At 43.0% G+C, this 70,357-nt stretch overlaps 6 protein-coding genes across 8 annotated transcripts in view; 3 read left to right on the top strand and 3 right to left on the bottom strand.

The window, feature by feature from the left end:
- Positions 1-244, top strand: part of exd2 (exonuclease 3'-5' domain containing 2) — a 5,923-nt gene extending 5,679 nt beyond the window's left edge. For both annotated transcript variants that reach the window (XM_079286421.1, XM_079286420.1), the window contains exon 10: positions 1-244. This exon is cut by the window's left edge and continues 651 nt beyond it. The gene's annotated coding sequence lies outside the window, so the exon portion shown is untranslated.
- A 3,891-nt stretch (positions 245-4,135) lies between these two features.
- Positions 4,136-13,607, bottom strand: LOC306790877 (BRD4-interacting chromatin-remodeling complex-associated protein; the record flags this gene model as incomplete). The annotated part of the gene is made up of 12 exons (XM_079287410.1): positions 4,136-4,857; positions 6,006-6,108; positions 6,242-6,336; positions 6,659-6,807; positions 8,347-8,408; positions 8,887-8,996; positions 9,122-9,725; positions 10,390-10,623; positions 11,318-12,835; positions 13,032-13,097; positions 13,310-13,352; positions 13,567-13,607. 12 exons carry the CDS (start codon positions 13,605-13,607, stop codon positions 4,136-4,138), a joined length of 3,747 nt encoding a protein of 1,248 aa, XP_079143536.1.
- Positions 13,608-17,126: 3,519 nt separating this feature from the next.
- On the bottom strand, positions 17,127-19,822 carry LOC306789955 (enhancer of rudimentary homolog). Its single transcript, XM_079286060.1, has 4 exons — positions 19,747-19,822; positions 18,918-19,005; positions 18,119-18,239; positions 17,127-17,505 (listed from the first exon to the last, which is right to left on the bottom strand). The coding sequence occupies exons 1-4, from the start codon at positions 19,747-19,749 to the stop codon at positions 17,403-17,405; spliced, it is 315 nt and encodes a 104-aa protein (XP_079142186.1). The 5' UTR covers positions 19,750-19,822; the 3' UTR covers positions 17,127-17,402.
- A 225-nt stretch (positions 19,823-20,047) lies between these two features.
- Positions 20,048-29,269, top strand: psen1 (presenilin 1). 2 transcript variants are annotated; one of them, XM_079286248.1, is made up of 11 exons: positions 20,048-20,148; positions 20,678-20,763; positions 22,843-23,177; positions 23,601-23,742; positions 24,425-24,492; positions 24,606-24,826; positions 25,488-25,586; positions 26,296-26,394; positions 26,472-26,645; positions 27,252-27,370; positions 27,580-29,269. In XM_079286248.1, the coding sequence occupies exons 2-11, from the start codon at positions 20,728-20,730 to the stop codon at positions 27,733-27,735; spliced, it is 1,449 nt and encodes a 482-aa protein (XP_079142374.1). In that variant the 5' UTR covers positions 20,048-20,148; positions 20,678-20,727; the 3' UTR covers positions 27,736-29,269. The 2 variants fall into 2 exon arrangements, with proteins under 2 accessions (XP_079142374.1, XP_079142375.1); XM_079286249.1 differs by having other exon boundaries at positions 20,062-20,144.
- A 3,757-nt stretch (positions 29,270-33,026) lies between these two features.
- Positions 33,027-54,670, top strand: paplna (papilin a, proteoglycan-like sulfated glycoprotein). The gene is made up of 28 exons (XM_079286206.1): positions 33,027-33,121; positions 35,793-35,855; positions 36,109-36,212; positions 38,708-38,768; positions 38,899-39,001; positions 39,166-39,296; positions 41,217-41,340; positions 41,504-41,584; positions 41,706-41,878; positions 42,223-42,346; positions 42,480-42,606; positions 42,782-42,847; positions 44,329-44,536; positions 44,913-45,089; positions 45,226-45,376; positions 45,748-45,828; positions 46,616-46,811; positions 47,035-47,119; positions 47,236-47,362; positions 47,997-48,501; positions 50,228-50,386; positions 50,465-50,592; positions 51,486-51,540; positions 51,718-51,864; positions 52,127-52,254; positions 52,447-52,555; positions 53,091-53,266; positions 53,976-54,670. Exons 2-28 carry the CDS (start codon positions 35,799-35,801, stop codon positions 54,134-54,136), a joined length of 3,744 nt encoding a protein of 1,247 aa, XP_079142332.1. The 5' UTR covers positions 33,027-33,121; positions 35,793-35,798; the 3' UTR covers positions 54,137-54,670.
- A 4,121-nt stretch (positions 54,671-58,791) lies between these two features.
- Positions 58,792-61,388, bottom strand: LOC306790013 (T-cell receptor beta-1 chain C region; the record flags this gene model as incomplete). The annotated part of the gene is made up of 7 exons (XM_079286118.1): positions 58,792-59,061; positions 59,162-59,268; positions 59,374-59,397; positions 59,501-59,875; positions 60,548-60,613; positions 61,204-61,240; positions 61,380-61,388. 7 exons carry the CDS (start codon positions 61,386-61,388, stop codon positions 59,035-59,037), a joined length of 645 nt encoding a protein of 214 aa, XP_079142244.1. The 3' UTR covers positions 58,792-59,034.
- Between the last annotated feature and the right edge of the window lie 8,969 nt (positions 61,389-70,357).

Genomic DNA, 70,357 nt, shown 5'->3' with positions numbered 1-70,357 from the left:
TTTTTTTTTAGAAGACGCTGCAGCCTGCTCTTAATTCCCCCTAAATTGAACTACACCCCCCCCCCCCCCTCCCCTCGTGCAGGTTCGCAGCTGTCGGTCTGAGAATAAATGCTTTGCTTTGCAGAGGGTCGTCTTAAAGTGACCTATGTGATTTCAGCGCTCCGCCCTGCGTATGTTTTCAGTCTATTGTCTGTTTTAAGTCAATAGATGAAAGTTCCCCAGAAGCTTCTGGGGTGAAAATGTGTTCCGTCTCATTTGTCTGTTTTTGCAGAGCGGAGCCGAACGCTAGTCTCGGTAAAGTTGGCTGCTCTGGTTTATCATGTCACACTCGCGATGTTAACGTCCTGCTGCTGGTGCTCCTGATGGTTGAGGACGACCTCCTGGCTCATGTTTTAATGAGCCTCTCAATCCCCAAACCTGACCGGAGACTCGTCGCAGCATCTCGTTCTCTCTTTACAGCCGTGTCACCCATGACGTCGTTTTTACAGAATCCAAAATGCACAGTGAAGAAAAGATGCCAACTTTATCGATTTAGAAAATCACCTTAAACCCTTTCGCGAAGCAGATTTATCTTTTTGAGCGTGATGAATTTATTCACAATGCAGCTGCTTTGTCTTCGTATTGTTCTGGATGTAAGCCCTGAAGCTGTTCACTATTCCTAAATTGTGAATGATGCAAAAAAAATAAAGTCATGTTTGTATTAATCTTCCGTGACTTGTTCATTTTCACATCGCGTTAAAAACACACGACCACGTTCACCGTTTGTTTTTTTATTTCTTACAAAATCACAGTTTAATAAATAGTCTGTAAAAATGAGTACAAAAGCGGTTTTCTTAACATTTCATATATGAATCACTCATGACTTTCAGGTCAAAGGAGTCTTCAGTTGGACTTTTTTTTGGTCAGGAATGACTTTTTTCTTTTTCTTTTTTTTTACAATCTAGTTTTGCTGAATTAAGGCCTCTTGATTTTGGCATCAGAACAATCTGTCATTCAAATGTTTTTTTTATCTGAAGTTGAATTACTGTAGAGTTATGAGCTCCCCTGGTTTCACAGTTCAGTCAGGAAAATAAATAAATAAACACATTTACAAATAAATACCGACATGGCTCAACATGCAGATGTAATCCCTTTGTCCTAAAATGCTGACAAAACGAAGCACATTTCCAACGGTCAGTGTTTGACACTGCAGATAAAATGCATCAATAACAATGGCACATGAGGCTGCTTCATCCAAGGGGATTCCATCAACTTGGGGATTCCATCAACTTGAGAATTAATGTTTTCTCCTTGAGTGTCTTTTTTTAAAAGAGTTGAGGAGAAATATGTTGGGGAAATACTTTCTAAAAGAAACCTCTTGGTGGAATTCCCCTTGTAAGAAGTTTAGCGGTGACGAGGAGTGCAATCCTGTGTTGTGAAAGACACTGACATCTTTACTGCATTACAGTGAAACCTCTGAGTGGAAACGGGCATGAAGATTTAATGTTCTCAAACTATATTTATTTTAGGACAAATTCTGTTCAAGGAATAGACAATTTTGGAAATATTCAAATTTTCTTTCCTGCCAATACTTGCGTCAAAGATTCAAACTGCTCTCGCGTCTGTCCGTTCAATGTGAAGCTAATGTTACCGCCTGTTGCTAGCTGGTTAGCTTAGCATAAAGACTGGAAACAGCTAGCCTCCCTTTATCGAAAGGTAACGGGGAAAATAATGTTAAATCCCTTTTGAACAATAAATACAATCACAACTATTGATACATTGATTGTAGCCGTTTTAAAGGTGCAGTGTGTAGCATTTAAGGGGATCTATTGGCAGAAATGGAATCTAATAAGTATGTTTCCATTAGTGTATCATGACTTAAAAAATAAGAATTGTTTTCTTTAGCTTAGAAATAGCTGTTTATATCTACATACGCCACATTTCTACAGTAGCCCAGAAAGGTCAAACTAAACGCTGACTCAATCTGCAACGTCACCACTAGATGGCGCCAGATGCTAACCACTGCACCTTTAAAGAAAGGACTGGGACTGAGCCAGGCTAGCTAGCAGTTTCCACCTGTTTCCAGTCTTTATGCTAAGCTAACTAGCTGCTAGCTTTTGTATCTAGCATGCCGACATGAGTTGTATCAGAGTTTACTTCCCAAAATATCAAACTAATACTTTATAAATCTTCGAGTGTGTTTCCAACCGAACTACTGTAGAGGATTTCAACACTAAATTACTGCATATTATAACTCCTTTTGTTCATTCCAACAAAAGACAATCTTACATGTAAAAAAAAATGACAATGCAATCCAAAGAAATGAGAAGGCCTGTTTGATTTAGCCCCAAATCTCTCAAAGTTATTTTTTCTTCTTCTTTCTGTTTGGAGGAACGGGTTACTTTCACATTTCAGAACACCAGATGTTACAGCATTTAAAACATCACATTATGAATCTTTTCTTTGCAGATTCCATTTCCTTAAAGGTACACTGAATTAACAATAAGGCATATTCTAAACATTTCCAATTCGCAGGTCAAACCTTGACCACTAACGGTATCTTCAAAAGCTAACATCTTTGAAGCACATTTTCAATTTATGTCACAAAAATGAAAGACATTTTGCAGCTTTTAACGTTTTGACCTTCAAGGTAAAAATCCATCTACAAAGAACGTTTCGTGAGGGAGAGTCGTACAGCCGATACGCATGACCTCATCTCTCTCGCGTATCTTCATAAGAACGGAATTCACATCTCCACACAGACCGATAAGATTGTCACATTAACGTAAGATGTTGCAAAAATCATATTGCTCCACAATGGCTGCGTGAACATAAACCTTCAAACCGATGCATTAATAAATAAAGGGAATGTGAAACGTGAAGCGGATGATTCCTCTAGTTTTTTGTTGGTTTTTTTTTGGTCAAAGGCTGTTTGATGATGCAGAGAGGCTGTACAGTGAACACAACTGCAGTTTTTTCTTTCTCAAACTGGACATTTGCGCGATGATTTATGTCGTTAATCGACCCTCAGACATGTTTGAAACACAATTTCTAAACTACGCCGGCTTCAATGAGAAAACAAGCAGCTCTCTTTGCTGAAAAACAATCTTCCCGTCGATAAGCAAGACAGGCAAAGATCTCCCTCCTCTTCCTCCTCCTCCTCCTCCTCCTCCTCACTGCACCACGGCTCCTAACAACCCCAACTCATTATTGCTTGCGTGTTAATACATAAAGTATGAGAAAAACATTCTCCGAAAACTAGAATAATTTCACAGTCAGACTCCAGCATGAATGACAACAAGGGTCCAAAACAACAAAAACAGCACGACTCTGCCTAACCCCCCCCCCCCCCCCACCCCCCCCCCCCCGGGTTTCTTTCTGCTTTAACGAGGACAGACTCCAGTTTGTGGGAAGAGACACGACATGGACGTTTGCTGGTGTATTCAGGATGTAGCAAGTCACAAATTCTTTGGAGTTTCATCCGATAAGCCGAGATGATGGAGCCTGCGGGACCTTTATGTACGGTCCCGTCGCAGGATGCAATGTTTTCACACACACACTCGCTTCAGATCCAAATAAAGACAGACTCACACACACACACACACACACACACACTCGTCGCACACACTCGCTGCCTTTCTCGATGGAAAACACGATTGGCACAGATTATCAAAATAAATACCCTGGAAACTTGGCACTATGCAAAAGAAACTTCACATTTTTTGAAAGAAATCTTATAAAAAACTATTGAATAATCTCAGTCTACTCCACGTTGTCGTTATCCTCACTATTACTTATATACTATATGCTGATGAAGGTTACACCAGTGTCGTAAACCTCTGAATGACTCAACTACCACTGAAACAATATAGCTCCTATTCAAATAGATTTTTTTTTCCACAAACGTACATCGAAATGAAGTATCTAACATCTATGGGACTACAGATAGTGCTGTGGTCTGGTATGCATCTCTTTATAGTGCCTCTTCGTTTTCTCCCCCCCTCCTCCTCCCTCATCAGTCCCTTAAAAGTAATCTCTGGTACCCAGAAACAAAATCGCTTTTTGTTCTGGGAACAGATACAAAGTTTGTTATTTTCATCCCACCTCAGACAGATGTTTCTGCATCTGTGTGGACGTCTTGTCAGGACAGATTACCTCACAGGTGTCCCTCCAGGATGCTGGCGACAGCCTGGTCCAGTGAAGGGCCTGACGTGGCCCTGGTCGGGGCTGCAGAGGGGCCCTGCAGGCGCTGGAGCTCCAGGATGCTGTCGATGGCACTCTGTAGATGTTCACTGAGCATGTTGTCCTCTTGGAGGGGGGGAGGCGGCGGGCTGAACCGCTGCTCTGGCCGAGGCGACTCGTCCAACCTGTAGCATTTCAGTTTGGGGGCGCTGACATCTCTGGGAGGCAACTCGAAGCAACCGACCTGTGGCTCTGGCATAGAAAGAGGGTTTGGGGCTTTTATTTTGGAATGGGGTGCTGTCTGTGGGACGTCCTCTGCAGCGTTACAGAGCAGAGCTCCGTTGGAGCCCTCCTCGGCGCGCTGAGGATGCCGCGGTGCTCCGTTGGGTGCCTGAGAGTGGCGTTCGCTCACAGCTCCGCCGCCGTTGGTCAGCTGCCCCGTATGGTCCCTCTTGAGTCCCGGGTCGCAGGCCGAGTTGTGAACCACCTTGCGGGAGCCGGACTCCTGCTTGATGGTGAGCCTGAGAGCCCCGCGGGAGCTGGAGCGGTACGTCTTCAGTCCTGGGGGCCGGTCGGACAGTCTGGTCCAGGCTGGTGGAGAAGAGGGGCTGCCGGAGGAGCAGCGCTGGGAGGAGCCGGAGGAGGGGGCACCGTGGGGGGAGGACGCTGATGTAGCCAGGGCCGTCATAAAAGACTCTGGAGGGAAGAAAAAAACAGAGTAGATTAAACAACGTCATTACAAACACACGCTGTGCAAGCAGGTTTTAAAACTCCCTAATCTAGCCATGCAGACAGCTCAGTCACAATCTCAGATATGTCGGGCTGTATTACAGCGAAATGTGTTAAAAAAAGACAGAATATGTGTGATTTCATCATACATGTTGTCATGTGTAGAAAAATGTTTTTTGTAATGCCGAAGCGACTTCAGGGCAAATTTACGAAGACTCAAATCTAATATCTATCATATATTTTAAACTATAAACATTTTCAAACCCTCTTCTCGAGCTCGTCGATAATTCAATATAAGTTGTCGCCTTTCAAGTGAATCATATTGTGACGAAATCAAATATTGAGATATTAAGATACACAATAACGTTTCTCAGACAATCTTAAATTCTTAGTAAAATAAGAAAATACTCGGTACTTTTCATCATGTAGAGTATTTTGTATTAAATTACCAGAAAACATGCTCGTGATAGAAAATGACCTCAAGATTTTGGCCTCTACTTCCTGCTGTGGATGAGGATGAACTTGCCGCTATACGTTGAGTCCTGTTCTTTTAGCATTTTGCGCTCAAATCCTCTTATTTTTTCCATGCTCTGTATTAGAATGACTATGAAACAAAAGTTTTGCACATTTGCACCAATGTTTATTGATGTGCACCGCAAATGAAACAAATGCTTTTGTTTCAGCTCGCGTTAACTGTCATTTTCCATTTGTATAATTATTGTTCCTTCAGACGTCCAGCAGCTGCTCAGCTTGACATTTAACAGTTTTCAAGAGCTCTCCTCCCCTTTCCAACTTGTTTTAATCAACATAACAACCCTGCTTTAATTTGATCTTAACCTCACACGTGTAATTTTCTCGTCACTCAGCACGACCCCCGCTCCACATTTGCACAGCTTAATTACACATTCACACCTGGGAGCTATTCTGGAGCAAATATGGAGGTTAAGTGCCGCGCGCCGAGGCACAAATAAATTAATTCGTAAGAAAGGAATTTAAGGGAGTGTCGCTAATTCACATCATTCATTTTCTCTCTCAGTCCTGGGATTTGAAAAGGCATAAAAACACACACACACACACCCGTGGTAAAGCAGGCGTTGATGGTGGTCTACACTGACCTGGGTCTCTGCGGACTCTCCGTCTGTCCTCTGCTAAAGCGCATCGCTCAGCTTGGAGGAAGAGACGCTCCAGCATCACCATCTCTGCTGACGGACTCTCCTGCTGTGGAAACCAGTTCATTTCCCATCACACACACACACACTAACACAAATCAATGCTGCCTCACGAACAAAAGACGACTGGTCTCAGAAGCAGTTCACTGGACGGAGAAGGAAAGCTGCATGTCGTTCCTCACCTGGGCTTCTCTCACCAGTAGCTGCCTGTATTTGTTGACCATGTCCTTGGTGCGTTTCAGCAGGAAACCGGACACGGTGTCAAACTCCTGGTCCACTGCGAGCAGAGAAACATCATCATCATCATCATCATCGTCAGCTGTTACTTTTCAAGCAAAAATACTAAATATCTTCTCAAATGTGAGGATTTGAAGCTTTCTCTCCGTCATATGTGACAGTGAACTGGATATCATTTGTTTTTTGACGATCAGTAGTTTCAGCTCCAGTAGTTTGATTCACATGTTCTGCATTAGGGTTAGGGTTCACTCTTGACCACCAAAATTGAGGCTGTTTAGCCTGTTTAACAACAGATATTTCATTTTTTTAATGAATTTATTTATTTTTAAATCATTGTCAGTCATCAACCAAAGCTGACGGACCTAAATTGAAGTCCTCCTGAGTGGGCAGGTGACCGGCGCAGGTGTGGTATGGCAGCATGCGTCTAACGGCGTCCTTCAGCGTGGAAAAGGCCGGGCCGGTGAAGGGGGTCTGAACCGCTGCGTGGTCCAAACAAATCTGCTGCTGGAACCTGAAGGAACACAACGAAAGGATTCGGTGGAACCCAGAGCTGCTGCAGACGGGTAAAGTGATAAAAACACGGCGTTGTGGTTTTTGTGTTGACGCTCTATTACTGACTGCAACGAGGTTATTCAGGGCAGAAATGTACCGCGGGTCCTTTGTTGGCCTCCAGGTTCTCATAAAATACAGAGAACCAATCACAAGGTAGACGGCAGCTTCTGTATTTGTCACACAATAAAGGTGTTAGAAATAGACTTAATCCACGTCCCAGCTGATTTTGTACTTTTAGTTTTGCAAAACTTTTGATAAAAAGGTTTAAGTTATTTGATTAGTAACCCTTAAAGGTTCAAGGGATCAAGCTCATTTCATTTTGGTTTCTGCTAGAATTAGTTTACATGCTTTAAAAAAAACATATATTTTAACTGCACCGTTTGCGAACACAGGCGGTGTGTATTTTTACTATCACAGTATTTCTAAAGCACTTAGACCTGCGTTATAATGAAAAGACATGAACAAAACTCGTTTATTTACAATATGTGGCCTTTAAGATTTGAGTACTGGTTGATTTAGTATTATCATTTGAGTGACAACTATTTAAATGTGCTTAAGCTTCAGGTTTTATTAAAATTATGTGCATTCTTTGTGTATATCATGGAGAAAAACTGTAATACCATTTTTTTCCCCCCAATGTTGCCACAGACGCCCGGTTTGTAATACTGCAAATCTATAAATATTGTAATACTTTCAACGATACTTTCAACGACGGTTACTTGCAATAGATAGGGACATCTATTCAAATTTAAAATCTATCGAGATTTCCACATAAAACTTTCAGAAATGAAATGACACACAGTGAACCCGTGTCTTTCCCCAGCTGTTCCCCTGCTTTGGCAGTAGTGTGAGTAGTATCAGAAGCTGTACAAGTCCTGCTATGAATGTACAGGTGGTAGTAGTACCCACAGTAGCAGTAGTGGTTGTAGATGCAGCAGTAAATAGCAGCAGGTGTAGAAATCCTCAAGGACTCAGATTTTAAAAAACATTATTGAAGGATCAGATTTAATTCATGTCTGTGAAACCAGCCAGCTGTTGATAAACTAATAAACTAGTATTACCGAGGACAGAAAGCTTCTTTGTAGTATGTGTTATATCCAGAAGTACAACACTGAATAATCCCTCCAGTTGTTGAAGAGTCATTGTGTTTTAAATTAATATGAAGGTCGGCTTTGGGCTCCATCTCTTACTGCTAAATGGGAAGCACGAGTAAAAATCCTTCACGTTAAATCCGACTTGCCAACGACAGCAAGACAAATCTATTCATTACATTTCCTTTGATTTACAAATCCTCCTAAATGTAGCGGTTAAAGGTATTCTGTGAGGGTCCTACGTGCTGTGGTACGCATGTTATCACACGCTTTCTTTCCAATACATGTTTAATTGTTTGGTTCTATTTCAGCTCCTTTTCTACTCCTCAAAGGGAGATTGTGTGAGTCTGAACTTGTGCCGGTGTTTTCTCGTCCACGGTTTCCTTCAGCATGACAGGAAGTCTCACCTGTGCCTGCGCATTGCTGGTGTGAGCCTCTCCTCTCTCTGCTGCTCCAGAGGATCTGCCAGCTGGCAGCCAGAAAACATTTGTGGATGAGATCAAAGGACGGGAGACAGGGGTGCGATTTCAAGTCATTAATGATGCGTTTGCTGCATTTAACAAATAATCATTTCAAAGCTCTGTTTCAATACCGGAGCCAATTCAGTTTCACCCGGAGGGGAAATTATTTTGACTCATTACGAACATTTTAAAACCCGTTTATTCTCAGTGTAAGACAAAACACACGAGTGAGGTCTACAGGTTTTCTTTGCTGTCTATGATTGTAAATTTAATATATTTGGGTTTTAAACTTCTGGTCGGACAAAACAAGACACTTAAATATGCCGACTTGGGAAAATAAGATATCTTTATATACAACATGTATCATATTCTGTTGTTTTTGGATTACATCGATATAAAGGACTTCTTTTACAACAGTTAAATGACATGTTTAAAATATATAATTTTATTTTTGACATCATGAGACATACATATTGTATTTGTCACCTTGGTGCCGGTGCTCTGGCTCGTCTGGATGCGGCCGGGGGCTGCAGGAGAGGGTGGATGAACATCGAGAGTAAACGCTTTACTCTCCACGACCAAGGCAGCTGTTGGCTCTGAAAGAGGGGGACAAGGGACGATGACGATGATTGCATTGCAGATCATAATAATGTGATGGTGAAGAGTAAAGCGGTTATTGTTTGAATGAACCTCTCTGCGTCACACTTGAGTTGACACTCACTGTTTTGTGTGTGCTGTTGGACAGCGGAGTCGTCTCCTCCTTTGGAGAGACGAGCAGAAGCAGCTGTGGGATCAGACTGCTGCTGAGGCACCGAGACACGCAGAGTGGGGGGGCTGCTGTGGACTGGAGCGTTGACCGAGGACTGAGGATGGGAGACGGGCGACTGGACCTGGAGCTGGGGCGGAGGCTGGGAGACAGACTGCTCTATCTGCACCTGGTTCTGGGCAAATAAGGCCTGCGAGACCTGGAGCTGATGAGGGACCTGGTACTGGACTTGGGGCTCGATGAGAGTCTGGGGAGTTGTGACTGAACCCTCAGGTCCAGGCGGAGGGATCTGAGGGGAGAAACTGGTCGGAGCTGGTCTCTCCGTGTCCGGGATGGGAGAGGGGGAGCAGATCAGCGGCGTGTCCACTGGGTCCGAGTGAAGCGGAGAAGCCTGGACACACTGGTCAGACATCGCGGTGCGGGCGTCCTGACCCGAGACTGCCCGGGTCTGTGGTTGAGTCTCTCTCTCGTTGGACACCGGGGAGGCGAGCGACTCCATCGGCACCACTGGCAGCGATCCGACCAACAGTTCAGAGGTGATAGGAGAACTAAGTGCTTGCTGTGGCAGAAAACATGAATGAACAACAATTAGATAAATCTCATAGTTCCTTCAGGAGGCGGTCAGCTGATCAATGGTGCTGCACAGACGTGGAACCAACTTTCAAATAAGATCCAAACTCATTTTTAGTGTTGAACTTTATCCCAATCAAACCGTTTTTCTTTAACCTCTTCATTGTATTTCAAAGTGTTGTTTTAATGCTTTCTGTTCATACATATTTCTGTCTGATACAAATGAACTCGCCTTGCCCTGAGTCGCAGTCATGCTAAACGCTCCTGGTGACCCTCCAGTGTGATCTTGACATTTGCTGAGGACCTTCTACCTTCACTGAGGTGTGTGAGGATGTTCTACTATCTATAACTTTTGTTTATATCTCGACCTTCTTAGTTTTGAATCACTAACATTCAAGTTGTGAGGGGTTTTTAACCCAATCGGCCTTCTTCACAGCTGTTTCCAGTAAAAACTTCAAAAGCTTTATTGGAGGTGTGTTTAGCTTGCTGCACAGCTGTGAAACTGCACACATAGTGAGGACGGAATAAGGATCATATCTTCCCGATATGATATCTTACTGATACTATTAGAAACACTAAGGAAGAGCACTGTTACCAACAGTGTAAACAAGCACTTCATCACTGAATCAGCAGGAATGTGTCGACGCTCTGACCTGTTGCAGATGTTGCATAAAGGCCTCGTTCTGACTCATCGAGTGGGTCACTTCCTCCACTACTTGGGTCATGTCGGCTGGGGGCATCAAGAGTTTAGGGATCTCCACAGCTGGATCGGGGGCCAGAGGTGGTTCAGGGGGCGGCTGCAGGATTGTGACCACAGGAGGAGGGGAGGACTGCAGCCCTGCAGAGATGGGCTGCACCGAGACATGCTGGAGGACATGTCCATAGGGCTGCAGCAAGCCAACAAATAGACGACAGAGTAGAGTCGTTAAAGCTGAGTTTACATGCAAAACACCTGTTTTAACATCACAGACTGAGGTGTGGCCAGGAGTGCAACATGCCTCTAAAGGACACGAGAGACGCTTCCTTCTCTTAAGGATGCTTCAACATATGGACTGCCAACATTGAGGTTAAAGGACAGTTATATCCACTGAGCCACCACCAGTATATTTAGTGAGATTTAGCTGTTTAACTACAAATCCAGTACATTCTGTTTTTTTCTGTCCACTTGTAAATGCACGGTGAACAGTTTAGAGTTTTTGGACATTTTTTTTCCACCATTCGATACTTCCTCTGAGAATGAAAATCACTTAATTGACACTTGAAACTTGTGTAATCCATCACAGTGGCCATCAAGTCTGCATGATTATCTTTTGTCAACATTGCATTATCACAGCGTAGTCATGCAGTTTAGGTGCAGACTTCACTGACGTTCACTGCGTTGGATGGCATCATCCAAGCAAGTTTCATGAGTTTCACAGATTTTCATGCTGCACAGAAATAAAAGGGAACCGATGTACGCCTGCAGCATTGAGCAACAGATTGAAACCACTGAAATAGCAGCATGGTTTGCAATCACCGTGTAAAATAACAGATGTAGAAGATCTGATTGGGCAACTTCCCGGGACAGAAGTGGCAGCTCACCTGCGATAGCTGGTGGAACGTCTCCCCTCGCTCCTCTTGAATGGCTCTCTCTGGCAGCAGCACCACGGAGGCCTGCTGGAGGCTCAGCTGTCCTGTCACTCCTGTCTGAGGAGCCGGAGCCTGGGCGGCAAAAGGCAGACCCTGAACTACTGAGGGGCCGTTGACGATCGAGATGGAAGTGAGATCCGGGGTCAGCACCCCTGAACTGTTGATCAAGGTAATGTGGTTTCCAAGAGCGGGACTGTGGACCAGGGTGGTACGCTGCCCTTGCCCTCCTGGAGTGTAGGTTCCAGTCAGGTGTGCTGGCATCTGGAAGACAGTAGGGGGCGCTGACTGCAGCTGCAAAGGTCCTGACAGCACAGTGGCCTGGCGGAGCGCTAGCTGCCCTGAAGGGGTGGTGAAGACGGGGCTGAAGTTCAGCTGTCTCTGGGGCACAGTTAGGATCTGAGAGCCTTCTACCAGATGCCCAGTGGAGGCGTTCACACTGTGGAGCGACGGGCCGTGGTGACTGGGGGTCAGCAGCGGTCGACCTGCACAGGCAGACTGGGAGATCGTAACAGGGGACTGGCCTGGAAGAAGGAACTGGTTTTGGCCTTGGAAGAGTCCCTGAGGCTGGAGCACAAAGGAGCCACCCTGGTTGACCAGCTGCAGGCTGACCTGTTTGTGGAGGTGCTGGGAGGGCTGCGGTGGTGGAGCCGCAGGCTTTTGGCCTGGAGGTTGGGAGAGTAAAATATTTGGTGAGGCAGTCCCAGGGAGAAACGTGAGACCTGGTGTGTGCTTTTGCCCAGAAGGCTTGGGGCTAATCTGAACCAGTCTGGGCTGAATGCTGATGGGCAGCTTGGGTTGAATGGGAAGAGGGGCACGCTGCAGGATGAGGCCCGGTGCTGCTCTCAGGGTAGGGGTGATAAGGTGGCGACTGGTCATACTGGGAACGGCCTTGTGGATGATCATACTGGACGCCTGGGCAGGAGTCAGAGAGAAGGAGGTCTCTGGTGAGGCAGCGGGGAACACATTCCCTGGTAGGAGCCCCATCAGCTGAGGAGGGGCAGCAGGTTTCAGAGAAGGGCAGCCCGGCCCGACAGCCAGGAGGGAGGGCTGGGGAGGCTCCACCGCTGCCTGGGTGTCTCTGGGCAACGCCTGAGTGACGGGCAAGGTCACGGATTTGGGTATGAATGGCACGGTGGGCGGGGAGAGGAGAGGGGCAGGTGAGTACAGGGACAGGCTGTCCCCAGGTTGGGCCAGCTCTGCCTCCAGAGCCATGGTCTGCTCTGTGATCTCGGCCTCCTGCAGGCTCTGCTGCAGGATATCACATGTCACCTCTGCCTCCTCCGCTTCCTCCACTTCCCCCTTCTTTGCCTCGAACGCTGCCTCCACGGGCGTCCCACCCTGCACCACCTGTCGGTCTTCTCCTCCCTCCGGCGACGACAGGAGGGCCTCCTCCAGGAAGGACAGGTCCACACACTCAGGTGGAGGTGTGTCTGGGGAATCCCTGCCGTCTCCCAGCAGAGAGACGGGGCTCTGGAGGAGGAAACAGTGGGAGATAGAGAGAGAGAGAGAGAGAGAGAGTGAAAACCAGGAGAGAATTGTGTGATTATCAGGAGTTAACAGGAAGCTGTTTCAGGCACAGAAGGAGAGAAAAGAAAAAAGAAATCATTCTCCTGGGTGGGAGATGCTGGTTGTTGTGACGCTGCTGGCTGTGGATCCAGACACTCACCGGGGCATCTGTGAAGAGGGAGGGCTCCCCAGAGGAGGAGCTAATGATCAGGTCTTCAGTCTGCAGCTGGTGGGATGAAATCAGTCGGTTTTTAGGTTGGGCTCACAAAGTCGCGGCGACAAATGAACGCAGTGTTACATTACGACTCTCGGTCCTCCTCCACTCATCTCACACGACTGTGTGCCAAGAAACATTCCCACCTCGAAATGATCATTTGCACCATTGATTTAAAAAAAAATAGGATTTGAGTCCCTCTCTATTTAAGACTCTTCTGTTACCTCATTGGTCCCATGAAGGAAGTCGTTCAGGGCTTGGGGGTCACTGCGAAGACAAAGAGAATCACAATTAAAATCAGTTGAATCCTTTTTGAATATTCCAAACCCAGTATTTTGCACGTTAGATACCAGAATAAGAGGACGTTATAGAGCACATTGAATCTTAGACCCTGTCCAGTTTATTTAATAATAATTATTACTTTTGATCATCTGGACAAAGTTTATTCTGTTGGATCCAAGTAAGAGTCAAACTGACTCACCACAAAACATCAAGTAGACAAGTCCCATCTTCATCCTCCATGTCAACTAAGAGGAAGAGGAGGACAGATGTAATCACGTTTCAATTATTAGGATGAAGGATGAATCAGTGAATCATAAAAGGTTTTTATGGCTGCAACTACTTCCATCATCGATTAAATGATCTTTGTGTTGGTTATTGGTTATCGTTGCTCTCTGGACTGCACTGACACAAAGTTAATTTAAAAACAACTTAAAGTTGGATTAGCAGTCTTCTAAAGCATCTACTTGTGACTTATTAATGTCTGTGTATAGAGGTTTGTACAATATTTGCCCTCCTGTTCTCTTCTATAGACGTAAAGCTAAACTGAGTTTGTATAAAACCAGAGGTGCCATCTTTAAATAGCTTTTTGTGTTTCACCAACAGTCCAGAATCCAAAGAAATTCAATTTGCGATGAACAGAGACGAATGATGAATCCTCACGTTTGAGAGGCAGCAAGCGGGGATCGATTCGGGTTTTTGCTTGACAATTAACTTACACGATTGATTATCAGAAAAGAAACTTCAGGATTAACTTTTGTTCAGGTCAGTGATTCCCAACCTTTTTGACCTAATACAGCTACTTGAGAAGTTCAAACGAGTGATTTTCTGTCAATGTTTCATTTGAAGTAAGAGGTGAACGTATCCAGCATTTTGCAAGAAACTAAAATCTTTAAAACATATTTTATTTAGTGGAATCATGACACTTGTCCAGAGGATGGGAATCACTGGACGGAACATTTTAAAGTAAAAGAATTGAACCAGCTTGTCATCATCCCACCTATAGTTATCTCCTCATGACTCTGCGTCCACGTCCCAGACCTCAACATGAACCTACTTCATATGTGAGAGGCCCCATACAGAGCGGTCGAGCTGAGTTCTGGTGGTGGCCTCATGGGAAGTCGTGGCCGGGCTTCAGTGTCTGGAGGCGGTGGGACGCCAGACCGAGGCGGCGGGACGGAGACGGGTCCTCCCTCTGCTGCTGGAGCATTGCTGCGTCTTTCAACGTGGAGAGGCTGGAGGGTGAACACGAGCACACCACCACATGCTGTCAGGTCACTTGAGGTTACCAGCAGCCAGAACGCATTCTCATCTCAGCGGTGAGACACAAGATCAATACATGATTCATCAGTTTTCTCCTCCGGCTGTGCAGCGCTGCTGCTGGTGTGATCGGACAAACTGGAGGGGGGGGGGGGGGGACCGAATCTTTACCAATAATCGCATTGATTATTGCTTGATGCCGATGAGGAGGGGGAAAAATGGAAGCTATTGTTGTGTCTGTCGCAGGCATGAACGCCTCGGCTGTAAATAGACGGCTCCCCCTGCGTCTTGGATGTGACTCGTCCTGTCCTCATGGCTGAGAGAGAGAAACAAGAAGCGATGTGGAGGAAAAAGCTCGGAACAGTTCAAGCCAATTATAACATTACTCACTGCCTCGCGCTCAGTCTCCAGGGGAGGTACCTTTTTTTTTTTAAATAAACAAGACAAACCTCCCTCTCCGATCCCGCTGACATTATTATTATTTTGTTTACAACACGAGAACCGCATTAACACCCTCGAGGTACCGCATCGCCCAATGAAATCCAGGCAGACGACCCTCATCTAAACCTGCAGCGGCAAGTGCATGCTATTCTCCGGCGACAACAGGACCGGGATCCACTGATGCGTTCCGCAGGTTACGTAAGGTGAATGTGTGTCCATGTGAAATGAATGTCCCAGACGATGAAGGACGCGGAGCCGCTGTTTGCTCCTTGTGGTGTTTTTCTGATTTTATTTATTATTTTTTTTATTTATTATTATTATTTGTCCTCCTCCCTGAGCGGGACCACGGCAGCTGACGCCTGCTGTAAATCATATCGCGGTAACAAAAGATGCCTTGTGTTAAAATATCATTTCCACGCTGCCAGCCCCGAGCGATTCCCTTATCGTTGTGCCATTAGAGTAATTCCGCAATTCAACAAAAAAAAAAACAACCAAGAGGAGGGAGAGAAAAAAAACTCACCCCTTCTTTGTGGTTTATTGTCCTGTCAAGCGGGCCTCTGCGCCATCGATTCTCACTCAGTGGTCTTTTCAGATGCTAAAAGGAGGAGAGGGGGTGGTGGTGGATGGGGTAGGGTAGAGGGGTGTGGGGAGGGAGAGAGAGAGAGGGGGGGGGGGGGGTACCGGAGTGGGTGTGAGAAACAGACTGGGAGAGCCGATCACAACACAAAGGTGGAGAGAAAGAGAGAGAGGGAGAGAATAAATACAACTGGCTGGAGAGGACGCTGGCCGCCTCCTGCGCTGCGTCAGGCGGCACAAACTCCGCACATGTCCCCGCACTTCAGTCTGTGTGTGTGTGTGTGTGTGTGGAGCTCTTTCATCCCCGATACAGATGTTTTATTTGCCCACATTTTATTGATTTTCTCTAGAGAACTGAGAATACTTTCTCAGGGAGGGTGGTAAAAATAAAAAAATTAATCAATATTTAGAGACGTGCTAATTTGCCACTGTACTGCATGCCCAAAGGAGGAAATTACCATGTCAAGGACATTATCATCCTAAATAACACTTTACTATGAACTGTTTACTATGAAACATGCTTGGTGGGGGAAAAAGACATAGAAATGAGAAATAATATCGTAATCAGGAAATAAGAATTAAATGAGAAAAGGCAGCTCGGGAAGAAAAATAAATATTTGAAATGTTAATCCCACAAGTCTCATCTATTTGGAAAGCTCAGGAAACCAAATATTTCCATGCAATCTACCACTTTATCAGTGTTAAAGGCAGGATTATCATGTGCACTATATGAAGCCAACGAAGCACTTTTTTACAGTAATAACTAAAAAACAAAATGAGACGTCTGGACGGTAAACAAATATATTTTTTCCAGGCAATTATGAAAAAGAAACAAGATTCCCAGACTTTTATTTTTCACTGTATTGAGTGAAAACGGCAAAGAATATTCACATCCTGAACAAGTTTCTAGTCAGCACTTAACTGTCAAAGAGGAAGAAAGAAAAATCAAGAAATTGCTAAAGTAAAAACAGAAGAGAAGAGACAGGACTGAAACCAAAGGAAGAAAGAGAATTTCATTTTTAATCTCATTCTCACACTGACAGTCTGCTTTGAACGTCCAGGAACCAAAAAGCATTCGTCCAAGGGACAGTTAGAAGAAATCAAAATCAATATTTTGAAACACGCTCGTTTACCGCTGTATTGATTGAAAAATGAGGAAACGTGCACGACACCAAAGCAAATTAACATCCTCAGTAACACTTTACAGTCAACAGCACACGGTCTAAGGAGGGCCAAATAAGAAAAGAGCAAAAGGAGAAAAGGCAGAACAGAAAGGAAAATGTGGAGGGAGGAACATTTCATGCTTTAGGTTAAATTTCCAGGAAACTGGAAATAATTTATCCAGGTAGTAAAATAAAATACATATTTCAAAATGCTCGTTTTCAAAAACTGTGGAAATTACCTTGAGCGAGGCTGCAAAACAAACTTTCTGCAGTCGACAGTAGAGGTAAAAAAATAGATACAGAAATGAGGACTGAAACAGAATCCGATGGAAGGATAATTTAATTCTTACAAGGCCCAGCTGTTTAAAAAAAAAAGAAGAAATCTTTCATTTATTTCAGGAAAAAGGAACTTAATCAGAAACGTTTAAGGAAACTTTATTAATAAGGCAAACACACATTAAAACACACCCCTCTTGAGTAAAAAAACAAAACAACAAAAGTTGTCAAACTTCTTAGAACAAGTTACTCAAACCATTTGAACACAAGTTGCAGATCGTAAATCATATTGGACCCCCCCCCCTCCCCCTCGTCATAGGCTTCACTTTGCAGCCTGCTGGGCCTGGCGGCGGAGCAGCACGTAGATTTTCTCTTTGATCCAGTCCTTGTTGTACGGCTGGTACGTCTGTGTGTCGGCCCGATACCTGAGACAGACATGAAAAACTAGATTCAGTTTCAGGTTTATTTTTGTTCTGGAGGCTCAGTTTCTCTAATTGGACAAAAAAAAAACATAACATTAAAATGAGACGCTTCAGTTTGTTCATTTGGATGGATGGGCCTAACGGGGGTCCAGGCTGAATCCTGGCGTGTTCTACATCTCCACGAGAGCGATATTCTGCATCATTGTAACAATAATAATAAGACCCTCTCACAGACCTGATGGTACATTACGAGGGGTTTATCCTCCCTAAGACATCATATGTTTGTATGATAAAGCATGGATACTGATAAACACACGGCTTAGCCTGCTGTTGTCTTATGTGACATTTCCATGTGTAGACTATCATTTTTGAAACTGATGCGCACACATAAAATAGGAACATATTTTACTCGTAAACAAAATGCACTGCAATGACGCAAAGATTTATGTGCACAACTTAATTTAATAGATTTCACTATTGACACCTACCTTTAACTGTACTGCATGTGTGGGGCACCATTTAAATTACGACACGTGTATTACACACACACAACAACTGGTGACACAGTGTTTTCTAAATCGTTGAGGTCATTGGTTAGTTTCCTTGTCAAACTTACACCAAGCAGCTGAGGTCGGCCAGGTCATCGATGAAGTCGAACAGCTGGCTGATGTCGTATGTTATCGACGGACTGTTGGGGTTCATTCTCTTTAAATGCTCCTCGTACATCTTGCACACACCTGTGCAGGAGACAGAATATCCAGTAAATTATACTCATCGATGTAAAACATGATATAGATATATATATATATACACAAATGTAGTTTAAAATCTATGATCACACAGATTTTCTATTGATGACAATGTGTATAACCAATAATTATTACATCTGAGGCATTTCATATAATTTTGTCTTAATATTGATAGTTTGTTAACTTATCTTTCATATTACACGAGCTTGACAGCTGCTCACAAACAACTTTAAATTAAGTACTGCTAGATTTGTAATATTTGTGAAGAATATCTGTTAGCAGTAATGAGAATAATGGTGTGGTTTTATTTATACCGTCTGACCCAGAATTAAAATAATTTCCTGACGTTCATATAGACAAACTGCATTCATGTCAATGGTGAATACAAACAGATACAAGTCAACTCTTCACTGTAACAGACTCACGCTAAAATGGAAATTTTACAGTACGATTGCCAATGCGACTTTAAAAGACAGGGAATAAAGTGCATGCCTGTAATTGACAAGTGCTAGTGTTGCAATAGAGGGACATGCAGCACATGCCTGTAATTGACAAGTGCTAGTGTTGCAATAGAGGGACATGCAGCACCCATGTTAATACAGGGAAGACATGTACAAGTAGTACGAGTGTCCCTCAGAACAGAGCATGAGGAATCCATCAGCTTACCTTCCATGCACTCGTTGACAGATTCATAATCGGCGTACGTCCTTCCCTCTGGCCTCTTGGTGGGCTGCACCAGCAGAATGGTGTGAGACTGGGGAAAAACAAAAAAAGAGATGCATACATTAATTTGGTTGTCTTGCTTCCAGGTGTGACAGCAAATGTGTCACACGGTCAAATACTGAAACGGACATTCACGGGTGTGACCTGCTTGTTTTACTCCATATTATGTCAATATAAACATAGTAGTTTGAGATGTTTCGACACATTAACCAGTTAAAAGATTAGTAAACTACTGATGGTTGATTGTCATGATGTTTAAGGTATGATGGAGGAATATCAGCAGTTAAGTAGTTAATACGTCTCACTTAGTCGTATTTAGTTGAAATAGCTCTTTCTGTTAACATGTAGCTTTATTTCTAAGATAATCAGTTTGCAGCCATTAAACAAAAACTTTTTTTTTTTTTTACAAAAGCCAAAGAAGTCTTAAATCAAATACTATGCAAACCCTGAACCTACAGCTGAACGTTTATGTAGACTAGTTGTGTTAGCCAACATCGACTTGAAGCGATAAATACGTAGTGCAGTGGTTTAAATAACAAAAAATACTCATAGCTACGGGCTTAGCGGTACATCTATGTTTTATTTGTCCGAGTCGGTCCGTCAGGTTGCAGCTGCTCGACTGTAAACGTCCGCACATTCATGCTAACGTTAGCAGAGCGCTATCAAAACACCCAATCCGCTGAAATAAAACCGACACACGGCTTCGACTGCTAATGGTATTAATGAATACACAAACACGCGTAGTATAAATGGTGTATCACGACGTACTAACCATGATTTTAATTGTTTTTTCCAGTCGGTGTCCGTCGATTTTCTTGGATCCGTGCTTCTTCGCGGACGAGTTGACCTGTGACACCGGAAGAACAACTTGCCAACTTCCGTTTTTTCTGCTTTTTGTCGCAATTTTTTTTGTCTGCGGTGTCTGAAAGCGAACATTGAATCGAAAAAAATATATTTATATATCTTTAGACCACCAATAGTGTTCTATATTCAAATCTCCGACCACGTTTTGATCCTGAACGCTCCCCGAGTGACTAGAGAGAACCGGAAGTAGTTTACAGAAGCGACCGGATGTTCTGTGTGAAGACAGGAACAACAAAGAGGAGAAAGCGCCCGGGTTTTAAACCGACTTCAGAACACCAAAATCGAGGAAATTAGCTGTCGTTCACAGTAGGTGAGTTTACTTATTTTAAACCCGCTATTCAGGAACTATATTTAGTTTGAGAAATGCAAGTAATGTAGCCGTTAGCCGCCCAGCGCGGCCGCTGCCTGCTCTCCCGTTATGTGCCATTATTGGCTAACTAGCCATTTTAGCCGTTCTCTAATGATGAAATACCTCTATGAGTAATAAAACCAGTTATTTAATTAATGTTACCGCCAGCGAGCTTTCAAGTAGTTACCAAGAAACGTTAGTTATAAATCCTAATTCACAGTTAATAGTTCACCAGATAATAATAATTTATTATTTCCCGTGAACGTTACAGCTCCAATCTCACTTCTGATCTGTATTTGTCATTTTAATGTAAATATGATGATGCCTGATGATATATTTTATTGCAAACATTAAGAAAATAGTCCACATGCCTTTGTAATCTGGACAACATAGGAAACACACGATTTTATTCATTGCTGTCACTGATATACTTGTTGTACTCATCTCATGTGCTTTAAACTGAATATTGTCACCTTTTCTCTTTCATCAGGTCAAAATAAGTTGGTTTGCATGTGAGGACAAGTGTCTGTCGAGCCAACCATGGCGAACAATGTAGAAGATATCGAAAACAATATGGTCAGTATGAAAGAATGGGAGCAGAGCATCTGTGTCTATCCGTGTCGATCGATTGGGAAATGGCTGCCTAGTCAGTGATGAAAGAGTCATCTGTTTCCTCTGCAGTGTGTGTGACGCCACACACACTGTGGAGGAGTTTGAGTCTGATGTTTCATTTGACCTTTCATACACAATAGATCATAATTATGGATGGTTATGTTCTGATAAGGAAAGATGTCAGACCTCTGAATGAGGAAGGAGAATGCCAGTGTTCTACTTTGCTGTCTGCATTTGTCTCTTACTGTAATCAAAGGCGTGGCCTCCTCTCGCCTAGTCGAGTAGTCAAAGTCTCCTTTTACTGTCACATGCAACTTTACACCCATAAGCCTTGTTTACCCCATAACAGATGTCAGCAACGTTTCTCTGTCTTTGAACTGAATATTATGGTCAGTAAAATATCAGCCAGGTCATCAATGAGGTCAGACAGCCCAGTCAGGCCAGTATGACACGTTTAGTTTAATACATTACTACAGTATCCCAACCCTTAGTTAATACAACACAAATTCAGTGGGGTCGTTTTATACAGCCGCACGTTTAAGAGCGGAGGCGGCTTTCACCTTTCACAGCCGTCTCCGTGTACCCGCTGAGGTTGCTTCATGTCTGGGCTGCCAGTCTTGACTCGCCTGAACTGCTTTAGTTCATACAGTCTCTTTGATTTGCATTTTGATTTAGTCCTGACGAGACACATCCTCTGGGTGAGTGGAAACGAGTGCAGTGTTGTAACCCTTGGAGGAACTGATCAAGTGAGCGTCAAATACAAACATGGATTGTCTGTAAACACTTTGCTTTAGCGCTCGTTTAATTTCTAGAATTTTTTTTCCAATAAATACAATTTAAAACGCTTGAGCTGAGTGTTTCATCTGATAATATGATGGTCTTGTTGACGCCGCAAGCTCTACAGATAGATTTAGATAGATAAAGATAGATTTAGACTACTTCTGTGGCAAATTCTAGTGTCAGACTTTCAGAAAGACCTCTGGTTTCTCAAGCTCACATGGTCTCTGAAGATAGAATTTATAGTCTAGATTGATTAAGGGGCCAACTGTGAACCACACCTTGAACCACACTGAACCACAATGTCCCTGTTTTGAGTCTGGGGCTCATTTCATAAAAGCGAACACTGTCCGCAAGAACCGCTAACACAAATTGTGTTCGCGGTTCACAAATGAAACAAATTGGTAAATCTCGAGTCCTAGAATGCTCCTGCGTGCTCATGTGTGAGTCACAAGTATGGCTTTGTTTTCGTGAAATAGTGAGATCTAAATGAGAGAAACAAGGAATGTTCTTGTGTTGCAAATCACATATTGCACTTTGGCAAATTTGGTGAAATTGGCTCCCGGCTGGGTGTCTTTTGTTGCACGCCACTCCTGATCTCTCACCAACAACTTCTTGTCATCTCCATATTATCTAGTCTCAAATAAAAGCTTTAAAAGCCCCAAAAATACTTCAAAAAGATCTTAATTGCAAGATTGATCTTTTTATTGCTATTTTCAATTCAGTCTTTCCCCTTTTATAAGATAGTTCCCAGTAGGGAGTGACTGAAAACATGGGGGGGTCATTTGAATTTAGCTTAATATTTATTGTCATCATGATCTTCCTCATTGCCAGTGTTTTGGTACATTTTGTTCTCGAAAAAAAACAAGTCAAAAGGGGGGGGGGGGGGAAATGAACACCAAAGTATGGCTTACATTTTGTTGTACCTTGTGGTTTATAAGTGCTTTCATAATTGTAAAAAGTATATATATTTTTTTGAGCAGTGACAAAGATTGAACCTGCATCACAGCTACTGTGTACTCTGTCGTCTTACTGTATGTTTTAGACCATTTAATTAGAGTATCATTGCTGTGGATTATTGGACCACGCTGAGATGGAATATTTGATCAACGGGCATGTTCGTGTTGACTCTGAGACATCCATGAGTTGTGTGTGCTCTGCTCGGTCTACTACCTGCATGGTTGGAACTGTAATCTAATTCATGTCTGTATGTATTCTATTACAAATTCCTAGCATATAAATAAAATGATTCCTCTCGACATTCAGGACGAGCAGGAGACCAATGTGGCCTCTGAACCCACCCAGCAGCCGCAGGAGGCTGCGGGGACCAGAGCCCGGTCCAGAGGAGGCTCAGGAGCTGGAGGAGGAGGAGGCGATGGTGGAGGTGGCAATAGTAGCGGCCCGGAGCAGAACGGACAGCCCCCCAATGCTCGGCCTCCCCGTGTGGTGGAGACCGAGGAGGACGAGGACGAAGAGTTGACCCTGAAATACGGAGCGAAGCACGTCATCATGCTGTTCGTTCCCGTGACCCTCTGTATGGTGGTGGTCGTGGCCACCATAAAGTCCGTCAGCTTCTACACCCAGAATGACGGCCAGAGATTGTGAGTGTTATAACTCTTTAGTAGAAGGATCCAAAGCTCATTTAGGTCTGGTGTTTGAATTAAATGCAGTACAGCTGCTGAGCCACTAGGTGGAGTTAATGCAATACATGTATCACACCTGCATGGTTGGAATACCAAGACTAATTGCATGAGATCATTAAAGCAGAGTCTGAATCTGGCTGAGGGCTCTTAAACATTTTATATCTCCTCCAAAGCAACCTAACCTCCCTGAAATAGCAGCAAGCTTCTATTACATTATGAAGAGAGCGCTCTAGACCTGCTCTGTATGAAAAGTGCCCCGAGATAATTTCTGTTGTGACTCGGCGCTGTATACATGAAGCTCACTAAGAACCAGCTCTAATAAGAAGCCCAGTATTGTCTTTATTGCATTGATTATGGACTGAGCTGTGTGTCTCCTCACAGGATCTACACACCGTTCCCTGAAGACACAGACACGGTCGGAGAGAGAGCCGTCAACTCCATCCTGAACGCCACCATCATGATCACCGTGATCATCGTCATGACTCTGGTGCTGGTGCTGTTGTACAAGTACCGCTGCTACAAGGTACATGCCGGAACCTGTCACACACTGCAGTCCCATTCACTGCACACCTCAGCTGTACAACATACCAGTGTTTGTTTGTTTGAACTAGGTTCAAACTGCCTTTTCACAGCAGGCATTTTGACTCGTTATGGTTGGAACAAGCACATGTTGCCTGCATGCAGTACAATGCGGAGTGGTTTCAAACACAGCCAGGGTGTTTCCCTCTCAATCGTTCGAGGTTTGGGCTTGCTGAACACAGCCGTACCTGCCATTAAAATGGCTTCATTACAGTTAGGCGTGTTCTAACACCCTGTTCTCTCCTGTTCTGTCTGCAGGTTGGCACAATGTAATGGTTTACCGGGTCACGTCATTGTAACGGAGCCATTGCTAGTATTATTAGCTCCATCTATGTGTGTTTTCTCTACCTGTCATGTAAGAAACGTGTGCTGTGAGAAGAGACAGTATTGAGAATGACAGATGTGTGAAAGTTGTTCTTGACAAATAGCTGCCAACAGCCTGTGAAATAAATACACTGTCCTCAGTGTAAAAGATAAGTGTAATGGATGCTTGTTGTGTTTCCCCGTTGTTGTAACTCCACCCCACCTGGTGTCCCAGGTAGTTTGAAACAGACACTATTAAGTATTTGCATGTACTGATCTGCTGAAACATGAAATCACCACGACTCTGATCTTTGCGTTCACAGGTGATCCAAGGTTGGCTCTTCCTCTCCTCCCTCCTCCTGCTGTTCTTCTTCTCCTACATCTACCTCAAGTAAGCCATAAACATGTTCTCTCCTCTTCCAAGGTTCCCCACACGCACTCTGGTAAAATGTGGCGTAGTTTATTTCTCAACAATGATGTTTGTCTTTGTCTCTGCTCTGTCAGAGAGGTTTTCAAGACCTACAATTTGGCGATGGACTACTTCACCCTGGCGATAATAATTTGGAACTTCGGAGTGGTGGGCATGATGTGTATTCACTGGAAAGGACCGCTGCGGCTCCAGCAGGCCTACCTCATCATGATCAGCGCCCTCATGGCCCTGGTTTTCATCAAGTACCTGCCGGAGTGGACCGCCTGGCTCATATTAGCCGTCATATCCGTCTACGGTAAATCCTCCGCTCTCTCCTGCTCTTTTTAAGAAGAAAGATGAACTTTTTACCTTTTGAACATGTTATTTAGGGCACCAATATTCAGTCATCTGGTACCTTGTTAGTGCTTGAAGACAAAGTGAAAATATAAAAAAACATTCATTCTTTCAACATCTTAAAGAAAGGAATGGATGTGGAACCCAAGCCAGACTTCTTAACACGTGAACAATGATGTGAAACTCAACATAAACACCAATTCTTATTTATTGTGAGGATTTATACTTGTCAAAGAAATAACTGTCTTTGTCAACGTAATAGACGTTGTGTTTGAAGTGTGTAAACGCAGCACAATGATCGGCTTATCTTTCGCATTACCACGAGTTTCTCATTGAAATGGTCGGGACATTCCTTTTCCACGAAGAAACATCTGGCGACTGGAGTTTAGTGGAAATAGATCCGAGATCGCAGTGATTCGATCAGCGCACGTATTTCATTGTTCGTGGAAGAAAACCCTTTGGAGAACAGAGAGTGATGAAAGATGTGGACCGGATCGCTTGTTTCCCTGCAGTCTGCTTCTTGTCATCACAGATGTCATGTCGCCGTCAGAGAGCTGCGTTTGGTCTCTCACAGAGCGCTCTGTTCGGAGGCTAACTCGTCCGGCTTCTCTCTCCTCTCACAGATCTGTTAGCGGTGCTCTGTCCCAAAGGGCCTCTGAGGATCCTGGTGGAGACGGCTCAGGAGAGGAACGAGCCCATCTTTCCAGCTCTCATCTACTCCTGTAAGGCAGACACTGATTGTATTCATAACGTTATTAACGTTTTATTGTAATAAAACAGAGGTGGGGAAATTAAACACCAGTTTTAAAGAAAACATAAAGACGCTAAAATTGCTTTCCCGTTAATCTGCCACTTCAACTTCTGTCAGTGCTTAAAAGTCCTCACTTACAAGTGAGGCTTCAACTCCTTTCAAAAACCAACAGCTTTAAGTAAACTGCGCTGACACATCATTTATTTTCAGTACTTTCACTTTAAACTGACAAATCCACTCCTGTCAGCATTTAACTCTTGCTTAAACGCTTCAGTGCTCTCCATTAAATCTCCACTTCAACTTCTATCAGTGCTAAAAAAAAAGTGCTCACTGTGGTTAGAACAACTAACTTCTCAGTGCTTTGGCTTCAGCTCTATTCAGCATGTTCACTTTAAGTGACTCTTTAAACGTTTTCAGCACCTTCACTTGTCAACTCATCTTATTTCAGCACTTTCTCTTCATCGGACACTTCAATTACCTTTAGTGCAGTCACTTGAAATGACACTTCAACTCCATTCATCTGACATTTCTACTGCTCAATGTTTTTACACTTAGAATATCACTTTGTGCAAGCACACTTTTTTGGGGAGGGGGGGGGGTGAGATTTATTTTTCTTGCATTCTGTCTGTAACACAAATAATAAAACCTTCAAAATGTTGACTCGCTGACTCCTTCCACAGCTACAATGGTGTGGCTCGTCAACATGGCCGACACCGAATGGCCACCAAAAAGGAACTCGGCAGAAGCGGCGGCGGCGCCGCAACAAGAAGCTCCAGAAGGTGAGCGATCTGGTCCCAGAGCGGTCAGCTTCTTAAACCGCGTTGTTCCGTCTTAACCGTTTGTCGCCTGTCTGCAGCCGTGGCGCCTCCGGCTCCCACCACTCTGTCGGACGACGGAGGCTTCAACCCGCTGTGGGTCAACCAGCAGCAGCACCAGCTGGGCCCGCTCCAGACCACCGACGAGACCAGGCGGGAGGTCCAGGAGCTGCCCTCCGCTCGCCCCCCCGTTGAAGACGACGACGATGAGGAGAGTGAGTACAAATATATAACATGGAATATTAAAGCTTTATTTTAGTCATTTGACGATACATCTGTCCTTCTGTCCATAAATGTCTTCATACACTAGAAATCCAGCATTATCGTCAGTGTCGTGTATTGTTACACCATCCAACACGACGGTAATAACTACATTATGATGCGTTGAGATGTTCCTCACAGCCCTAATACGAAGAAGAGCTCTGTAATTCAAACTGACTCGGTGTGTAATCATCATCTTTGAGTTCACTTTTCTTCAAAACACATAAAACATTTTGGGAATGCTTTCATGTGTTCCCCTTTCTGTGAAATTAGTGCGTATGTGACTGCGACAACATGTTTGACCCGAGACTGTTTTTAGTCGGAGCACATTAGGAAGCGATTATTCACGGCAATTGCTAGGTTTCACGTCCGTGCTGTTTGGGAGGCCGCGCGCTCTTTCTGGGAGTTAAAGCTTGGGTAAATATGGGGTCGGCGCTCTTGTTTGTACAGTAATTACAGTCGAGAAAAGATTTCTATGGGGGTTGGAGGGCGTGGAGCCCAGGCGAATCTCGTGTCTGACTTGACTCCACCCTGAATGTGGTGTCCTCCCGTGTTCTCAGGGGGCGTCAAGCTGGGCCTCGGAGACTTCATCTTCTACAGCATGCTGGTGGGAAAGGCCTCGGCCACAGCCAGCGGCGACTGGAACACCACGCTCGCCTGCTTCGTAGCCATCCTCATCGTGAGTGACCACAGCTGCTTATTTTGGTGTCGCCGCAAACCTCTCCTCTGTCTCTCAGCACAATATCTAACCCCGCTTTACGCCAACCACTTGATTGGCCGTTTATTGTTTTCCTCCTTCCCCCGTCGGGGCTGATTTTGTTTGGTACACAATCTCTTTGAAGTGCTATTTCCTCTTGTGTTTTATTGTGTCTTCCTCTGCCCCCGCAGGGCCTGTGTCTGACCCTGCTCCTCCTCGCCATCTTCAAGAAAGCGCTCCCCGCTCTGCCCATCTCCATTTTTTTCGGCCTAGTCTTCTACTTCGCCACAGACAACTTGGTGCAGCCCTTCATGGACAGGCTGGCGCTACACCAGTTCTACATTTAGCCAGCCGCTGCCCTGATAACCCTCACCCACATAGCCCTCCGGCCAACAACACGACAGCCGGGGGAACAAAGGGCCCCTCCTAAGAACTGGCCATGATGGGGACACACGTTTTTGTTTTGCCTTTTTTTTTTTTTTTTCGGTGCCGAGGGAGGGTATTCCCCCCCACAGCTGTTCTTAGATGTTTTATTTCGGGTTTTAAACCAAGAAGTTACATTTATCACTCGGCCTGGGAAGTCATCTTCAAACCGTCGATCACCGGCCTCAATCCAGACCGAGAAGTTAGTCGGAGTGTTTTACCTTTTTATTTATCCAGGGGAGCTTTCACAGGAGCTCGTCTGCTTGTTCTCAGCAGCACCCTGCGTCCCGTTCACACAGAATCATATCTGGGAGTCGGCCATCACAGCCCTCTACAACTGGGGTGTTACAGTAGGTGCCTTGCTCAGGGACACCTCGGTGGTAGCTGTTGAGCGTGGGGAGACGCTTTCATTGAATCTCCGTTCAAAGACTTTGATCAAACATTTTTTTTTTTTCGACTTCTGTGCCGCCGCCGCCCTCCCCTCCCAAAACTAAACCCAAGATTAAAAAGCCTTCGTCAAACTAACGGACACGCTGCGATGATGTTGATGATAGATCGGTAAATGTGTAGTTTGATTGTGTTTGAGCTGTCAGTCACCAGACGTGCTTTCCTCACCGCTGTTAAGAATGGTTAGGACGTCTTTAGGTTTTCCCACTTTGGACGCATGAGAACCGAAACTCTGAAGCCGGAGAGCGATTCACACCCTGAAAGATTTACACTGAGCGGGATGTTTAGAGCGTGTGAATCTTTCTCACGGGGGGGAAGAGGACACGTTTATCGTCTCTAGAGTTAAGATACGAGTGTAACTGTGGCACTGACTCGTCACCGTGTTTCCCGCCGTTAATTGTACGTCAAATCACATTTGAAGTCGGAGCCTCGCAGAGGGAGGGAAGCGCCCACAAACACTCACACCTGAGACTTGCCTGCCGTGTCGGTCACGTACTGTCGGCCACTGAGCAGCTCTGCTGGAGCAGTCGGAGGTTCAGTGCCTTGCTCGAGGGCATTTCAGTTGTAGTTGTTGTGGGACAGAAATGTGCTTTTCGTTCTCTTCCCTGACTGAGATTTAATTCGTTTTTGTTTTCCAGTCTGTCCAGGGATTGTAACCTGTGATCATCTGGTCACGAGCGCTGAACCTTCAGACTCTAGCTGCCCTCATGACGCTCACCTGGTGCTGTCTGGAACTATGCTCCATTCCAAACACTTTGATTATTTAGACTATACACAGATACCTGTTGTGTTTTTTTCTAGAAATGCATAAGAGGGACTTTGTACTTTTTGAAACATGAGGGTGAGCGTTAACGGGGTTCCTTCACGGATCAGGAAATGTGACATAAGTGATGTGCATGTTTTGAGATAAAAACACTCGGTCCTGATGAATGAGGGAGCTGTAAATCTAGTTTGAAAACAATCCAGTTATCAAGCAGTATTTGCTTAATTGTCTATTTTAATCAAGTTAAACTCTGGCTTCTCGTATATGAGACAATGCAGATGGATGGAGGAGGACGAGCGGCGCTGGTTGCTCTTCATGCTTTCAGAGACGAAACCAGGAGGTTTAGTTTGCCCTGAAACCTTTTTGTTTTTGTTTTTAGGGAATGTGTTGGGTGACTGGCTTTTTTCTGTCCTTCACATGCATAACGTGTGTTATGCAAGGTTATTCAATTCAGATTTTGTTTTTTTAATAAATAATGAAAGTTAAAGTACTCTTCTTTTGGTTTGGTTTTTTCGATTGAGTCTGACGGAGTCAACGGTTGATAATGTCTTAAAATAACCCGGATGATGTCATCAAGGTTTCGGCCTCTCGCGAGTGAAATACTAAATCTAATAATTATTAAAACTTGATGTTGTACTACTTCCTAGTTAGCATGGAGACTTAAGTACACATATCAGTACAACAAGGTGAAACTATTCCACCACAATTGTCCTTTACATTCTGCAAATTCTTTATTAAACGGTGCTGAACCTCAGTAATAAATGTTGTTAGCAGAATAGGCTAAATAGTAGAAGTACTCTAGTGCTAGTACTAGGGCCTGCTAGAGTTGTTCTTATTATTAGATCATTACCACTGATGCATACATCTGTAAACAACATCACAATGTTTTCAAATTAGTTTAATCTCTAATAATTATACTGATTACATGCACTAGTCACTGTCAGAATGTCTCGCTCTGAATTGTAGTGCAGTAGAAGTATAAAGTTGCAGAACCTGGAAATACTCAAAGTACAAACACCTCAAAAATGGTACTACTAGTACAGTACTTGAATAAATGCATCTAGTTGCTTTCCACCACTGGACAGAACTTGAACCTGTGTGATGAGGCGTTTTACTTCTGTAAAGCTGGACTTATCTCTCACAAACTCCCGTTGGCTCTCCTGCATCCTCTGCTCTGCTCTCAACCCTCCCGGATATTGACGCAACAGCATCCCTGCGGACGGTGGGAACATTGTGGACATTCCTCGGCGTGTTGATGCGCCGGTATCCCGCGCTCGCCGTCCGCTTCGATGCCAACTGGCCCGGCGAGCGCTGCTGGCGCTCTGCCTGGCGCGCTGGACGCATCAGCTGTCACCATGGGGACCGCTTGGCCTCCGCCGGCCGGGACAGTGGCACAGTATGGCAGTTTACCCAGAGTGTTTAGCCTACTGTGACCTACCTAACAAGCCCCGAGCGCCGCCTCCTTTCTGGCTCATGTGGGTCCTGCTGCTCGGCCGGGGAACTACACGGTTAATTCCATAAGGCTTCTCCTGCATTGACTCCAGACACCTGTTCTGTTCAGATTAGTTTACACCGAACACTTGAAGCTGTTTGGGATCCTTTCCCAGAAAAAGATGAACTCCATCGCTAGACTTTCCCAAAGATGAAGAATCCCCATTGAGAGAAATTTGAACCTTCTGTTTCCTTGCAGATGTGAAATTAGACGTTGCATTTCTTTGTAGGCCTTTAAGCTCGTTCCCTGACGAGTTGATGGGACTACAGAGTGAACTGACGTAGCCTGTCAATCACCGGCATCCTCTTTATAGGGTGGACTTAAGCAGGAGACGATGTGGCTGTGTGTGTCACACCTTGTGCATTACAGGTTTCCCAGGATAGCTCTGCTAAGGGGATTGCTGTGCATGGGAGGGGCGTCTGCTCCATGTGAGACATGTAAGGAATTGAGGATTACACTTCAATAATCGCTGGCAACAAGCACAGACACCCAACGGCACAGAAGAAAGGAGCTAACGCTCCGACACGAAGGAGAGAAAAACCCTGCAAAAGGTGAATAAAACATTTCAGAGATGTCTAAGGGCAAGCTGGAGGGCCTGGTGCAGCACATGGAGGAGACGCTCTCGGAGATGGAGCAGCTGAAGGTGCACTGCGGGAAGCAGAGCGAGGAGCTGAGCCAGCTGGTGGTGGAGCTGCGGAGAGAGAACCAGGAGCTGGTGGAGAAGTACAACCAGCTCACTGTGGAGATGAAGGAGGCCAAGGAGATCATAGAACAGCTCATGGACACGAAACATGCCTTTAATGCAAAGGAGAGGCAGGCGCAGAAGCTCAGTCGGCAGCTCTGAAGGCCCACGAGGAGGATGAAGACACGGCCCACGGCGGATGTGACCTGCTGGAGTCCTGGAGGGAAACGACACTGGACACGGCGGCTGGAGAAGAAGAAAAAGAAAAGCAGCTTGTTGCAGATTTCTAAATACTGGGTGGGCATGAAGGCTAAACTGGGCACAGCTGTTTTCTTTAACATATAGAAAGTGTGTTTTTCCGTCTGCATATACATGTTAGGTTCAAAGGGGATGAATGTAAAGCATTCAAAAGGCATTGTGCTCCTTAGGTTTCTATAATTGAAACAACAGCATGCCTAAGCCAGGCTGCACTGCCCCTGTAAAGATTTTATTTGATGTTATTTTTAGTTGTGAAGTGCCGGGGAGAGGCGGGTGGCCCCTATTTCTGGTGTTTGTAGAGTCAACGTGCTAAAAATACCTGACCATCCCTCCCTACTCTTAACCTTGTAAAGTTGGGGACTTCAAGGGGCCTCCTGTTACACGTAGATAATAGTGTATTATTCATGTACTCCAATAAACGTTAAATGCTGAGTGGATTTCTGAAACTGACAATCACTCGTGTTGGCTTTTTGCACCACGTACGACTTGATGGAACATAATGCTTCAGTGTAACCAGATAAACAAACATGTGGCTTGAATGGGTTTTGGTGGCGTTAAAGCTTTTCTTTGGTTTATTCACATGTGAAGAAAAAAGTCTTGGAGCCAGCGTGGCTCTCTGGCTCTTTCACACACACTTAAGAATGAAGGAAACAGTAGAAGACCCAAGATGTCAGCCCACAACTACATAACGCTGCACTGTTTCAGCAGTTTTGTGTGTTTGTTTGTTTGTTTTTTGCTTTTTTTTAATTTAACCCACATTTTTTGGGGTTTTAGAAAAGCAGCAGACAAAGGAAATGAATTCTGTGTGTGTTGTAATCAAGCTTCTCTGTGTCTTGTTCACATAATGGAGCTGATCCGAGTGCATTTTAGGGCTAATGGTCGCCGCAGTGCACGTTTCACTTTGTCCAACACTTTGGTTTGTGCCTAAATACCTGCACAACTAACAGCTGTTTCAGGTGTATTCTCTTGTTTGAACACCTACAGCAGTAAACAAAGGGTTAAATCATCATATTGAGTGCTAGCAAACATACAATCTTCTCTTTGGACAAAGTCATTTAACATTTGGGGCCCGTTTCAGCTAAAAACGACAACCTTTCCTTTCGCATTAGACCCAGACGCTTACAGTTAAAGGAGATGTCTTCGGATGGTTACCCTGGTTTACATGGACGGAGAGTGGGAGACCATTATAATGACATATAGCAAAGTGGGAATAAACCATGGGGGACGTTTGCTTACAACAAACGACCACGTTGATTAACTGTTATTTTTACAGGCTGAAATTACAGACTGCGCGTGAAGGATCCCCATCTCTGTCAGGAGGGGCTCGCGCGGAGCTGCTGGTTACAAAAAGCGCGCCTATGACGCCGCGGAGGAGGTTCAACCGAGAGGACTTTCTCTTCTGTTGCTGCTGCTGCTTGGTTTCCTGTTGGACGCAAGACAGATCTAGATAAAGAGAGAGAGAGAGAGAGAGAGGCAGGGAGAGAGACAAAGGGTTGCAGCCAGATAAGCCTCCTCATATATCGAGGACACTGCGCAACCTCTCAGACTTCAAGTCAAAGCTCCCGGAGAGAAACCAGCAGTCAGTCCTGCTGCGTCACGCACTGTCCTCCGCAAGGATCCACCGCGGTTTTGGACTCCAAGTAACCGCATTTAAAGCCACTGAACACGGTGAGTCGTTCCGATGTTTCGTCTCAAGTCTTATTTCTTTTAAATAACAGACTAATCATTTGTTTGCACTGCGGAAGATGGAAATATTCATTAGAGGAGATAAGAAATAAGTTTAACACTTTTACACAAGGTTCATAAGAAAGTGTATAGACTCACTCATAGTTACGATAAATAACAAAAGCAATTGTGTAGAGAGAAAAAAAATAATCTGGAATATTATAGAGATTTAATAAAGTTAGAATAAACCACAATGTGGAGCCCACAGAGACACTTTAGGGGAGGAAATCAAACAACACAGGCAATACAACATAGTTCAATCTTTATAGAAATATCATAAATATAATAGTTTGTTTTCACTCAGGATCCATTGATGATTTTCCAAACTGACCAGGTGTCAGTGTGTACAGAACACAAGACTCTGCTTGCCCTCACTGACGAGCGAATGATTGGTAATCTGGGTGGATAAAAGCTTGTATAGCCTGAGGAGAAAGGCTTTATGAGTTGGTGAGAGATGCAGGAATCTCCAAAATGATTTGTTCAAATGTTGATTGTGCGCAGAGTGAAGAATATCATTGAAATGAGAGGACAGATATTATTAATGCATGCCATTTATCGAGCAAAAGAAAAGCCAAACATTTGCTGATTGCAGCCTAAAATGTGATGAGCTGGTGACTTTGATGTGCTTTTATTGTTTAGCATGACTTTCTTTAATGTATTCTTTAAGTTTTCAAACTATGTGATGACTTTGACATGTCTGCAGCACGAGTTCAGTCGTTCATTTTAGTGTCTTCTGAAGAGCACTGGAGTTTGAGTTTGGGATACATTGCCAAACACTGGTTTGTATCTGAACTAAAACATACAACTCAGACATTTAAGGACAGTTTTCAATTAGTGTATTTGTTGATGGGCATAAAATGAACAATTTTGGCCTTCAATTTAATTTAAAGTCATTAAACATGTCACATGTTCCATCTCAAATTTCAGGATTTGACACCTTTCTCTGTTTTTATATAATTGTGTTATTAACATTTTGGTTTGAACAAAACATGCAATTTGAAGACAACACCTTGGGTTCTAGAAACATGTATTAGCATTTATCACAATTCTATGATATTTTTGGACTAAAAGATTCATTGATGTTAGAAAACAGCCAACAGATGAATTAGTTGTTAGTATTAAGTATTAGGGCATCTCTGGTCATTAGCTGCCTTAATACTTTATCTAAAGTTATTGAGATGCCCACACAGAAGATTACCACCCAGTGACGATGACTCCATTATGTTGCTCAATTCTGGGCTTTTGTTGCAGCGAGTGTGTTTGTGTTTGAGACGGATCAGACATGCTGACTGCCTGTCTTCTCTTCTCTCCTCTCTGACATAACCTCCCCTCTGACGTCTTGCCTGTTGGTGGTGGGGTTTAACGGGCCTCACTGCCGGGGCATCCGGTCATCATGGCAGACGGGGTCAGAGGTGGTTTGGCAGCTCCAGCCGACCCCCTTCTCTCTCTCTCTCTCTCCCTCTCTCTCTCTCTCTCTCCCTCTCTCTCTCTCTCTCTCTCTCTCTCTCTCTCAGGGGTGGAGGAAACCCTCAGTTTCCCCAGTGAAAACAAACAAACACCCTCTCCACATGCGACAAAGGAGATGTTTTTAGCTCAGTTAAGCAATGAAGTGATGAGACAGCGGAGGGAAATCATAAGCTGCTGTTTAAAGTTAAAGTGATCTCACATAAAGGCTTTTCCTTACAGAGGTGTGTCTTTAAAAAGCATTGATGACTCAGCACATCATTAGGATTTATTATACATGCTGTGTTATATTTGTTGGAATGTTAAATCCACACAGCTTCAGTGACTTTAGAGCTGCAATTACAACTATTTATCTTCATTATCAATTAATCTGGCTAATATTTCCCTTTATTAATCATTTAGTCCATAAAAGTTCGGAAAATATTGAAAAATAAACATTTCTCCAAGTCCATTGCGACACAGGACTAAGAAAACCATCTTATATTAAAATTTAAGACACAGAGGCCAGTAAATGTTTTGGCATTTTTGCTTAAAAAAAGTACTGTGAAAAGGTAAAAATATGAATAAATTATCAAAATTACTGCTGATTATTACTGTTAAATGACTAGTTGATTAATTGACTGATTGTTTCAGCCTTAAATTACTCTCTCCTCTGTGGATTGAATAAAAAAATCAGCAAATTGTATATTTCCCGCTCCCAAAGCTCCAGGCTTTCATCAGACATAAACTTGAACTGCAACCACAGATGCAGCTGTTGGTTATCTGCTGTGGTTGATGGCTGCAAACCAAACCACAGAACTCACTGTTGAATCATTCATCTGTGTGTTCCTGCAGCTTGATGAGCTGCTTCAACAAAATCATTACCACACTCTGATTTATAACTGATTTATACACGTGGCGATATTTCAGGAAACGCTGCAGGGCAACAAAACTAAGTTTGATACTTTGTGTTTTTTTATTGTTTTGTGTTGTTGGATCAGATGAGGAGAGAAGTGTCTTTCTGCCCTCATAGATTCTGTTATCCTGTTTGTGTGTCCCATCAGTTACACTTTCCACTCTTGTTGCCCTGGCTTGTTGCTCAATGTGTAAAAGCCTCGATTAGTCACAGTGACCAACTCTTGACGTCTCTTCTTCTTCTTTTCTTTTCCAGGGAACGATGAAGATGCTCCTGCCTCTGGTAACCCTCCAGCTGCTGCTGGCTCCAGTGCTCATGGTAAACTGCCAGTGGATGAAGAAAATTCCGCTAATAACAAACACTGAATGAATGAAAAAAAGTATTATAAGTTAGATTTGGTTGACAAAACAATCAAAACATTGAATGTCCATGTTGGACTAAAAATTCAGTTTAAAAACGTTGTTTGAAACTGAATGAGATTTGGTTTGAAAGCAAAGTTAAAGCATTATTACAAGGTTAATGTTGTTTGTTTACATTGTGATGAGTGTATAAACTGGTGTGTTGTGTCCAGTTGCCCGGTGTGGACCACTGGGACTCATGGGGTCCTCATGGAGAATGCAGCAGGACCTGTGGCAGCGGAGTGACCATGAGAACCAGAAGCTGTATCACACACAGGTACATCTCCTACCTACCTACCTACCTACCTACCCACCTGCCTACCCACCTACCTACCCACCTACCGACCTACCTGCCTACTCACCTACCTATCTACCTACCTACCTACCTACCTACCCACCTACCTATCTACCCACCTACCCACCCACCTACCCACCTACCTACCCACCTACCTACCCACCTACCTACCTACCTACCTACGTGGGCTTGTCTTGCATCCAGAGCAGACTGCAGGGAGGGGCCCTTTAATATTAGAAGGACTTCTCTTTCCTGGGTGTTGGCTGCTTGTGAGGATCACTCTGCTGCACATGTTTTTTTTAAGTATAATTTCTTTAAATATGGTTTTGTCCATTTATAGGTTGTTTTGTAACCTCTGACTGCACAGGACAGAGCGAGGAGTGTTGTTGTCTGCTTACATTGTAAATATTCAGAACTGGAATCCAGCCGGCGTGTTGCCTCATGTAACCCATAATGTGATCTGTGCTGTGAGGGGGGAAGTGGTGTGTTCAAGTCTCTCAAAATCCTGTAGTATATACGAGAGAATAGCAAAATTAAATCATCAACAGTAAATGTACTTATTCTGCAGAACAATGTGTTTGATATATTATTATATATGACACTATTCGATTTGAATGACTGATGCTTCAATGTGTAAGCAGCTTTTTATTGTTGAGTTGCAGCTAGTTTCAACTAGTTCATATACAGTTTGGTAGTGTGGTCCAGTTGCTCTCTCCAGTGGGTCACAAGTTAACTCTGACGGGTCAAGAGATGATTGAAAGATAAAAAACATGTTCTCTTTAATCTTTTTGTTGTAACATGTTGCAACTCAAACGGTTATTATAAATGAAACAATCAGAGAAGTTTAAAGGAGAATTCTGGAGCTGCAAACAACTCATAGACATCTGAAGAGGCTCCAACAAAACATTTCTTTTTTAGTTTGGGAGTCTCTGGTATCTATAAACATGTGTTTTGGATGTGATGTAAGCAGTAACTACAGATTTCAGATACATGTCATCTGTCATCCTTCATCCTCTGTGTTTGCTGTGTTTACAACCTTTGTGACCCTAAAATACTCACTACACTATCGGTGTGTCTTATTGAGCAATAACTCAGAGGGAATTTGATGAACGTATGTGATTTGTTTTGCCCACCAGGCAGAACGTGTCTACAATGAGCTGTTTCTTTAACGTGTCCAAACAGTTTTCTGATTCACATTTTGCTGCATTCATGGGAAGGAGAGACTGTAGGACAATGCAGTTTTGTTCTGATCTCTGTCGGGTTGGTGATGTTTGGTGTTTTCCATTGATCTGTGTAAGATGCTGGTTTCCAACATGTCCAGTCAGTCAGTCGATGACTCAGACTGTGTCAGTGAGTCTGTTTCCCGTCTGTAGCTGAATGATGAATAACAGGGAAGAAGTCCCGCCCACTGCTACCTGTTCGGATGAACTCTGTCACATCTTGTCTGCCAGAATCACACCTTTAAATACTATGATTAAACTTCTGTTGACTCGTTGGGTGCTTTACAGGAACTCCCATTTTAGCATAAAATGACCTCACCTCATGGGATAGAATCTATTTAAATTGTCTACGATCAATAATGTAGCTTTTCTGTTATGTGCCATTTTAATTTAAAAATACAGTTTGACGCTCCAAATGTTTATTTTCCACTCCAAAGTTGAAAAGTTGAAGGCTGGATGCTGGCGCTGAGTGTTTGGACATGTTTAAGTTTGGGTTTGGCGTGCTGACAGGAGCGTGTCTTGTTTTTACAGCTTAAGGGCAGGTACTTTTTGAGGTGACTTAATCATGAGTTATCAGCGTGGCTGCTCGGGAGGATGGCGAAACAATCCGCTGTCTCACGCTTCAGCAATGCATGCACGGATGTTTGTGCTAGTTTTGGGCTCAACGGTGACGATGTTGAGGCTTCTCCTGGTGCTGAGAGCTAGTTTTCTTGCAGAGATTAAAGAGGAATGCCACTTAATGCCTGAAACTTGTCATTTAGAAAGTCTGAGCTGACATTTTTATACGTGCGCCATGAAGTTTTAATGAAAGTTTAGTTCGAAAAGATGCAAAAGGGGATTTCTCCAGCACCAGTAAGGCAAGTTTTAAAATGTCTGTGGCTCTCAACGAGCTTTCCAAAATCTGAAAAAAATAACCATAATGGGAAATAGGATCCAGTGTTTTTATAGCTTTACCTATATTAGGGACTAAAAGTCAGGATATCTGCTTCACTGTTCACCCTCCTTTGTTAAATATGTCTCTAACAGATCCCCCAACGTTATAGAAAGTGCAACACTCAATCTCTGGAGTACCTCTTTAAATCATTTAAAGCTCACAAAGATCACACAAGACATCACAGATTACCTTTCCTCTTGTCTCTGTGTTTTAGGACGATAATGTGGTAAATTCTGCCTCCACATCAGGTCAAGCATCAGGTTTAATCTGTAAAAACATCATCCAGGCGTGTCTCATATTGATGCTCTGCTTTCTACACACAGGGCTGATGGAGGACACAACTGTGTGGGACCAGACAAGTCCTACCGCACCTGCAACATCCAGGTGAACAAACAAACAAACCAGAAACAATGTATTACTTTTGTATTGTGTGTCTTCCTTAATTGAATAAAACAGATGTATTTTGTTTTGATTATATTTGATGAAAGGATGTTTAACTTTGTTCTCCCGTCAGGACTGTCCCGAGGGATCCAAGGATTTCCGTGAAGAGCAGTGCTCCCAGTTTGATGGCACTGACTTCCAGGGGAAACTCTACAAGTGGCTCCCTTATTATGGAGGTCAGAAGCAAAGTAAAAGTAGTATTTGCAAGCGCTCCAACCCCCCCGCTAATATACATATAAACATACATCTACTAAGGTGCCACGGCTGTGTAACATAAATGAATTGAGGTCAAATTGTTTCAATTACCTTTACTCTAAACTGAAGCTTGTGTCTCTGACAGCGGAGAACCCCTGTGAGCTGAACTGCATCCCGAGAGGAGAAAACTTCTTCTATCGTCACCGCAGCTCTGTGGTGGATGGGACGCCCTGTCACCCTGGACGCAGGGACGTTTGTGTGGAGGGAGTCTGCAAGGTAGGCTGCTCAGAAAACCAACACGCGCACCAATTTAGATCAAATGTGATGCGATAAGAAAGGTGAACAACGAGACTACATGAAGAAATGAGACGAGCAACGTCTGCTACTTTCAAGAAACTTATTTTTATGATCTTGCTGTTAATTCATTTTTTTCCTGACATCATTCTTTTTCAGTTTTAGCCATTATCAACTTCTGCTGCCAACTGTTTAGCTACAACACGTCATCCCGACAGCTCTCTGAAGCTTGAGTGATTTCTGAGATCATATTTGTGGCAAAAAGAGCAAATTAACAATATGTAACTCTCAGTAGCGCATCATTATTTCGTGACCCTTGATCAATCATTTATTTACAAACTTTTCTAGGTTTTTTAAATCTCCTTTTACGTATCATTATTATCAATCAGTAGACCTTTGTGACTTTAGTTCCATGCATGCTGCTCTCCGTCTGACCCTGTCCTCGGCCCCGCGGGAGGCTGCTCAGATCAACCTGCACTGGAACGCTGAGGTGAAGCAGCGCATGTCAACGATTACATGACCGTAGAGCTTTGTTTCCAACAGAAATGCAACCGCTCGCCTTATCAGCGGTGCAGATTTGATCCAATGACGTGATCAGTGTGTCCATCCGTCATTTTATTGGTAAATCACAGGAATGAAACATGTCAGGGGCTCAGAGGGTTTACAGGGTTTCATTAACCAGAGTGGACACAGCGAGCAGCAGGATGAAGGATTAGTTTCACTATGTGGTAATGTCAAACACTTGTTGTGATCTCATGTAATTATCGCAGCAACCTTTTCCTCATGAAACACCTCCACTGTTTAACCTCTGACCTCATGTCTTCATCACCTCCTCTGTGTGGAGCAGCTGTCCAAAACCCACTCTGTTCTCGTGTCTTGTTTCTGAACCTTATTGTTCCTTTGCCTTTCAAACCTTCACGTATTTAACCTCCAGCTCCAGATTTTTGTTGCGTGGTTTTGAGATTGTTACTTTCACAGAAACATCGTGTTCCCACAGGTCTACTTTGCTCTTACGCCTCGTTAAACCTGGTCTTGTATTGGTTTAGTTTGGCGACTGAAACCAGCAATTCTGTGACCGGACTTTTGCCCGTTTGAGGGTTTAAGTAGTAAAGTTGAAGCAGCACATTTTTTAAGTGCAGTTTTTATTTTTCTGTTTATATTCTTTGCTCAGCCACCTCACACTTAAATAAACATTATGTGCGTTATCCATACCTGTAAAAGCACAGCTGTTGGAACAGATTACACTTGATGAATTCAATGTATTCATGCACACAGCACTTCTACTAAGTGGTCCTCCATCAAATCACTGCACATTAAAACTCTCCTCCATTTGAGTCTGAAGAGGGAAAAAAGATGAAATCAATTCTTACAGATTCTTATTGAAGGTTCTACAAACTGTTTAGAATGTTTGGATATTACATATCTGCATAGTCATGCGTGCAACGCAGGTTCTTACATCTTGTTGAATCAGGTCTTGTTCTGCGGAAACCGACAATTGTGGGACTGGACTCTTGCCTTTCTGAGGGTTTATGTCGTAAAATTGTCTCAGCACATTTGTTATGTGCACATTTTATTTCAGTGTTGGTATTCTTTCCTCACTAAAAAAACATCATGTGTGTATTATCATCACGATACCTACAGGTGCACCGCTGTTGGATTTGTTACCGCGAAGAGGAACGAAAGATGAATTCAATTATTTTTGAATGTTCTGCAAACTGAAAATTTGGATTATCTGTGTAACATGTCTGCATAGTCATGCATGTCACACAGGTTCCTTCCCCTTGTTAAACCAGGTCTTGTATAGTTTAGGTCATCCTTGAAAAAAGGAGCCCCGCATCTCTACAAGACTCTGGCACCGACATTTTTTCTGATCAAATGTTTCCCTACTTTTCCCCTCCTCAGCGTCTCGGCTGTGACAACACGTTGGAGTCTCTTCAGCAGGAAGACTCCTGCCTGCAGTGTGGGGGCAACGGACAGTCCTGCTCCCAAGTCAAGAACAGCTTCTCTGTACGCGACCTGCCAACCGGTACGCTGCACATTTATAACTACCAGATGTTTTCAATCATCTCATTTGATTTATCTGTTGCTGAGGTACCAGAAAGCTCTGATTTCTTTAGTCTGAGTTTGCAGCATTTCGTAGATTGTGTGTGTGTGTGTGTGAAATGAATTGTGTCTCATTTTCATCTCAGGCTACAACCAGATGTTCATCATCCCTGTTGGAGCCACCACCATCAGCATCAGAGAAACTGTGGCCACTCGCAACTACCTTGGTGAGTTTGTGTTTCCAGAAAACAGACGATTAGAAGATCAGGAGAAATAGTTCACAGCCTGGACGTACTTTTCTGATTGTATTCTGGACATACAATGACTGTAACCTCTGTGCACGGCCAGCTATCAAGAACCTGCGTGGTGAGTACTACCTCAATGGCCACTGGGTTATCGAGTTTTCCAGGGCGACACCCATTGCTGGGACTGTGCTGTACTACCAGCGAGGAGCTGAGGGTGACAACGTCCCCGAAACCATCATCGGCCGTGGCCCCACCACCGAACCCCTCGTTATTGAGGTAACATTGATTATTTTCTTTGTCTGTCAAATGTTTCGCTCGAATTTGGGCCTAATTTCAGGAACATTCACAAACATTAGGATTCGACCTCTGGGGACCATGAATAATATCCGTAGTACACTCATGGGAGACCTGAAAAATACGTTGCCTTGAACAAAAGTAGCGATCAAAGAGAATTTTTCAAGACGTTGGTGACATGAGAGAAAGAGTCATTAAAAAAATGAGGTTTCGTCCTCTAAGGACCAGGAATCTGGCCTTTGGACAGACTAGCAAACAATCTGAAGCAACAGATCTCAATGTTTATAAATGGAGTTTAATCTTTATGTCCAACCCTCTCCTCTCAGCTGATCAGCCAGGAGCCAAACCAAGGAGTGGAGTATGAATTTTATCTTCCCAATGGACGCTCCAGACAGGGCTACTACTGGAGTTTCGGATCTTGGTCTTCCTGCAGCAAAGAGTGTGGATCAGGTCAGAGTCTCAGACAAACACAGTCAATAATTGATCAAACATCCCCAAATGCAGACCAGTACTTGTTTAATGCTTCTCTTAACCTGCTTCTTGTAAAATGACACAAGTCAGTTCTCATTCTTACCGTCATCAGGCTACCAGTCTCGTTTGGTCTTCTGCACCATTGACAACGAGTCCTACCCCGACTATCTCTGTGCATCTCTGCCGAGGCCACAGACCAACCGTACATGCAACCCTCATGCATGCCCACAGATCCGCAGGTAAACTGCACTCAAATTTCACCTGTAAAAATGTGACATTTCAGTGGCAGAATTTTCAACAGCATCCAGATTTCATTTTGTTCCTTTGGGAGTGTTGCTTTTTTGTTTGTGCTCGTAAAAGTGGAACAGTCAGCAGCTTGTTGACTGTTGTTGGTGTGTTGTGACTGTCTGAAAGGATGGCGTACCTGTATCCACCACAGTTGTGGAGATCCTCAAAAAGGCCCAGAGCCGATGTGTTCAGGTAACTCAGGCTCTGTAGTCGTAGTGTTTAGAGTTTTAGCAAACACAGGGAGAGATCTTAATCATTTAGTCATTATTTTCTCTCATTTTCTGAGCATGCATGATCGATTTTTTAGTATTTCTCTTAAATAATATCCATTCTATTCTTCATATTGACACCTGGACAATGTAAAACATCTTTAGCTATGTGCCAAAAAAGAATTCAGAAGTGTAATAAATGTCAAACTCTCCCCCTTCAGATGTGTTTGACTCTATAGCAATGTGTTTAACGCAAAGCCTCGTTCCTCCATGTGGGGTGAGAACGAAGGCAACTGTCCAGCTCAGAGATCTCCTTTCAGCCTTTTAATGATCCTCATTCGTCTTGGAGACCAGGTGGTGATTTGACGGCAGATTTCCATCAAAGAAACCTCCTCCTCCTCCTCCTTTAACCTCCCAACCTGAGGCCCCTGCACCTGATCGCTGAGCTGGGCTGCTGCCGGATGGCTTTAGCAAACTGTATAAAAGCTCTCTGTGCGTTAGTGTAGCTGGTGTGTTGTGAGGTGTTCGTTAAAGGTTAAAGGTCGTCATGGGGGAGGGGGGGGGGGGTGTTGGGGATTGTGTACATCTGAATGGGACACAGCAGCAGTGAGTGTGGGAGTAAATAGCCGGGGCTTCAGCCAGTGACTCTCTGGTATTTCCTGCTTCTTTTCTTTGCTGCTGCTCAGAAACTTGAGATGTTTAAGAAGCTCGGGGGACGCTAACTGCACCCTCTTTATCCCTCAATTGAAAGATATAGACCAGGAACATATACATATACATGTTCGTGTATATGTGTGCTGACGGGGCAGAGGTAACACTTGAGCTTGCTGGTTTTCTTTCTTTGTGATTAATGCTTCTAGTCATCAAACTAACCACAAGGTGAAAAATACTTTCTGTCCTTCAGCTGCTGGATTCTGGGTTTTCTTTAACGCTGCAATCTCCAAAAAAGGACGTGTTGTTTTTAACATGATCGCGTCTAGTCGTTTAAAAGTTATTTTAGTAGCTTTGTTAAAACGATGCATCCTTTTATACCCTAAAGGAGTTTGTTCCAAATCTAAAGAATGCTTCACTGGGACCATTAGTCGATTCATCGATTTACATTTTTGGTTCTCAATTCATCATTAAAAGTTGTTAGTAGAGCAAAAATGCCAAATTGATCTGCGTCCAGCTTCTCAAGTTTTAAGAGTTGTTTCTTGTTTTACATTATAACTGTTGGTCAGACTGTTGACTGTTGGTTAAGTTGCTCTTTAATGCTGCAGTCTGACAAGGATTTGTATGTGAAAGTTCATGTCATTGACAAGAACAACACAAAGTGGGGCTGAGATGCTTTAGATTGCCCAGATTTTCACATTTCCATCCCACATTGTACTACACAATGAAGCTCTCTTCTTCTTTCTCTGCTCTACGTCTCCTGACTTCTGTTTTTCTTCTCTCTCCTCTTCCTCACGTCGGGTTTTTTCCCAGCTGGACAACCGGAGAGTGGAACACCTGCTCCGTTACCTGCGGGGGAGGCTCTCAGGTGCGCAGCGTGCAGTGCGTCTCCCATGATGCCGCGGGCCCCCGCGTGGTGGAGGATGTCGTTTGCGCCGCCTACGCCGAGGCACCGCCCTCTCTGCAGACCTGCAACATGCAGAAGTGTGCATCAGAGTATCAAGTGACCAGATGGAGCGCGGTGAGTGAAACACACCAGACCGGAGGTCAAATGAAATGAAACAACTTCAGCCAAACACAAGATTCTAAGATCAACAAGCTTTATTTACACGTAATTCAACAACTCTACATTCATTAGCATATTAAGCTCACAGTTTAAGCACTAGTCCAACTGGAGTGAAAAATATTCCATCTGTTGCAAAATAAAGAACCTTTAATTAACCTTCATTTAAAAATACAAACACAAACAAAAAGAAACAAGCTGCAGGTTTAAGTCCAGATGTGTCTTTTCCACATAAAGTGTAGTTTATTTTCTTGCACTTCATTCAAATTACATCAAGCATTCCGACTTTGCGGGCCTCCACATTGAAGAGCAATCTGTGCTGTTGTGTCTGCAGTGCTCGGTGACTTGTGGTTCAGGCAAGCAGACCAGGGAAGTCACCTGTGTTGGTTCAGGAGGAAGGCGGCTGGAGGAAACAACCTGCAGCACTCTGCTCCGCCCGACCGCCGTCCGACCCTGTGAGATGGCGGCCTGCCTGAGACAGATCAGCTGGCACGTCGGGGACTGGGGCCTGGTGAGTGTGATAGGGACCAGCAGACACAAACAACACTGGGACGCTTCTGTGCAGTTATTGTGGCTGAATGTGAAGCATGTATGTCTCTCAGGTAGACCGTTTTCACTGATTATAATCTCTTTCGGTTTTCCTTCAGTGCTCTAAGAGCTGTGGTTCCGGCTCACGAGAGCGACAGGTGATCTGCTCCGACCGAGAGAGGAACCTGTACCCTGTGGTTCAATGTAACGCCAGCCCCAAACCCTTCACCGTGGAGCGCTGCAACACCCAGTCCTGCTACAGCCCACAGGGTGAGAACATGCAACACGAGCCCCTGAAGTAGACATGTTTTCTTTGCTCACACCTCATCATTTTGCATCTGTATTGTTGTCTGTCTGGATGAAGTACATCACATGGCATTTTAATGAGAGGAAATGTCCATGTCACTGCTCTACACACCCGGTTCCTGCAGCTCTGTCTTCAAATAAAAGTACACACAGATGTTCAAGTTCAGAATAAATGATTGAATCAATAAGAACTAGTTGGGATGAGCAGAAAACAATTCACATTGTCTTAATTACTGTCACTGTCAGCCTTCACTGAGGCAATTCAACAACTCTCCTTCACCGTATGCGGAGCTGCTCTCATTGTCTTGTGTTTGTTTGTTGTGTTTTTTGTGCAGTGGTTCCCAGCATCCAGGACACACGAGGACACGACAACACACAGACTGTGTTCCAGCCTTATGTGCCAGACCACGCGACAGGTTGGACTCAAATCTTAAATTTGATCTGTTTCTCTTTAAAGCTTGGTTTATACTTGCTTTCTTAAAAATCTACATTTGTGCAAATATTTTAGCAGCCAAATCTAAATCCCACTAATGACAGTTATAACAGTCACTCTCTGAAAAAAAGAAAGAATACGAAGCATTTTAGACCAAATGATATGTGTGTTAACAAGATATTTATAACAGCAAGTTTTATTTTTTAAAAAAACAAAAAAACCTTTTCCATTACGGTTAAAACCAAACAAAAAACAGCTAAAAGTGTGATAGCACCCTAATAATTGCTTCCCCTCAGTTGCCAGCCCCCCCCCCCCCTGTCCCAGCCCCTGTCCCAGCACTAATTATCCAGGCCTGATTGACATGTTTTCAGGGGTCCATGGGCATTGTTGGCCTGATTAAAATATTTCCAAAGCACTGAAGTGTGCAAGTGCCGGCTGGTGTGCTTTCGGTATGTTCGGGCATTCTGCAGCAAGTGTTCATTTCCTGTGAGATTGTTTCTCCTGACGGCTGGAACTTCTTGTCCCACTTCATTCTCCTCTGTCCCCTGCTTCATCTCTCCATCAACAAATGTTTCTGGTTAATTGTATGTATGTTTTTCCTTCTTGTGGTCTTTTGTGTTGCAGCTTCCCGTGAGGGCTCGCTGTGTGGCCTCCAGCACAAAAGCTTAGACTCCATTGTACATTTGTAAAGCGATGCGTGAACTTCTCTTTTGCTTTGCGTCGGCTTGTGTGTATGTTATTAATTCGCTTCCCGCTTGGTTTCATCACAGCCCGCAGGCCTGAGACGGACCCGAGTCAGACGAACACAGTCCAGGACACTCACGGCTCCGCCCCCGCCCTCCACTGCAGCCAGTCCCATTATGGCTGCTGCCCGGACGGACGCACTTCAGCCGGGGGCCCCCAGGGTCTGGGCTGCCCACGTGTCCCAGCTCCCGCTCCTGTCCGGCCACACTGCGTCCAGACCAGGTATCCAGCTCCAACCTGTCATTTGGCTGAGGGAACACGTGGATCCTGTTTTAGAGTCTGGGTGTCACTTTTATGGCCCTCTAACCAGAGATTGTGTGGTGTTACCACTAAGTGACCACAGCGGTTACCACTAAGTGACCAGAGGTTTTCTTTTCTTAGAGTTGCACATTTTTGTTATTTTCGTGCCTTCAGTACAAAGTGTTTTATTGTTTGTTCATGTCAGTTACGGCTGCTGCCAAGACGGAGTGACGGCGGCTCGTGGCCCCAACAGGGAGGGCTGCATGGAGTACGCGGCCCCTGCAGCCACTGTAAGCAAACATCAAATGAATTTATTTCACACGCTCGCGAACAAACTCTTCTTCACTGTGGTGACCAGACGGGCTGTGACACCGTTCTTCTAATCTGTGATGTCACGTTTCCTCAGGCTGCTCCTTCTCTTCCCACTGAGAATGGAGCGCAGTGCCGCATCACCACCTACGGGTGCTGTTATGACCGCACCACACCTGCAGGAGGACCCAACGGGGAGAGCTGCCCCAACCCACCCAACCACAGTAAGAGTCTGAGCAGTTGCAAATACACAATTACACATTGATCTTAGTATTTGTGAAGAGACGGGTTTGCTACATTAATCCACATGTGAATCTATTCAGTATAATCACAGCCTTTTGTTTTTGAGGAAATAGGAAATGAGTAATATTAATGGAAGCAGGGGGAAATATAAATTGTTCACGTTTCCTGCACAAATATCCCCAGTTGATCCAGGAATTCTAGTTATTGACTTAATGCCTGTGATCAACATAAATAGTTTTCTAGTTGTAGTATTGGTCGTGCCAAAGAAATGTAGCTGATTGTAATGAAGGCTGTTGCGTCAGAGGGTTGTTAGTCTGTCGGGTCATGGACTCGGATACAATTTATATTTGTAAAAAGGAAAATGAACGAAAATTTTCTTCCTCGAAAAATTCAGTCTTGATCTTAAAAGTAGTAGTTTAACACAACAATCCCACCTCAGGTCGCCTCACTAGCTTGTTCTGTCGCTTTAAATTGAATCATACGTTCTTCATCAGATGATGATGTCAACTGAGCAAACTCTATCCATGGATGAAGACCATGTGGTAGAGATGAAAGTGCAGGTAAAGCTGGTAATGAGTCCTGGAGACTTCATGTTGCTCTGTTTCTTTGCTGCAGTTGAGCGCTCCATCTGCTCGCTGCCTCGCGCCGCCGGCTCCTGCAGCGGCTGGGTGCCGCGCTACCACTACGACGTCATCGCCTCCAAGTGCGTGCACTTCTGGTACGGAGGTTGCCACGGCAACAGCAACAACTTCATGACCCGGGCCGAGTGCCAGAGGGGTTGCCGGGGGGCTGCAACGAGCCAGCAGGGCCCGGGGCCGGTCGCTCCCGCCGCGGAGCCGACTTCTAGAAGAGAGTCCACCGCTGGACGGACCGCATCTGGAGCAGGAACAGCATCTGGAGCAGGAACAGCATCTGGAGCAGGTGGATCCACGTCTGGAGGGTCAACAGTCGGGGGGTCACGCAGCATGGGGAGGATTTTCACGGTCCAGGGAGGATCGACCAGCAGCACCGGCAGACAGGCCACAAGCGCCGCCAACCATGCCCACAGAGCCAGAGTCTTACTGCGCACTCCCCGACCTTCCTCTGCTGCCGATGCACAGCACACCGGCCCAGCGGCGAGGTAAGGCCCCAAAAGACCCAGGGAGCACGGCGAAAAGCTCAGTCCCTGCCCCAGCACCGGCTCCACTGGCCCCAGAATGCCGTTTACAGCCTTTCCTCCCCCTGCTGACGGAGCTGTGAGTGTGAGGAGGGCCAAAGAGTGAGCTGAAGGGAACATCATCCGCAGATCACAAATCACGTGCATCGTTCTCTTACCCCCCGAAAACAAGATGATGAATCAATGTATTGTGCTGAATATTCCCAGCCTATGCACGACAAATTTATACAAACCAGATCCAGAATTCATATTATTATATTTTCAAAAATACAACAAAAATAATTAAAAAAAAAAAGGATTTCATTCACATAATTCACAGAATCTTGTTTTTTTATGTGTGCAGTAAAATTAATCAATTACTAAGCGTCTGTAATTTGAGAAATCAATGTGAAGACTTGATAAATAGTCAATCTTGCCTTCTTCAACAAGCTTTTAAGACTAAATTAACAAACTTGAAGTGTAACTTAACAGCCCCTGGATAGCTCCGTTCGAAATCGCATACGAACATATTACTCTTACGAAGTGTGCTTGAGCATACATGAGGAAACAGTCTGCTGTTATAATCACACCATTCCATCATTTAGTAGGCAGTATGCAGTACACACTGATTGAGTGTGTCGTATGTAAGTATGTAGTATGTAAGTATGCCATTTCGAACACAGCCACAGGCTTGTTGATGTAGAAGAGGGTGTGTCAGTACGTCATGACATCACTTTTTAGTGGTAACAGGTGCAACAAACCCAAACCTCTCAACCAGGAAGGGCCGTGAAACAGTCTGATGTTCAGTTACTCTTTAAACACGTTATATATTATTATATTGTATTACATACATGTGCTTTATTTTATGCTTCATGCTCTTTCCACTATATGTAAACGCACATACTTCTTGTGACGCTGATATAATCTACACCCCTTGCTTTGTAAAGTTCAACCACATCCATGCTGCTGTACCTTGAGCTCCACAGACTTTTACTCTCACGCTTGCAACACCTCGCGTTTTTCCTTTAACCTCGGACAAAATGTCTGGAGAAGTCGCCGACCTCACAGCGACCCTAAAATGGACGTCTCTTCTGTCTTAATGCTTCTGGGACTTTTTCACTGTCTGTCTGGAGTTCGCGTTAGTCGTCGTCCTTTTCCTTATTTGTGCCCGCTACCTCACTGTGTCCACCGCCTTCGTGCTTTGTGTTGTCACCTTGATGTCGGTCAGGTCAAACGAATAAAGGTTCTGCTGTGATGCTTCATGGTGTTGGTTTTGTGTCGTCACTAAACTCTGTCTTTCTCCACCTCAACGTCCGTGTAGTTCGGTGTATTAGCTACGTCTTTGGGGGACATTGTTAGTCTACTTCTTTCTGGGAAATTTGTCTTTGATTTGTAGCGCACATAATTAGCTGTTTTGCGGGTGAAGGTTGTGTTGTTTTGTCTCGTCACTTTTCACGTTGCATGGGCCCTTTGTCTGCCAAAGCTGGGTTTCCTCTCTCTCTTTTCTCTCTGATGAACTTCTGAAGCCAGGTTGTGGGCGATCGTTATGCTTGCTTTGGTGACGACTAATAAAAGTACCAACAGCGGAGCGTAAAGTGACTCTTTCATTCTCTTCCTCCCTTCAATCTTCCAACTTCCTCCTGATCCTCCATCCTATTTTTTCCTACTTTCCTTCCTTCCTTCCTTCTGTGCTTGTATCCTCTTTCCTCAGTTTGACCCTTGGAGAAGTGACCATCGATAAGTCTGACCCCTCCACAGTGGAAGCGTTAGTGGGCCAGACAGTTGTGCTGCCCTGCAGAGTCAGCCCGCCGCCGTCCTCCACTGTCAATGTCGAGTGGAGAAGAGATGGCGTCCCTCTGTCAACTTACAGGTCTGTCAAAACAAACACGCAGTCTATTTCATTTTTCTGTCAATGTTTGTGATTATTCTTCATCTATATGTTCTTCAGGCATCACCAGCAGCCCAACGGCTCCCTGTTAGTTGGTCCTCTCTCGAAGTTGGACTCTGGTTGGTTCTTGTGTGTGGCTACTCGTGAACAGGAGAGAGACCACCGCTACATTCACCTGTCTGTCTCAGGTAATGCAGTGCATCCGTATGAAACTAGTGCAGTTGAAAACATGCCTGTTCAGAACGGGCCGAATGTTCGGCCTGTGGTGTTGCTGCTTTCTGGTGAACCGCTCATACAAACAACTTCACCCTCAACACTGTGCTTTCTTGAGTCCTGAGTAATACACCTGCCATGACATAATACACACACACACGAGTCACAGCTCCTCGATCATAAACATGCTGCTGCACAGAGCGCTGTTCACTTGTTTATTCAAAGTTTATTAATATTGAACGTGCCACGTGTCCAAATTGCACCAAATTTGAGAAAGCACACAGACAGATTCCTTGCTTCATTGTTAGATGATTTCATGTATTTAATAAGACCACAGGAGATTCATTTTACAAAAATTCCTCTAAAGTGAAGTGAAGTTAAGCAAAGATATGCAGTTTTTACCTGCAGTGTGGAAGTAATTTGCTTTTTCAAAATTTTTTGAATCATTCCTCATTTGTTTTTTTGTTAATCACAAAATAAATACACTTTGGTTTTACAAATACAAGGCATGCATGGGTATAAACAGTGTGTAGATGGTCCAGTAAACGGAGGACTCAAAGAAAGCTTCTGAGGAAAAACACTTTCTCCCGGTGTGCATTCGGGCTAATTGGGGCCAGATTCGGTCAAAACCTTAATTTGACCGACTTTAACCCCAATTAGTCCGTCACACGGAAATCCCGAAGATCAGGGCGACGCTGATGTCAGAGGTGGTTGTCAGAACATGCTGACCTTGAAAAAGTTAGCCAGTCTTTATGCATGATGTCACATTATGTAAGTGAATTATGACAGGAGCATTGACCCAATCGTGTGTGTGTGTGTGTGTGTGTGTGTGTGTGTGTGTGTGTGTGTGTGTGTGTGTGTGTCATAGTGGGATCATCTCAGCCGGTTCCTAGCTTACCGCCCAGAGACGGTCCTTTCTCTCGGTAAGAATCTCTCTTTCTCTGTCTCCCTGAACATATAAAGAAGAGAAATTGAAGATTAAAGATACAAAAAACACCAAAATCAGTAAAGCTTAATATTTGTATTCTCTCCAATGTCCTCTGTAACGTGTAGCTGTATTAAATGATGAACCAGCCGCTGTCTCTGTTATTTCTTCTCAGCTTCAGTATCGAGCGGTCGAGCTCGTCTTTGCTGGAGACGCGAGCCGGACAAACTGCCAGACTGTCCTGCACCATCGTCCCTCCGTCAGCACGTCGGTCCGTCAGCATCCAGTGGACCAAAGATGGACACGCCCTCAGCGACTCCAGGTAAACGTCACACTGCTCCACTGATTCGTGCACTAATTGTGATTCCAAGGAACTTTCTAACTGCTCAGTACATATTTCTGAGAATATTAAAATAAGGTTTTGAATGCAGGACTTTTTCTTCGTATTTTCACGGCGTGTTACTGCCGCCTTTATCTGAGGTTTATCTAGAAACTATTGTAGCCGTATACACAGACGTATTGTGCTGTGATGTTCTGGTCGGCGGTGCGAACAGGTGTCTTGACTCGCTGCTGTGTCGTCGCAGGTTCACCCAACATTCAGATGGCACTCTGACCATCGGCTCTCTGAAGTCTGCAGACTCCGGCGTCTACACGTGCACGGCCTCCTCTCAGCAGCAGCTGGAGCAGCGACAGCTGCAGCTCAGAGTCCAAGGTGACTGTTTTGCATGATCATTGGGCCTCTGTTCAGGCTTCTGGTGATGCTGTAATCTCACTTCAGCACCAGCAGAGGTCGGTATTTGTGAATGTCATGAAATAGACAAAGGATATGCAGCTGGGAGTTTGTGAGGATTTTTTCGTTTGAAAAAAATGATCCGATTTTTTTTCTTGTGTTTCTGTTGTCCAGCCGACCTGAAGATCACCACAGCTCCCAACAACATCCAGGTGTCTGAAGGCAGCAGAGCGCTGCTCTCCTGTGTGGTGTCAGGAGACAACGTCAACATAGGCTGGTCCAGGTAAATCACAAGTATCATCTGTTAGACGTGATTGTGAATGTTTGTTTAATCCAAGAAAGCCCAAGAAAAATCAGCACAGCATGGAGCAACACGTGCAGCACCATATAGTGACTTAAAGGTTCTTTGTTTTCATGAAGAAGTACATAACTCCTACTAGAGGCGCAGATAGAATTAAAAATGCTCTCACCTAGGATCTTCTGTAGTTAGTTTGATGTTCAGATTCATTTATGAATTACTTTGACTTCGAGCTTGTTCAGTCTGTAACACAGTCAGAGATTATTCATTCAGATTGATTGGTTTGGGGTTTTCTTTTTGTGGCGAATAAGTATAAAAAAAGTTTTAAAAGGTTATCGGTATATAATCTTCTGTTGAGTTACTGAAAAGGAAAATCTAAAATGATTCATAAGAACATTGCTGTATTATTTTTACTCCACAACAATGTGACTTTTTCAAGGTAGACATAGTCTGTTGAGTTGGTAAAAGAAGGTGCACAAAGCTCACGGGCCTTAACTGTCTCGCTCCTCTTTTACGACAGAAACGGTGTACCGGTGCGTCCAGACGGTCGTAACATCCTGGCGTCCTCTGACGGCAGCCTGATCCTGAATAACGTCAAGCCTTCGGACGAGGGCACGTACACCTGCAACGCTTACACCGGCATCTACTCTGTGAGCGCCACGGCTGAAGTTAGAGTCATTAAAGACACACAGCAAGGTGAGGATGATCATCTGACACAGCCATCCTCCAGAGTATGCATCATATCGATGGCCGAAGAGCAAAACCTCCTGTCTGAAAAATGCCTGGATCATTTTGCAGATAGGATCTTTGCAATCTTTCCATCATTTGGTGCAAGTTGGAAGAGGTTCTACAACATGATGCTCTAAATTAAGTTTCACTAAAGGGCGGGATTATTTTAAAACAGACTGAATATGAACAGCCTTCCTTGTTCTCATCATCCAAAATGAAATCCGGCAATCAGAAAATTCTGCAGATAGGAGGTTTTGTGCTTTGGCCCTCGATATGATCAACAGATTGTTTGTGAGCTTTCATGGATGAGAATTAGTTTTAGCTTTTGGCTGATCAGAAAAGAAAAACGGTTTAAACTCTGACTGAATTGCCACTTCGTTTCACTTCATTATTACAACTTCTACTATTTGAATCTCTGAAAGAAATTGGAGATGTGGGCAGCAATTTATGGATCTGGAACCGGGCCGACGAGGGCGATATTTTCAGTGATCTGGGAACAAAACAAAAACATATTTTTCAGACAACACAACATAAAAAACTCAGATCTCTTCCATGCAGGTGAACACAGTGCAAAAGACTGACATGAGGAAGTCATTTCAAGATGAATTTACACCACACAATATTCTGTGTATTGACCTGAATGTACAGAACTAAATATCTTTTGTCTCTGTTGCAGGTGACGATGTGCCTCCAGAATGCGTGGACCAGCCTGATCTTGCCAACTGCGACCTGATAGTTTACGCACGACTTTGCTCCAACTCGTACTACTCCAGCTTCTGCTGTGCCAGCTGCACCAGGCACTCACAGAGGAACGACAGGTCCGGTCGTCTGGGCTGAAGCTGCAGAGGGGTTCTAAAAACGGTGGGACGGGTGGGAGAGAGGGGACAACCGAGGGCTAGTGTTTCAGACCTCGCAGCTGCATTTTGAAAAAAACCTTCCAACACTGAACTTTTGCCAAAAGCACTCAAAACTGCAACGGAAAAAGGGACCGATTACTAGTAGAGGTTGTTAAATCTGTGAACCTGGAGTTCAGGGAGTCTGTTTGTACACTGCTGCATTAAACACTGAATATGGAGACACTGAATATGGAGACACTGAATATGGAGACACTGAATATGGAGACACTGAATATGGAGACACTGAATAGGGGCCTTAAACGCACATGTGATGACGCAAGAGTCAAACTTTCTTTGTCGTTCTTCCTCCGCCACGTCTTTAAAATAAGTTATTTTCTCCTTGGACCTACTGTACGTGTTCTCTGTTTTCTAGAGAATCGTTTTACTTGCAGGTCATTAAAAGGATTTGACATGTAAATCCAGTGAAATTAAAATGTTTTGACCACTGCTCTGTTTTTAATGAATATTTTTAGCATTTCACTGACAAAAAAGAGCTTGTATCTTCTCTTCCTCATGTTTATTTTTACGTAATTATTTGATATTAAAAATAATATTTTGATAAAGGCGGTTGTTGGATTTGGATTATTGTGTTGTTTGATGCTCAGGTTTGAACCACAAGGGGGCGCTCAACGTGACACATGACATGTCTCATTCAGTTTCTGAACTGTGTTGATGGTCATTGAATGTCGCTCAGCTGACATGACATTCCTTCATGTATTTCCATTGTTTTATAGCAGCAGGCCGGTGTGTTACTGTTCTCTGTGGCTGTTTGCAAGTTCTCAATTTGACTCTGAAACCTTCATCAGGAGGTTCGAGGTGTTTCGATAATTGGCGTCAGGTGTGCCAGATGATGGCTGCTGATGTCACAGGTCTAAACACAGGTGGTTTGTTTCACTCATGATTATATGAACAACTCCATTGCGTTCAAAAGTTATCTGTTAAAAAGAGGATTAATATTAGCTTTGAGATGAGAGAAAAGAAGGTAAGACTTTACTTTCACATGTTACAGCAGCACAACAGTCTGACGGTGCTTCAGATAAAGTACCATTTAATACGACATCCTAAGACAATTACTGTGAATTACATTACAGACACATGACATGATTTTTTGTTTTATTGTATCTTTTTTTGTAAATAATATTGATGGTGAAACTGGGAGCCTTGTTTGGAGATTAGTTTACTCTTCTTAGTTATTAAATATCAGAAGAACTTCTGGTTTGTATTTGAAAAATCACCACATCAGTTTATTCTAGTCCGGCTGTTTGCATTCTTTTACACGTCACAGTGGGAAAAGCGCAGGTTTTTTATGTACAACTTGATTTATTTTAAAAGTTTCAGGCCAAGTTCCAAATAGTTTGTCCGTTCTTGGAAAATTCCTCGAAGAAGTAAAATGTCACACATTCGCTTCATGAATTGATCTTTTTCAGATTGTTGTTTACTAAGAAGATGAAGATGATGATGATGATGATGGGTTTCAGGTGAAACTGGAAGCTTTAAACACCAAACGTGTCTTTGTAGAAATATTACTCTTGTTTACTTATTGAATATCAGTGAAAAGGGAACGTTTTTCACGAGAGCTCTGATCTACTGGAGGCGTCGGGTTGTAGTTTTGTACTTTGCATTAAGACTGATCTGGTGTTTGCATGGGGAGTTCTAGTCCAATACAAAACTCCCTTTATGAGATTTTGTCCTCCGGTTTTACTTCCCATAATCCAGTTTATGGAAAATAATGTGGCCTTTTTTGTACTGCACTTAGTCCTGCTAGTATAAATTGACAATGTAAAATAATACAGGTGTCTTTTAATTCATCAGACAGTTTGTAACTAACTTTGGAAATATACTTACTGATACAAATATACTTGCTTACAAATACTGAGTTATGAATAAGCACAAGAGCTTTATTTCTGTACTAAACCGTTTCCTCACAGCAGCTGCTAGATAAATCTAAAGGTCAGGGTTCACAAGAGGCGATATAATTATCTAGCTCACAGATGTCACACACACGCACCACGTTTCTGTTGCGGTTTCACACACTGTTTCCTGTTTGTGTGACTCCGGTGAACACAAACATGTTTTTTAAGGAACCAAATGGAGAAAATAGAACGTGTTTGTGAACCAGACCACTTGCTGACATGGCCATAATTGCAGCAGAGTGTGTCAATGAGGTTATTGATCACCGACTCACTTATTGACACTGTATCCCATCATGTTATTAGCCAGCTCTCTGTCAATGAAGGTTAGAGACAGAGGCTGATATTGTGTATTGATATCTGTCTCAGGAGCCACTCAGTTCATCCATAATTATATTAAATGAATAAGTCAAAATGTTCTTTTTTTTGTGTGGGAGAGATCAGCACTTATCACAATCAATAGTAGTCAGGTAAGAGTAGCATCTGACAGCTACTCGGATGTTTTCGAGAGAAGAAAAAGGAAGACAAAGCTGCACATATTTGGTCTGCAACGTGCCTGCCACATATTAATATGTCCCAATGTCTAAACATAGAACCACAGAAGGATGTTTTTAATAATGTGAAACCACTAAATCCCCAAAATCTATCTTCCAAAAAACAACAAAAGCGGCTCTGCAGACAAAGCGAGTCCTCGCGCCTCCTAACTACAAGGTCTATTTTAATCATTTTGATGGTTTAATACAGGTAACACTTGTGAGATGTGTTCAATTGTGTAAATATTGTGTATATATTACTGGTTAATAACTGATACACTATGGCACAGCTCAAATTGAAAAAGTTCCAGGGTCGCCTGGAAAAAAAAGCACTTGTATTGAACTTTTTTTTTTTTTTTTTAATAATGCAGCTGCAAGCCTAAAAATACGCCACAGACATAGAACACGTTTTACATGTCCCCACAACATATTTTACTTTGAGTGAAGCAGGCCAGCATAAATGGTCTGATTCAAGCAAAATATAGATTTTCGGAACCAGCAGTTGCATTGCTGTATTATAATTTTATATAACTAAATATTAACTACATATTCACTTTTCTTATCACTAAATGTTCAATAATCCTAATAAAGCAGTTTGACACCATTTGGAATCATTTTGAGCCGTTATGAGTGTCATATCTGTCAATCATAAAAATATATGAATCATAATATGTGTGTATGTGACCCTGGTAAGGCCTGTGGTTTGGCCGATTTGGCCCCGCCTTAGGAGCTGCCCTTGTGGGACATTAGCAACTGTATGCTTGAAGATGGACAAATTCGAATTACTCCAGAGGAAGAGGTACCAACACACACGTGATAAAGTGAGTGTGTGTGTGTCTTTCTCAGCCAACGATGTGGACTCGAAACCGAATCTGCAGCAACTATAAATCTACTTAGTTTACCTTAAGTATATGTTAAATTTTACTACTTTTGTACGTTGGTTTTAATAAAGTACAATTTTGAATGCAGGACTTTTACGTGTAGCAAAGTACGTCTACTACTGTTTTATTGCTGAGCACCGCTGTTGATGAGGGATTGTTTGGTCAGAAGCATGTTTTAACTATAGTTAGTCATAATAAAATCTCAAATAATGGTTCATATTAAAATGAGACTACAATTACAGTATCACGTGCACAGACGCTTTAAACTGTTTGTTGTCTCAAGTCCACCTGATAAAGTTTAAATCTCTTTGACTGCAACTACATTTACTGCTCTCATGCTCTTCCTACAACTAAATAAAATGCATATTTCTGCACCCGATAACGGTAAACAGCTGTTGTAACAGATATAACACACATGTATGTTCATTCTGTAGCTTCAGTTGACACAGAAATGGAGGTTTTTCCAGCTGTTTGCTCAGAGACTTGCTTGGCAGTGAGGGGGGGGGTCGGTGCAGCTGTGCTCTGAGAGCCGGAGGTTGTGGTGAAGTGGAGGTTTGCACCTTCGTTGTTTCTCAGCACAGAGAGCGATGTGCAGGCTGCTCTGTGACCACATCCTCTCCTCTGCTGTCGCTCTCTGCTCCTCTGCAGGCTTTCAAGCTCCGGTTTGTCTCCCTCACCAACAACAGCTCTGACCTCCTTCTGTTCTCAGATGAGGACGCTGACTTCCTGTTGTCGTGTGGTCGCCTCACACTCTTACATTTACTTTCCTGCTGAACGTGTTTCAACTAAAGGAACAACTTCTTTATTCATGAAGAGAACTTAAACCCTCATAAGCTTCTCTCACTAGATGTACGACTTTGATGAAGTCAAATGATTCCTTTTTAAAATGTTAAAACACAGATGAGTTGATGGAATTGTATCAGATCAAATGTCACTGGAGAAACTTAGTCACCTCTGTTTGCTCAATGGAAAAACTTGTCGAGACCCAAATGACAGCTTGTGAAGATTTTCCGAGCTGAGATGTTTCAACGTTATGCATGAAGGTGAAAAATACTTTCTTTCTCAGAAAACAGACAGAAATACCTCACCGTCTGTGGAAAAAAAATATATTTTCAGTGTCTGAAATGTGAGAGTAATGTCTAATTATTTGATTTTAAATCAACCATTATAATATGAACGACATCTGATAATTTAACTGTCTGAAGATGTCATGAGAATAATAAACAAACCTTTTTTTTTTATAGAGAAATGAAAGCACATGATTGACAAAGATCCTCTGAAATACTTTTATTAAGAAGAAAATCAAGCAATTCACGACCACAAAACACAGAATTATTATAAGTACATGTCAAAATTTGACACACAAAATATTTGTATGGCAGTTTTAACAAGAATATGCACAGAACAGTTCCTCTATTTTAGCAGAGTGTAAATGCACTGCAATATACAACGACGTGGATGTATAACTTGTCCACCTACAGAATCTCCTCGATTTATTTATTCTGACCTCCGCTGTCAGTCGTTCTGCTTCCCGGCTGATCTCTGCAACAGACAGAAAAGACACAATGTCACAACGTTACGAGCTCTTTTCTTATTACGCCTTCAGCCTAATTTATGTAAAATGCAACAGAATGGAACAAACCTGAAGCCTCCACACCAGGAACGCCACGAAGGCTCCATAGACGCTGCTCTTGATGATGAAAACAGCGTAGGAGAATTTGGCAGTCTGTGTGACCCTCAAGTATTTCTCTGCAGAAAGTTCAAACATTTAGTGACACGATTCAAAGACCAAACGGGACTCTAAATAGTAGTGATGATGCATTGAGGTGTTCAGAAACACCGAATAATGTTTACCTCTTGTCAGGACTGCTTCTTTAGCTGATGGAAGAAGAAGAAAAGCATTAGACAGATGGTTGTTGATGTATTTGCAGTTGCAAAGAGAACATGTTGAGGTCATTTCTGGCTTTCAAATGAAACTTACCTTTTACCCCATAAATTGAGTCTGGATAATGTTCAGTATGCGTCCCATTGAAGAAGCTGACGGTGCAGGTGAACTCTTTGTCGAGTGTGAACCAGTCGTTGTAAGAGACCCTCAGCCTGCTGGTGATTTTGGAATAGTTTCCTTCCCGGAGGGCAACGCTGTCGGTTGCCACACTGGTGATCTCGTCCTTGCTGAGCTCCTTCTCAACGATCTCCTCCCCGTCGATCTTCCAGGTTACACCGACATGGTCTGGGTAGAATCCACTGGCCACACAAACAATGGTCTTCTTCTTCCTCTCGTCTTTTGAGTATTTACACTCCTTTGGAGAAGGTGGAAGCACTTTGACTGTAGGTTTGGTGATTTTACGTCCATGTTCTGCAACGACAAACAAACGCACCATGAATTAAAGCTGCCTATAGATCTACAGCAAACCTATCTGTAATCCTGGATCCTTAATCATTCATGTGACCTGGACAAAAAGAATGTAGACATGATAGAAATACTTTTTCACAACAAACATTTGCACCAAATAAAACCTGATCATCACAGGTTAGAGGTCACATTGAGAGACATTAAAGTCTAAGTTACTCAGAAAAGAGCTTACCAAGAGCTGTTGGACTGAGATGACGTCCAGTTTATTTTTTACGCAGCGTTTGTGGGTTTCTCACAAATAAGCTAGAAACTACAATATCTCATGAATGTAATTTAAATAGATTTTTTTTCATTCACTTTTTGATGCAGGAAGGAAAAACTAAGTTTGTTTAGCAACTGAGAAAATTATTATAATATCCTCTGAATGCCAATTCCTACGGCTTGAACGTAGCACATGAAGTCTTGTACCTAGATTTATCACATAGAGATCATCTTGATTATCTCAAATTTTACATTTTCTTTTGCACTTTTGACGCACGGCAACACGATGCTGCTTCAGCAAAAAACTAATAGACATTAAAACAACACTAAACTGAAGGCTCAGCTTTAAGTTACACAAGGTCACAAGACAAACATTTATACATGTGATTTAAAAAAAAAAAATCATTTTCTTACCCAACACTGTCAGTCTGGTGCCACTGCCAAAGTAAGCAGGATCGTAGTTGTCACACTGATACGAGGCTATACAAGAAAGCTGTAGACTGTCTTTGTGCTCTTTTTTTTTTTTTTTTTTTAGGAAGTAAAACCTTTTTTATGCACACATGTATGTAGAGGCAATACACACTCATACCAAATTAACCGGCGGCATTCAACTTCTGACTGAAGGTCTATTTAAGAGCATGATGTTAAAAACAACCCTCACCCGTAACCTGAAAGTTGCCAACTACTTCACTGCGCTGTCCATATGCGCCATTGTAATAGTTTATGTTCAGTTTTGTGATTCTTACCTAGAACGGTGAGTCTAGTTCCAGCTCCAAAGTAAGCCTCAGACTGTGAGCTCACAGTGCCTCACAGAGATGATAAGAACCGGCTTTAGAGGAATAATCTGGGCGTAGAGCCAAATGTTTCAGTGCTGCTGTACTTTTACTGGAGAACATAGACAACGCTGGTTTTTACTGGCACAAACTAACTTCTTTCACACTTTAAACTTTATACACTTTTGTTCACTATTCAAATATGTCTATTTAATAAATTCTTAGTCCTGACTATAATCTTAACATATAAACAAGCTGATAATCTTCTCTGAGACGTTTTTGTGCAGGTTTTCTTACCTAAAACAGTGAGTTTAGTTCCAGCTCCAAAGACAGCCTCGGTGTAGGAGCACAGAGACTTTCCACTGATACAAAACCTCTTCCAGCTGCCTCTTTGTCTTAGTTCCAACGTTGTCACTCTTTGACATGTGAAGACTTTAACTATTTTACAAACAGTCAAATCCTGCTAAACTCACTGTCTCCATTTAAATCTATTTGTGCTTTTGGTTATTTTATCATTCTCTAATGAAATATTAGGTAAACATGGTTGTTTTAGAAGTAATTTGATTCTTAGAGTATCTCAACAGTATATAAAACAATCTAAACCGTACCTGAGCAGTATTTAATGAACTTCAAATGTTTTCTTACCTAAAACCGTTAACTTTGTTCCTCCACCAAAGTGAGCCTCTGCTGCACCACCAGAGTCACAGTGAACCTGATCAGTGCTCTAAACAGCCCAACATGCTGCTTTTACTTTAGCTTCGTAATAAATGTAGATTTCCTTTTTAAAACCGACAACTACAGTCTGTTTTCACCAAGCTGTATGCAATACGAACACCTCAATTATCTTCCTGTTGGAATTAATATTTACTTACCAAGTGTAGTTCCCTGGCTGAAATAATCAAACTTAAGAACAAAAAGCTTTGAGCAGAATTTAAACTCGACTTTAGTCACAATGACTTTTTCCCTTTGTTTTGATATCTTACCTAAAACCGTTAACTTTGTTCCTCCACCAAAGTGAGCCTCTGCAGTCTGGGTCACAGTGAACTTCATCAGTGCTTAAAACAGATGCTGCTTTTACTTTGTTTCATTACTTTTTTTAGTTTTTTAATCAATGCAACTTTTCTTTAAAACCAACAACTACAATCCACAATTTAAGAAAAAGTTTCGATTTCTTACCTAGAACTGTTAACTTAGTTCCTCCACCGAAGTAAGCTTCATTAGCACCAGAGTCACAGTGAACTTGATCAGTGCTCAAAACAGCCCAACATGCTGCTTTTACTTTTTGTTACTTTTTAGTTCTCTACAGCTGATGACTACAGCCTGTTTTTTTTCTATCCATCAGTCTTTTCCTCACCTCCCTGTTAGACTTTATATGAAGTCATTTTAGCTCTCTGGCTGAAACAGGCTTCGAACTGATGTTTAAGGTTAAGAATATAAATCTCTGAGCAGAACTTAATCTGGACTTTAGTGCTGCACATTTCAAACACTCAAATTACGTTTGTATTTTTAAACGTGTTTTGGTTTCTTACCTAAAACTGTTAACTTAGTTCCTCCACCGAAGAAAGCTTCACCAGAGTCACAGTGAACTTGATCAGTGCTCAAAACGGCACATTTTACTTTGCTTCCTTCTGTTGGTTACTTTTTAAGTGTTTATTATATTAATGTCACTTTTCTTTCAATCCAAAAAAACAATATTTCTTTCACTGCAGTCTGATTGTTGAGGATGAACTTTTTTTGTGTTACATTAAACTTGAAAACCCACCTGTTTGTGCAGGTTTCACTTCTTTTACAGGGTGAATGAATCAGAAGAAGGTTTGAAGTCTTACTTACCCAGAACAGTCAGTTTAGTTCCCTGGCCGAAGTAGGCTTCGTAATTGGCACAGCGCTTAAGCTTAACATCAAAAACCACTGAGCTGAACTTGAACTAAAAAGTACACTAAGTTTCTCAATGCACCACCCCGATGACACATCTTATTACACTAGTTCATCTGAACCATCCTCGACTTACCCAGAACAGTCAGCTTGGTTCCTTTTCCAAAGTAAGCCTCGTTTACATTGTCACAGTGCAGAAATACTGAGCATGAAACTCCTGAGTCTTTCTACCACAATTATCTTTGGACGGTTTTTCCAATACTTCTGTTTAAACTAAGACTCTACAGCAATGTGACATTTAACAAAACTCAATAATAAACTGAAATATTTACCGAGAACAGTCAGTTTGGTTCCTTGGCCAAAGTAAGCAGGATCAGTGTAGGTCACAGTGTTTTCACTTCAGCTCAATATTTCAGCTTTTAACAACAACAGTTTTTTGTCTTCACTTTCATTCCAACATTTCAACGATTGTAAGTGTGTACCAGTGCACTGCAGCAGTGAGAGATGCTACTTACCCAGAACAGTGAGTTTTGTTCCCTTTCCAAAGTAAGCTTCAGATCCAGAGTCACACTGAATGTCTCCTCTACCAAAAAGTCTCAAAACTTTCCATGACCCTCATGTTGAAGCACATTGTAATAATCCAGAGGATGAAGAAGGTTTCAACATGCAGGATGATCTTCATCATGTCCAAATATGTTGCTTTTGTCAGGATGAATAAAAGAAGCATCCCAATGCTCCACATATGATTTTAAACTTATTTTTTAAAAACTCATTTTCAGCCAATGTGTCCATAAATGTTGACTTTCCAGTTCCAGTTCGGCCTGACATCTTACGCACCTTCAGATTATTGATTTTATGCTCTTCCAAGTGTCCCAGGTAGCATGTAGCAGTCTACACAATGGGCGTCAATGGGAGGAGGTTTTTGTACAGCGGCTCTATCGGATTGTATCACCGTGGCCCCCTGTCCCCACGGTGAAAAAGCATCACACAAAAACCTGGAGTCTCTTTCGTTCTCTCCCCTCTACTTCCCCCACCCAGCTCCTACATATCTCAGCCTCCATCTCTCTCTGTGTGAGAGAGCAGCTGTTCAGGTCGGGCTGACTGACGGCTGAGCGGCCTTCGACCTGACTGCTGCTATTTCTGGGACAGCTAAGAAAAGAAGCAAGAACGGTGGAAAGGAAAAGGGAAACTGGTGTTTGTTTGTTTGAAGATGTTCAGAGGGAGTGACATCTCTGCTGGTCACACCTCTTTATCCACCCAGCAACCAGTGAACTGGGGAGACGCTTACTGACAGATGTGACTGTGATCCTTGAATTGTTCTTCTGTTCTTCATCAGTCTTTAAAGGGTACTGTGTGTAAAATATATTTCACCGTACTCTTCATGCAGAATGGCCCATTTCAGAATCATGTTTTATTTGTGGCTCATAATTATTCATGCGTTATTATCAGCATCACTTTAGTGTTGCAGCTCGTACCTACTTTTTAAATCTCAATAATAATACATTATAATTCAATTGTTTTTTATTTTGTATTTATAATGTGAATCTTCAATGAATAAATACACGTAGTTGCATTAAACAAATGCAAATCAGCTAAATGTTAGACAAGTGACCTTAAATAAATATGACATGCATCTGTTCCTCTGAAATAAACATTGAATTCACTTTTTTAAATTGAGACATTACTGTCTGTTGAGGTATTACAATAAAACAAAGTTTAGCATTCAACAATAATTGGTAAAACAACCAGAGTGCTCATATTCAAAATACAACCTTTTTATGATCTAGCATCTACGTAATTGTGAGATGAAGCATTTCTATGATCTATCACCCTAACCCCATGTCTTTGTTAAATGTACATTGCAGTTCATTCAGCCTAATTCTTCACTAAAATTCCATCTCAAATACAACTTTAAATATTTGATTTGCCTTCACTTTGTCATATCCTGACTTCTGAAAAGCTCAAGGTGATTTATAGTTGTTATTTAAGTGTAATCCCACGTGGCTCCTGTAGAGGTCAGTGTGTGCTAACCTCTCAAACTTGATATACTTTAGTGTTGCCAGGCTGCACACAGAATTATAGTCCAACAACAGACTAAAGCACTAAATGACACAGATTAGAGAATCTCTGTAGGACGATAATACTGACTGTGACGAGTCATGTTTACCACGTTAACACCTGCTCACTTATCTGAACTGATCAGCGTTGTGGTCATGCAGGAACATCGTGACTTATGGAGGAGCATTCTTGTACTTTTTTTAAAAAATCAATCAATAGATTTTCATAAAAATATGTTTCATATTTTTCACGTTGTCTGTCTGTTGATTTTACCCAGAATCCTGCAGAGTTCAACACATTCATCCCTCCTCCCTGTCATCTCCTGCTGGTTTCTTCTGGAGGTTTTTGTTGAGCTGCTGAGGCTTTCTCAACCATTGTGCTATACTGGAGGCACAGTAAAACACAGCTGAGTCTCCGGCCTCGACAGGGTGGATCTGCAGAGAGGAGCTGAGCACCGCAGGCCGGGACATGGTGTACTTGGTGTTGTTGAAAGGAGCTTCAGTGCTCACCAGGTTAATATTGAGAGAATATGTGACCAGCTGCATTTCCCTGCTGCTGCTTTGTCTGTACCAGAGCATGTAGTAATTATCCATGGCATCTTGTTCACACTGCAGAGTTACAGTCTCTCCTTCACGGCTGAATAAAGATGGAGGCTGCTGAATCTTTACACCAACAGAGGAATCTGGAAAAACAGAAAAAAAAGAAATATGAATCAACAACTTCAACGAGGAAGAATAAATAAAATGTTCTTTCAACTGAATTGAAATGTTCTTACTGGTGAAGATGAGAACAGCAACCAGGAGCAGCTTCATTTCGACATCAATCAGACGAAGAGTGAAAACAATAAAATCACAACTCTGTCTTCAGGTGGACCTCACTGTTCTGCCACAGTCAAAACATCTGACATATCTGAAGTGTGAAGGAGTCTCTGAGTTCAGTCACCGTCTCCTAGTGGACACTGAGCTGCAACTGCAGGATCAAATGCTTTGCTCTGTGACAGTGGTTCTTTGAGGATGTTAGGATTATATATCCTCATGACTTTTATGCTCCTCTGACTTTTTTTCAGTGCAATGTCAGGACGACGATTTGTTCTCATGGTTTTTGGACTCTGTTTAGTTCCAGTTCTACTTTGTTTTGTGTTTATGGCTTGATTTTTGAAGTTTTTTTTTTTGGGTGCTCTGCTTTCTCTGCTTTGCATTGGTTTGTCCAGAGAGTTTGTACCACTTGAGTTCCTCTTGTGAGCAGCCTTATTCTCCCCTGCGCACCTGTCTTGTTGTCTCTGCTGGTGTTGTTGCCCACCACCATGAGATGAGATGAAGGGCCCCTGGGCATGGCCGCGTTAAAGGGCCACGCCAGACGGCACTAAAGAGGAGTTACAGTGCAGGCACAGCCAATGAACCGCTACAGCACAGAAGCACATTACCAAAATAAACTCAGGGGCTAAACAGTCACTCAGAATGTATCATGATGGTTTCCATCTTGTGGCATCTTCAAAGTTAATTATTCAAGGATCATTCAGTGTCATTATGCAACACAGGGATGCACAACGTAATGCACTTTACGACCTTGACTTTGCAACCAAAGAAAAACAATAGTGCGTTCCTGCATTTAAAAACAATTTGCATCAGCAGGAATGAATGACTTTCTGAAGTTCAGTTTCACTTTTAGTGCCTCGTCATTGATCGGAATGACTGAGGCCTTTGACTCGGGGACAAAAAATGCGAAGTTATCAACAGCGACTTCATGCAGAAGATCCGGTTTAGGGGCCCGTTTGGTAATTCACCAATGCCTTCCACACACTCGTCTCCATTCTTTGCCCATCCTTTGTTTTCCCTCCTTTTATAGTTCCTGCCTACTGCAGCTGTGTCTTGTTCTTGTGTGTGTGTGTGTGTGTGTGTGTGTGTGTGTGTGTGTATACACACTATACATGTTTCACATTGTTCCTTGTCGTTGGTGGTCAATGTATCCCCGTGTTAGATGTTGCCGGTTCTTTGTCAGGCTTAACCACAGTCTGCTAAATACAGTAGTATTTTCTTTACTTCCTGTTGCTTCTGCATCTTGTTCCACAGTATGAAGTGTAGAAATGAGTCGAGCACCATCAGGTCAAATTTTTATTTTTTCCAATACTTTGGTTGAGGGCTTCAATAAATAATGATTTTAATTTTCAATCAATCTGGCATTTATTCTCTCAATGAACTGTTTAATCTATGAAATGTTAAAGGATCAATAAATGAAGTCATGTAATCGATTACATTGTATCCTATAGAATATGTTTCATTCTTTAATGCAAAACGGCTCTCATGATAACATAACATGCAATTAAGTGACTCACATTATTTGTGTTTGAGTACATTTATTTGTATTTTAAATGCAACTTTAATATATACAGGATTTCATTTTGGTCCATGACTATTTTTATTAATTTTTTTAAATATTTGTCTTTTACAGTGAATACATTTACAACATGTTCAGTTGCTTTTTATTCGCAAAGCAATACTTGAACAATACCCCAATAAACAGCATATTTTCAAACAAACCCCTGAGCAGCAGCTGTTATAGGTCGTAGCAGGTTTTTAGTGACGCTGTGGTATTAAACCACATCACTGTGTGCTGGCAGCGCAGAAATACACAGCTGAGTCTGTTAAGTTCACCACGTGGATGAATAGAGATCCTCTCAATGTGTCTTCTCTCCTGATCTGGAACAAGGATTCTTTGAACTGTTCCTCGTAGCTCGGAGGACTTTGCTCGACCGTGTAGCCGATGAGGCTCATGGAGCGACTGCTCTGCCTGTGTTGGTACCACATCATCACCGAGAGGCTGTTGTCATCGTGGCTGCAGTTGATTGTGACCTTCTCAGACCAGACCTTAACAATTTGAGAAGAGGACTGCTCAAAGGAAACGCTCTCCACTTGTCCTGTGAATAAAGAGAATTCATCTCATTAGTGTTGTAAAGTTTGAATTCAAGAAATACCATAAACACACTGTGGTGCAGATGTTACAGAGACAACAAGAAAGGCCACAAAACACCGAATCAGACTTACTTGTAAGCACAAGCACTAAAAATCCAATGGTGTATAAAGCTGGAGACATCCTTAAATCAAGATCTGTGCATTAGTGACAAATCAATAAATTGTTTTCATCTTAAATGTGCAATTACGGCATAAAGGTCTACTGAGATCAGCTGTCAGAGGTGGAGCATTCACATGTTGCTCACAAACTCATTACAGATGAAATGAGAGATGACTTCCCTTCTCCACACATCACACTTCCTCTTCACCACCTTCTTCCTCTGCTTGCAACTGATCTTATCAAAAAAAATATTCTGCTTCTGCGGTGCACTTTCCTTTTTAATGGGTTTTCTCAGTGGAATGGGTTTAAGGCTTAAAGTCGTCTCAGAATACAAACGTCTGACTGTAAACTGCTGTGATTCGGGAAACATTAAAGGAATGTTAGAAACTAAAGCTTGATTCATTTTCTAAGCCTGCTGCTAAAATTGTAGTTCTCTTAAATGCAGGCCTACATTGTTTGTGTGTTTGATGCATCCAGCATACTTTTACCTCCGGTGCACAACGTCTTTTGAATTCCTTTCATCGTCTTTCTTTTCAGTATTAAGCCAGTTTTGTAAACATTGTCATTTAAAAAGTTGAAGCAGACTACAACAATGCAGTGCCCGTTTGCATTTAAGACAGTTCTCTTATCTTCATTCCCACCAAAGACGAGCAGAACTCTAACAGAATTTAGAATAAAAGCAATGCAAAGAATCTGAACATATTGTCTCATTGTTTGTTTGTTTTGCAGTTTTTTATGTTTCCAATGTCTTTGTTTACATTGAAGATGTGAATGTCAATTTATCCCTGATGATCATTTAATTATGTTAACTCATTTATTTATCTTTTTCTCAGTCTTTGCTTCTTGCCTTTTCATTTATTTTGTTTGAATAAATCAAAAATAAACAACTTGTTTATTTGAAGTCTGCCTCTAATACGTCTCATGATCATTTTGTGTTTTAATGTTGAAAATCCACCACTTAATTGCTTAATCGCTGATTGATTAATTCATGAATTAGCTCCGCCCACGGCAGTTGATGCACGCGCAAACTCCGACTGTTTTTGGGGACACCTTTGCACACCGGAGTTTTATTTTGCCTGCTTTGGACTGAAATCGCAGCTTCACCTCACAAAGGTAAGAATTTGGTTTGTCAGTGCATTTGGCTACGCTAGCTAGCGTTCTGCTTTTCGCTTCTTGGGACTCTTTCAATTGATTTATTTTTGACGGAGCTTTTCTTTTGGTTGTTTGGTAGTGATGGCGAGATGAAGCCTCATGAGGCATCGAACCACTTCAGCCAATTGGTTCGAGAAAGGGTTCATTTCTCGAAGCTTCATGTGCACACGAAACCACCTACTGGCCAAGTGTATAATCACAGGCAGCTGTATCTGAACCACATAATGTGATTCATTGAATGTTTGTGTCTGTTATGGCTGTTAGGAATGACTATGAATTACAAAAATGTATGACCAAATAATTTCTGTACATAAATTATCACATATGTGCATAATAAAATATTTTTTGAATGTATTCTGTGTGTGTAAATTTTCCCAAAATGGTATATTTTAGGAAAATGGCATGGGCTTAAGCAGGCAGAGGACAGTGAAAGTGCTTGTGGAACTAGGAAGAGGGGACTGAATATGCTTGTGGAACTTGGACAGTGATGTACAGGACAGGGGACATTTTATTCATTTTTATTCAGAAATAACTGTTTCTCAACAGTTTTTGGTTTTAAACGATTCCTTTTTTTTGACACGACCTCTCCGGCCTATGAAAACACCCTTTCACAGGGTACAGAAGATGCTGGCGTGCACAAAAACGCAAGAGCAAGTCTATATCCATTTTCATACAGGAATTTTTGCCTCTCCCAGTACTCCAGAGGCAAAATCTGAACCACTTCCCGAAGCAGTCACGTGGTACAGCCGGGCAGCGAGGCTTCGGACGTCATCATTTGTGGCTCCTCCCCTAAATGAAGCAAGCCTCGATACGCGCTTCGAGGAAACGCCCCCTCCATTACTCGACACACGCTTCGAAGCGTCGGCACATCTCGTAACATCACTATTGTTTGGCATTTTTATGATCCTTTCATGCTGTTGACTTGGTGAAATATGAATGGAGTGGTCTCGTGTGACGTCACAGTTTAGCTGTCGGCCATGTTGGAGTACACACAAAGCCACTGGCATGCACGGCTGAGTCGCATAACCTATCGGTGGTGAACTTTTGTGCTGTCTTTGGTTGTGGCAGCAGAGCTGATAGAGACAAGAAATCATTCTTTCGTTTGCCAGCGGTCATTACACATCAAGGAAATGACACGAAGGAGCTATCCAAGCGACGTCGCCAGAAATGGCTGTCACGCATCTCTCGAGATATAAAGGAATGGAATTTGGCGTACACTAGAGTATGTGCGGATCACTTTATAAGTGGTCAGTGATTTTATTTACTAATTCGTTTGTGAACAGTATTTAATAAAGGAAAT

This window comes from Melanostigma gelatinosum, assembly GCF_949748355.1.
Source record: "Melanostigma gelatinosum genome assembly, chromosome: 16".
Taxonomy (NCBI): Eukaryota; Metazoa; Chordata; class Actinopteri; order Perciformes; family Zoarcidae; genus Melanostigma; species Melanostigma gelatinosum.
Note: the sequence above shows the minus strand (reverse complement) of the source record. Positions and strands in the feature narration are given on the sequence as shown.

Excerpts from the sequence above, each read along its gene's own strand:
- LOC306789955 (XM_079286060.1), bottom strand. Across the intron at positions 18,240-18,917 it reads TGTCAACGAGTGCATGGAAG|GTGTGTGCAAGATGTACGAG; the intron begins GTAAGCTGATGG and ends TCTCCTGCACAG. Across the intron at positions 17,506-18,118 it reads GCCGACCTCAGCTGCTTGGT|GTATCGGGCCGACACACAGA; the intron begins GTAAGTTTGACA and ends TGTCTGTCTCAG.
- psen1 (XM_079286248.1), top strand. The coding sequence starts at position 20,728 with ATGGCGAACAATGTAGAAGATATCGAAAACAATATG. Across the intron at positions 20,764-22,842 it reads AAGATATCGAAAACAATATG|GACGAGCAGGAGACCAATGT; the intron begins GTCAGTATGAAA and ends CTCGACATTCAG. Across the intron at positions 24,827-25,487 it reads AGCCGTCATATCCGTCTACG|ATCTGTTAGCGGTGCTCTGT; the intron begins GTAAATCCTCCG and ends CTCCTCTCACAG.
- paplna (XM_079286206.1), top strand. The coding sequence starts at position 35,799 with ATGAAGATGCTCCTGCCTCTGGTAACCCTCCAGCTGCTGCTGGCTCCA. Across the intron at positions 46,812-47,034 it reads CCACACTGCGTCCAGACCAG|TTACGGCTGCTGCCAAGACG; the intron begins GTATCCAGCTCC and ends TGTTCATGTCAG. Across the intron at positions 48,502-50,227 it reads CACACCGGCCCAGCGGCGAG|TTTGACCCTTGGAGAAGTGA; the intron begins GTAAGGCCCCAA and ends CTCTTTCCTCAG.